Source organism: Arachis hypogaea, chromosome 5, assembly GCF_003086295.3.
Source record: "Arachis hypogaea cultivar Tifrunner chromosome 5, arahy.Tifrunner.gnm2.J5K5, whole genome shotgun sequence".
NCBI classification, from domain to species: Eukaryota; Viridiplantae; Streptophyta; class Magnoliopsida; order Fabales; family Fabaceae; genus Arachis; species Arachis hypogaea.
Window position 1 is genome coordinate 111,844,072 of NC_092040.1, and position 70,214 is coordinate 111,914,285.

Consider the following 70,214-nt stretch of genomic DNA (forward strand, 5'->3'; position numbering starts at 1 on the left):
GTGGATTACACATGTATTGGGCATCTCTACTATGAAATTCTTGGCAATTTCGTATCCATTGGACACCTAAAGCCTGTGAACAGCTCAACGGTGCAGCAGGACTTCTTCGAAGGCTACCAGAAGTTTGCCCCTCCATTCTTCGATTTGGTTGCCTTTGTCTAACATGTTCCTTCTCGAAGATTGCTGCAGCCTCAGCATCAAAGACTACATTATATCGAGGATACAAAGATACGTCCCAATCTTTCAACTTTTGTTGCATTAGGAATTCTAACAGCCCATCTCCTACTCAAGGATAAATCGCTCGAACATTAGACTCGACGTCTCCCAAAGCAACATCGAAATCATAAGAGAAACCAACCATATTTACACCAAAATATGGTTAAGCAAAACTAGCCCCAGCATTGAAGGAATCAGAATCAACCTTCATTTTTTCTTTCCATCATCAAATTTCAACTGCCCCTCCATGATTGCTTCTTGTATAAAGTCCCTTTAAAGCTTTTATTGAAAGCAAAGTTCTGCCTTCAGGCAGGATTAATTATTTATCTTTAAGCAACACATCGAATATTAGATTTGATTTTGAAATATTAAAACTATACATTTTCCCACTCTTATGTTTTAAATCACTCGATTTATCACCATTCGAGATCTTTTTGAGTAAAGAACAAACATAAGGTGATCCTTTCTTTAACTCAGCCAAATCGACTTCAAAATCAGATTCTTCACTTGAGTATTTATCGCCACATATGACACTTTCTCCTTTCGAGAGAAAGTTTTACTTTTCAGCTTTCTCTCACTTTTATACTACTCTTCTTCTTTTCTAATCATTTCAATCTAGTGTACTCTTTCAGTCAAATGGGCCAGATAAGGAATATGAACATTAAGCAATTGTCTGCGCATATAGAATCCTAACCTCATAGCTGCTATTTTTACTACTACGCTCTCAGAAAGAGATACATAACATCGATTTCGAGCATTTTTGAAATAAATCATATAATCATCAATTGATTCTCCATCATCACATTTTAAAGCCACCAAATCGATAACCACCACGTTTAACTCTCCTCTATAAAACTGAGCATGGAAAATCCTCTCTAACTGTGCCCAAGTCGTCATCGAATTAGGCCTAAGATTTAAAAACCAAGTAAATGCATTCTTCGTCTGCGAAGAAGAAAAAATTTTCATTTTTAAATTCTCATCATTAGTCAAATTTCCGATTTTGACTAAATATCTAGCGATATACTCAGTTGTTGATTCACCAACTTCTCCAGCGAATTTTGTAATTATAAACCCCGTAAAATTAATGAATATTTAATCAATAAATTAATTTATAATAAAAGAAATTAGAAATGTGAATTTTATATTAAAATAAGATAGAGCTAATTAAAACAAGAATTTTGACACTAATTTCAAAATATTTGGCCCAATATTAAGCCAAACGGACCGAACCGGTCGAACTGCGCCCTTAGGCTCAACCAACTCATTAAATATAATGAGCTTCTTCTCCCTTTCAGCATGCAAACACGCTGGGAATATTCAAAAGGGGGAAGAACATGTTGTAAGTTCACAAACCCTTGATTTCATTCAAATCCATGTAACTTTTTATCAGAAGCTCCGATTGCCGCACCGTTTGCGGCTACGCGTCCGCAGCGTCGAGCTCTACAAATCCCAATACATTGTAAGGTAAGGAATTCACATTTTCTTCCTCGATTTTCTCAGTTCCAGTTTCGAAAATTCATGAGCAAAGATGTTGACATTGTTAAATTTCGATGTTTAGGATCAATTTAACTTGGTGGACTTGCCGAGTATTGTCCCAATTTCTCGTTGGTAAGGTGAGAATCCTAGAACTCTAGTTAATTCTCTAATTTTGTGTGTTGGGTATTAAATTTGGATATGTATATGTGTGGTAATGTGAAGTTAGGTGTATATATATTAATTGGAGCTTGATTTGTGGACACTTGAAATATGGTGGAGGTTGGATGAAGTTGCCTTGGTGATTCCGGACCTCTTGAGGCTTTGTTCGGTGAATTAGTGGGTTGTCTTGGGTAATACGTGAAAATTTGCCAAGGTATGGTTTGGGTTTCACGTATTTAATATATAACATTCTTTGAAAACTTAGGCTAGAGGACCATAGGATAGGTTGGATTGCATGAGAATGTTTAATGCTTAGCACTTTTGACGATGATTATGATGTGAATTAAATATTTGTTGGATGATTACTTGTTTGTGTTGGTAATAGTATGTCGATTGATGATTTGGTGATAAATCAGGGGATAATATGATTGTATATGGGTTGAGTAAGTGGGTGATAATGTTGTTGATGTAAAATAAGGAATTTATGTTGAAATTATGTACTGAGGAATTTGATGATGTGTTGGTATGTTTTGGTATATTGTTGGATTGTTTGTAGGTGTAGAAGTTTGGTTTTGAGATTGGTTGCAATGAAATTGAGGTTTGAAGGTTTTTATGAAAAATTGAGCTTTTGGCCGAAGTGCCATAACTTGACTTTTGGACTCTCAAATTATTTCAAATGAAAATTGGGTCCGTGAAGTTTACGCTGTTTGAAGAACGGATGAAAAATGTTTTAAAACTAAAAAGTTATGTGCGTCGGAAGTTTGGAGTGCGAAGCTAAAATTCTGCAAACTTAGCCATTTCTGGCCAAACTGCATTGTATGTGTACGCATACCCTTCATTCGCGAATGGTCGATTCTGCCTCGCATACATGCGTACGCGAACAAGACTATGCGTACGCGAAATGGGCCAAATGCACTCCCACGCGTACGCGTGGGCCACGCGTATGCGTGACATTTCAGAAGTGCACTCCCACGCGTACGCGTGACCCCTGTTTCAGTAAAAAAGAAGTTTTATATTTTAAAGCTTAATTTCACATTTTTAAACATCTATTTTTATTCTTTTGGTCCTAGATTTTGTTAGTAAGCCTAGTAATGAGTTGAAGTTAGGAATAGGTGGTAACTTGGCGATGAAGAAAGTTTGAGAAAGGATTATTTAGGTATGAGAAAATAAATGGCATAAATAAATAAATAAATAAATATATACTACTTGAATTATGAAACTGTCTAAAGAAAAGAATGAATGATGCATCAGAGTACTCTTTGTCAAAAGTGCAACCCCAAGGGATGGTGGAAGGTGAGGATCCTATTCCTTGTTCCTCTTGGTATTGTAAAATCGCCCCCAGCGAGATGGTGGGAGGTTAGGATCCCTTTTTTGTTCCTACTAGGCATATGAGAACGTACCTCTTGGGTAGACGCAAGGGTTGTGGTTTCCCCTTACTTGCTCCAGGTTGGTTAGTATAGAGGCTCTCCGGGTAGACACAAGGGGTGTGGTTTTGCCCCACTTGCTCCGGGTTATGATAAACTATGTATAAAGATGCAAACATATGATGTATAAAGTGACTTCACAGCCATAATGAATGATTATGAGATGTTAATAAATGAATGTGAAATGATTATCTAAAATACGAGTTTTCCTGGGTAAAGTACCGTGACTTGCCACCACGTGTACCAGGTTGAGACTCGATACTCTGTTGACCTTATGTCGTAAGGGTGATCGAGCACGTATAAATTCTTGGGAATAGTAACCATTGAGTAAAGTTATATATATGAATGTATGAATTATGACTGAAAAGAGAAAAAGCTATGCATAGACTCATAGGGATGCGCGACGGGGGACAGTCCAAGGGTTTCGGACTTGTTGGGTTGACTTGATAACCGACAGATGAGCTTCATCAGCCATAGGACAGGCATGCATCATATGCATATTACTTAAATTACTTGTTTGTGCATTAAACTGGGTGTGCCTAAATGTACTTGATATGTTAAATGTATAATTGTTATCTGCAGTATTTGTACTCTACTTGTGCTTGTCTTTATCTGCTTGTCTATCTGTGAAATGTCTTTGGAGATGGAGGAATGGAGGAAAGGTGGAAAGATTTAGAGTTGAGATTAAGTTTAAGCTAGGTTTAGAATTCCCTAGATGACCACCCTTTTTATGATTTCTGTCTAGTACTTTAAGCTTTATAATCTGACTGTCGGCGTTCTAGGATTGCCTTTGGTATTTCCAGAACCTTATATTTTATGTGTGTGGCACCTTTACCATGTTGAGAACCTTCAGTTCTCATTCCATACTATGTTGTTGTTTTTCAGATGCAGGTCGAGAGGCACCTCGCTAGGCGTCTGGAGCTTCTGCAGTGAAGTGGTTTCTTTTGGGGTTTCTTTTGATCGTTTGATATATGTATATATAGATTCTCCTCTAATATACTCATTTATTTTGCTCCCCTAGAGGATTATAGAGAACTAGGGTTTTATATATGTATTTTGGATATCGGGTTATGTTTATATGTATGTAAATACTCTCCGGCCAGCCTTGGCTTCGCAGGCTGAGTTAGGAGCTTGTTATTTTGTACTCTTGATTCTCTACTCTTGTCATATATATATATATATATATATATATATATGTTAATGAACTTTAGTTTTCTTCTCATGCAAGTAATCACGTTTCCTGAGCATTGCGCTTTTATATTTTGCGATTTTGGCTTTACTTTTTCTTCAAAACTCCTCGTATATTATATCCTTCCAATTATTATACTATATATATTTTGTTTTTAGAGGTCGTAGCGCCTCGTCACCTCTGTTTTACATCCTAGGCGTAAAACTCTGTGTGGTAGGGTGTTACAGTAATTATCTTAGGTTTCTTCATTCCTCTAGGCACTTCTATCATTTGAACAGTAACAGGGTAAACAGATATAAAATAGAGTCGGTTCATTAAACCTACATTGAACCCAACTCTATTGAGCACATCCTCAACAATTCTTGTGACTTGATAGCGCTCACCAATTTGATTGGCACGCAATTGAGCCAACACATCATCAACATTTTGGCCACAACGAGTCACTTGAAGATTTTCCCTGCCCATGAGTACATTGTCATTCTCATTCTTAAATAAGTTTTCCATGCCCTCGTAATTTTCTTCCATGTGTTGCCTATCTCACACATCATAATCGACAATTTGAGTAATACGCTCAATTTGTCTAGCAAGACGCTCAAACTTTGTCTCATGATCTACCATCATAGGATTCAAGATTGTAGTCATTTTTTGGGTTAACAAGTTAACCAAATCATGATGACTTTTTTCTACGTGTGTGTCGAAATGCTGCCATTGAATTAAAAGCATTCGATGTAGAACCCACATTATAATCCCGAGAATATTCGAGATGTGGTTGTGGCAGTTGAACATTATTCATCCCAACTGTACCTCCAAATCGAACTGGATAAGTAAAACCACCTACTAGTGATGTATACCTTGGAGGAAGGCTAAAAGGAGGCCAACTAGTGGTTATTGGGAGTTGAGTTTGTGATGTGTTACCACGTGGGCGTGTATTATGCCCGTTATTTCCTGTTTGAAAACTAATAACCACCACACTTTCACTTACTACATCTTCTTCCGGACGTGAAGTAACGTCTAAAAATTGTGTAACTACTGATGCACTATCATTGTGGATGAACCACTATTAACATTCGAAATCTCGTCTGCCATGTGTACAATTCTTTCACTTCTCAATTGCATACATTATGGTAACATATAATCATTTGACACACTTAAATTCTCAAACAGTCTCACTGGGCGTGCTAATTTATTTTATCGATTTTTAACAAATCGATGATAGTTCGATATCTAATGGCATGGGAGCGAAACCTACTCTTCTGTGAGTATCGGTGCTTTAAAGTGCATCAAAGAACCTTTTTCGATTGAACAAAAACCAAAGAAAATCTGAAAAGATAAATGAAAGACTTGAAAATAAATTGACTGAATTTGAAATGAATTACATTGAATTTAAATAAAGCAGTAAATTGTCTTTGATAAGATCAAAGGACTTTAAATTCGAAAACAATGTGCTGAAATGTAAAATTAAACAAGGAAATTAAATGTTGCTTGAAAAGTAAATTTGCAAAAAAAGTAAAATTACGGAAAAGATAAATGAAAATGTAAAAAACAGATAGAAGGAATCCTACAAAAAAATTACTCAAAGCAGACTCAGTAAGTTGCTGGGATGTGAGTGTGCGTCAGTTTTTTCTGAAGCAAAATTTTAACTTTGATTTCTTCAACCTTCTACTTATTTATAAAAATCCCCGACCAATTAGCTTCAAGTATAACTTTCACGTATGTCAATCCTCGAATAACTGTTTTCAGTCCTTTTGCCTAATATAAATAACTGCTGCTAAGGATAACTTTTAAAACTTGAGTTCTTCGATTTAACATATCGACCAATTCCTCAACTAATATACGTCAATTGGCTTTTACTCCACATTTCTTGCCATAAATCTTCTTGATAAAGATCTTTATCTTTTAAGATACACACTCACTAAATCTTAAATACAACACCTCTTCGAAATTTAATATTTTCGACTAACACATATTCTAAAAATATTTAAAAAATTATTGAACAAATAATTTTTTATATTTTAATGCATTAAATATATTAAAAATTTAAAAATCTATTATCATACTTTTAATATATACTTTTAAAACAAAGATAATTAAATCCTATTTGTTATTGTTATCCAAAAATTAAATTTATAATGTGTCGTGTATAAGCCTTTGCCCCAATCCCCTAATATAAATTGCCGAACAGTTTTTGTCATATATATAATTGAAAAAAATTATATGTATATGTGCCTTATTTCAACCATAATTAAGTGGCAAGAGTGGGACGACACCATGTGTACTATTAGTTATTAATAAGTCAGTTTTGGAATAAATTGAAACGATTTAATAAATGTATTTTTCTAATATTAAACCGTTTTAACTTAGAATGATTTATATAATGTTTTTTGTTTTTACTAAATCAATTTAATTTAAAACAATTTTCTATGAATATATATATATATATATATATATATATATATATATATATATACAGAGTAAATTACCATTTGTATCCATGAAAGTTGAAAACGCTGACATATCTACCCATAAAAAAAGAAAATTATCATTTGTACTCATGAAAAATAATTTTTACAAGCAAAATTATCCAAACCCTAAAAAATTAAATAAAATCCCTAAACTATCCCTCTCTCCACCACTATCATCTCCTCTCCCCTCCTCTCTCTCTCTCTCTCAATCTCGATGGAAGTGGTGTGGGTGCCATGGCCATCGGAGTCCCTGGGAGAACGGTACTCAAGGGTGTCATTCATCTTGCCATTGGTGGCCTCGTAGCCGGTGGAAAAGTAACGAGCTCCAATAATCTTTCGGTTGCACAAGGCGGCGGGGAAGTCCCTTCCAGCGACGCAACTGCCAGCTTGATCGAGGTCATCTTTGGAAGGGAAAGCGCGAAAAACGAGGCCCAACTGCTTAGCCTCGGAACCGAAAAATCGGCGAGCTGTCAAGGCCAACTCCATGGCGTTACCGTAGCCAACAATTAATGGCAGTCTCTGAAGAGTGCTGAGATCAGCAGCCAAGGCCAAATCAACCTCCTTCACCGAAAAGAACGCATCCTCCGTACAATACCATAAGTCATAGGCTGTCACAATGTCAATTGCACCACCGATTCAAGTAAAGGTGGAACACCCCTGATTTGGGGCTCTTCTCTACTACTTCTAGGATTTTGTATTTCTCCTCCGCCATTGATTTCCCTAATTTTCCTTTCCAGTTGGGAGGAACAGGGTCGAGGTCGCGGTCATTAAAACTCTCTCTGCCGAGGTGCTCTTCCTCTCCAGCGAAGCGGTAGCAAGTGTTGCTGTGACTGTGAGGATGAAAGAGAAGAGAGTGTGGCAAGGAGTCATTGGAGCAGTGGTGGGAAAAAGAGGTGGTGGTTGAGTGAAGAGAGTGGTGGTTGGGTGAAGAAGGTGGTGGTGGGATTTGAGATTAAAAGAGAAAGAGAAAGAGAGGAGGGTGTGGCAAGGAGCCATTGGAGCAGTGGTGGAGAAAAGGGGTGGTAGTTGGGTGAAGAGGGTGGTGGTTGGGTGAAGAAGGTGGTGGTGGGATTTGAGATTGAAAAGGGAAAGAGAAAGAGAGGAGGGTGTGGCAAGGAGCTATTGGAGCAGTGGTGGGAAAAAGGGGTGGTGGTTGGGTGAAGAGGGTGGTGGTTGGGTGAAGAAGGTGGTGATGGAATTTGAGATTGAAAAGGGAAAGAAGGGTGGTGACTGGGTAAGGAGGGTTAGGATTAGAAAGGTGATTAGGTGAAGGAGGTGGTGTGGTGGTGAAGATAAGGGTAATTTAGAAATTTTAAATAATTTTTTAGTTTTTGGATAATTTTGTTATGCGAAATCCATATTTCATGGGTATAAATGGTAATTTCTTTTTTCTATGGGTAGATATATCAGCGTTTTCAACTTTCATGAGTACAAATGGTAATTTACTCATATATATATATATATATATATATATATATATATATATATATATATATATATATATATATATATATATACCAAATTGGTTTAAGTTAGAACGAGGATAATTTCAAAACAAAAATCCAAACAGGACAATTAAGTAATAATAATATTAGCACACAAACAATTTAAAAGGATGGTTTACCCAGTTAACCATTTATAACAAAAATATTTCCACAAAAGTGATCCATTATTAAATAAATAACTCTTTTCTTCATTGTATTCTCCCAATTCGATAAGACTAAATTTGTCATAGATATAAATTTAATAAAAATTTGTTGTTGGTCAATAAATTATTATATATAAAAATATAAAATTTAAATACCAATATTTATTTAAATAAATGGGTGAATTAATCGCCAACGAACTCAATTAATAAAAGTTGGTTTATTTAAAATTTAAATAAAATATAAAGATTCGATATTTTATTATTTGTCTATACTCCATTATTTTATTTTCAAATAATTTTGAAAAATAGCACATACTACTACAACACTTGTAACTGAGTTATTAGTTAGTTAAATTATGTGTGAAGTTTATCTCCATATGGATAGACCTTGGATGAATTTAATTATTCAATCTATCAAGTATCAACAATATGGAATTAGAATTCAGAAGTATATGCTTCTTTTTGCTATCTTTAAAAAATTCCTTTATTTTGCGGTTTTCTTTCTCTTTCTCGGGTTTTCTTGCACTTTCCAGGTATTTTATTTCTTTGCACTTTATCAGGATTCTTGCATAACTCCAATGATATATCTCAAGCTCGAATTTAAAATATCTCAAGCTCTCAATTTTATTCTAATATATATTTAATAACAATATTTTTTGAAAAAATAAAAAAATACTGATAAATATCAACTAGAATATATTTATTTATATAATATAAACAAATTACTAAAAATATAATTAAATTTAATTTATATTAATATTTCATTTTTTTTGAATTTAAATTTATTTGTTTTTTGTGATTTTATGTTTTTAACACTAACATTGAATATATATTTCAAGTTGATCAACAAAATACACTACAAAAAATGATTGGAATAGTGACTCTTTTATTGAATCGGTACTATTTCAATAATTTCTTATAGTTTACTATAATTATAAGTATATTTTGTCATGTGAGCTTAAAAATTAATCGCTAAATCTTTAACGATTAATTTTAATTGGTCGCTATTTCGGTAATTTTTTATAGTGATATATTGTTAAATATTTTATAATTATTTATTTATCTTTGTTTAACGGCTTAAATTGTTGAAAAATTAATTTTATAACACAATTTTAAAATTTTTATGAATAAAATATGGTGAAAATTCAGGTGCAGTCAATTTCATGTGAAGTTGATAGTTGAGAGTCCTTAGATAAAAATTTAGTCAAATCAATCAAATTATTTAACGACTCTCAGTTATCAACTTCACGTGAAGTCAACTACTGTACCTGAATTTCCACCATAAAATATTTAAAATTCGATCCGGTTATCTTTCATGAGGTAAAATAGACCAATCCAACATAATAGACGACAAGAATAATATGTTTAAATGCTTTTCGGCTAGCTAAAAGGTTCATTGTTGTGTTTGATGTGTTTAGATAAGGTACTACTTTTGGTTTTGTACTGATCCTTTTGGCTCTCCTTGCTAAGTGTATGGATGATGAGTCTATATTATTGTCAATGATATATAATAACTTACTATGACAACAATAATCTAGGCTCAAAGATTAACAAAATTAAGATTCAAGTATTGTAATTGTTATATATAGATATAATAAAGGAGCCCCCAATGAATAGAAAGTTAGAAACCATTCATCTATAATAATAATAATAATAATAATAATAATAATAATAATAATAATAATAATAATAATAATAATAATAATAAGCATACAACTATATTCTTTAACAATTATTTATTATTAAAAAAAATATATTTTGCTTGCATTCATGAAATAGAAATTAAACAAGATCTTCACGGAAATAGAAATTTTTTCGTAGTCACCGATCACAGTATCTACTAAATTATGGATTGTTCAAAAAGTATAAAGATTAAGAAAATGTAACCTACTCTAAAGTGGATAATACATCACATTATATATGAAAAGGATCTTTTCAGATTCTAGTCGAAATTAATAGTGGAATATGATTTAGATTAAATACTTTATCATGGGTCAATTATATTATACCTATAAAAAAAGTGCGTTTAGACCGAATAGATTCCTCAATGCATCATAATGGGATATATATGATGATCATGATTAGCAAGTCATAAATATCATCCAATAATTGAGGAGATTATGAATCAAATAATTAAACCATACATACATATATAAAAGTAAGTATATTTGGTCATGAATTCAAGCTGTTTATTTACTTTCCCATTTTATTATATGTCCTACCTTTTTTATAGCACGCACTCATATTGATAAAAAATATTTGATAACTAAAATAAATTAATCAAAAACAATCAAAATTTATTTTATTTAATATTATTAATTATTAAATAAGACAAGTTTTAAATTACTGAAAATATATATTATTGTAACATATATATATTCTGTAGAAAATTTAAAAGAAAATAATGAATCTGGAACCAAAATTAGTGAAGAATTGCACATCATGGGTGTGTGAGTGTATACTTTGAGCAGTAGAGCACACTACTTAAGTTTAAGGGGGACAATCTTTCTTAGTTTGTCACATACAATCCTTTATTATTTCAATCTGTCCAAGTAGAGTAGTCTCCATTTTCATCATGCTATTGCTAGCTCCCACTACCACTTGTTCTTCACTTATCTTTATAATGTTTTCATGATGATATATCCCAAAATTCTTATTCCAAACAATGTGGGGCTATACCTCCGTGCTTGTAATTGTTTCTGATATCCAAAAATCCAATCTTAATTCATGTTATCTGCATATGCTTCCTTATTTATACCACATACATATTAAACTATTGGTCCATGTGTCACTGCACCTAATCATCATCTTCTATCTATCTATAAAAATAAATAAAAATTTTCCCCTGAAAACATGTACAAGTAGAGATTCTTATGTTGTCCATACAAGTTCCTACTTGCCATAAATTGTTTCCCGAAATTCTTAAACTTTTCCTAAATTCCAAAGGGTCCCCAAATACCACATTCCTTCACTAGAAAACAAATGAAAATTGGGTGGAGAAGGAGAGTAGGGACATAGAGGGGGGAACACAGCATTTAGGTCCATTTGTTGAGGCAACTAACGTGATGGTAGGTGTAGTTGTCACAGTGTCATGCAGATAGGGCTAATCAACAATGAGAAAATCCCATGAAATTGACATACTCAAAATGAGGTTTAATTTGGATCTATGCAACTAGCATCTATCTAGCATAGCAAGTACCACCAAATTGTTGTATTAAATGCTTACTATTATTGTTGGATCATAATAAAGTTACAACTATTACTAAGTCAATGTTATAATCTATTTACAATCACCAAATTAGTTAAACTCTTGAAAACATAAAAGCATTATTGCTGTTCAGATAACACCAACTAACTTCAACAACATTAATTTTATTGTTCAATTGGGACAAACACAGTTCCATCCTCTTCTTATCTTCCTCCACTATATTGTAGGATTAGTCCTTTAATGTTTTTACCATTATTTTGTTGGTGGGTCTAGTAGCTAGGTGGGAGATTTGGCCCTCAGAAATTGGGGAGCAGGCATAATCCTATTTTGATCCTTGTTGGTTTTTTAATATCTCAAGATAAATGCCAAAATCATTGATCATGGCCTTAGTACATGTTTGAGTTAATAATAGTTATAATGTTCAAATAGCTTCATCATTCATTTTAAGGAAAATTTGTTAGCAAATGCATGCTAATAATGCTTACGTTTTAGGAACTCTCACATGTATCCCTATACTCATCAAAAGGGAACCAATCATAGAATAGGTTATAGGACCTTACCCTAATGCACATGCCCATGTTTTATATGTCCTTTTCTTTCCTTGTAAACTTTCCTTTTATCTTCCTCTCTTTTGTTTTGAGACATTAGCATGCAACTTTGCCTTGGCTTGATTTGGCAATTACTAGCTTTTGCATTTACTCCATCTATCATCATTCATAAATCACAATCTTCATTTCAGGTACACCAACAATATGTCATTAGTTCATAGTGCTTACTCTATATTTTTGGTATCTAAGAAAGTTACTCAATTTAATCACTTTTTAAGTAATAAAACAAAATAAAAGACATTGGAATAATAGGATCGGAAATGACCATCCAATAATTGATACTACAGATGATATAAATCCGATAAGTGCATGGATATTGGAATCTTATCTCAATTCCTTTAATTAGTTGACTCAACCTACACTTAGCTTTGTATATGTGTTAGACCAGTCACAGAAATTGAGAAGAATCACGGTGTATTTGGTGTATATTTTTTTTTAATATTTTTTGTTTTTAACCTTTTATTAAAAAAATTGTGAAATAATAAAATTTATTTTTATTTAATTTTTTGTTTTTTACAAAATCCTAAAAATAAAAAAATACAGATCAAATATTTTTTTTATAAAATAATATTAATTAAACTTATTAAAATGGGTCAAATTCGTCGGATAAATATATTTATCATTTCACAAAATATTAAAAATAAAAAAATATAGATCAAATATTTTTTATAAAATAATATTATTTAAACTTGTTAAAATGGGTCAAATTCGTTGGATAAACAAGTTTATTATTTAACTAGTGGATTTTAACTTTTAAAATTAATCTTGTTTAAATTTTGGATTAAATAGATTAAACCTGATTAATAAAGAAAAAGAAATTAAACAGGTCAATTCATGAATTAAATAAATGTCCCTTTTTTCATATTTTTTAAATAAAAAATAAATGAATCAATTCATATAATCATCGTATTTATCATAAACAGTTGTAACCTAAAAATTAAGATCCATAAATAAATAAAAAATAAACAAAAATTTGATGAATCATCTTAATTTTTATTTAAAAGGATAAAATGTGTTCTTGTATCATTAATTCTATAAATAAAATAAAAAATATTAAAAAATTAAAAATTATACTTTATTTTTTTAAATAAAAAAATAAAAAAGATCCGTTTGCAGAAAAAATAAACGAATAAATTTCGCTAAAGAGATAACGAACTATTTGTAATGGACTACACCTCACAAATTTAAACGTATTTAATCTAAACGCGCGAGACTGTCTGATTGATGGCCCTAATAATATTAATATTACGTTGATCTTACATTAACGCAAAAAACCTCGCATCCATAGTGTCGCTCAGGATTCAAAACTAGAACAATCCAAAACAAAGGTAACTTTTTTCTTCCTTGTCATGTACCCATGTTAACTACAAGATTCAAACTGGAACTGTTTTTGGCTTCTGATTTTAATAAGTATAGAAGGGGAAAAGAAGAAGAAGGAGGAGTAATATTCAATAAATTTTTTTAAAATATAAGATCATGAATCACTTTTCAATTTTGAAAAACTGCTGTCAGGAATTAGTTTTACATTGTATTTAGAATTGTCCAAAAATTTAATTTGTTTGGCATAAGTTGAATATTTCTTGTCATTCTTTGGATTTGAAGAACTGGTTCTTGTATCATAGTAGAGAGCATCCGTTTAAGTTCTTTTCGGGATTTTGGTGGATATGGCGAGAAAGGAATAATGATATCTTTAATATTTATGAAACTTGGTCTTCGGAAAAAGTGATTTGTCTGGCATTAACTTCAGAAAAGGAGTTTAGGAATATTTTTGAATTACAACGTATATTCTTCCTTCTATTCTAAATGGTTTTTGGAATCCCCCATCCATTGATACTTTTAAGATTAATTGTGATACTAGTTATTTTGGTTCGAGTGATAGTGTTGGTTTTGCTTGTGTTATTAGAGATTGTAATGAGAATTGGCAAATGGAGTGTTTGGAAATAATTGAGAATAATAGTATTATTCAAGGAGAATTGTTTGCTATTTGGAGAGGATATCTCTTAGCTTGGGATGTGGGTCAACAAGATATTATTTGTGAGACGGATTGTGTGGAAGCATTTAATTTTGTTACTCAAGATGGTTTTGGGTTTATTGATTCATTGGTGCTCAAAATAAGAGATATCATGTCTTGGAATTGACGTGTTAACTTTCGTTTGATTATGAGAGATACAAATACGGTGACAGATATTATGGCAAAGATGACGATGAAATTACAATTTTCGCATGTAGAACTTCTTTCACCTTAGGAGAAATTTAAAAATAATCTTAAATAGAACTGCCCTCTATTTAAACAATTTCTTGTTTTATTTGTTTTGTTTTCTTTTGTTTAGTTTATTTCCGTCGCTAAAAAAAAACTACTGACCAAATTTAAAGGAAGTACTGTCCAGCCTCTTTAAGAAACTATATAAACACATTATCCCTGGGGGCTACGACTTTAATAATTTGCAGCAAAGTATGTTATGTTTACGAAAGTTATTACACAATGTCAAATGAACAATCACCATGCATCTAAGAAATAGTACAAGCAGAATCACGTCAAAAATAAATAATAAATAAATAAATAAATAAAATACAAGCATGATAAGGATGAAAGTCAATTAGTTTCATGCCACGTCGAGTATATAGAATTTCTTAGCATAGTAACTTCAACATTTATTTATTTATTAAATATCAAAAGGAAAAAAAATAAATATTAAAAGAATAAGAGCTATAATAAAATTATTTTTTATTTCGAATGTACGTTATATTTAAAATGTTTTAAATATGTAACCCTACCAAAAAATTAAAAGCATTAAATTTTAAAGGAATGATTGAGGCATGAGGGCCGCATGATCAAATAAATTTGTTTTTGCTTTTGTCCTCAATTGCAGACAATCGTCCCCATGCCACATACCTTATCAACCTCAACAATTTTATTTGTTCTCCACATACTCTATCTCAGTTTGGGTCTTACCTAATAACAATAATAATTCTAACAAAAAATGTCACATGTACATTATCTTTATATATACTTTCTTTTATATATCTCCTGTTTTAGTGTTTTCAGTGTTAGAAATATTTAATGAGAAATAAGAGAAGATAAAGAAATTAAAAATTACTATATACATTTCTTTGTTTTTTTTACATATTTTATTTTTATATTAAAAATTATTTATAAATAAAACTGAAAAAATATAAAGAATTCATCTTTTATATTATAAAAAGATGATATCTACTCTAATAAAAATATCAAAAATATCTTTTTATAAAAATATTTGTTTAGCCACAGCCTTCACGATATTAACACGTTCTCCGTTTTAGAAAAAAGTTAGTAAATTTTTTTTTATTTATTAAAAATCGTTTAACAAAAACTTCCAATCAATAATAATCATATAATTAATAATAAATTATGTTTTCTTATATTATTTACTTATAATATTTACTTATGTATTATTTATTTATGGACCAATCAACTTATTTTATTAACAGGTAAAATTATTTTATTTTATAATTCATATATTAAATTATATTTTAAATAATATAATTAAAAATATTTAAAATTAATTATCCTCTCTTTCTCTAGTTTTAAAGATATTAATTACACTCTTTCTCTCTAATTTCAAACACATTAATTATATATATTCTCTTTTTAATTTTTGTAGTCTAATTCTGGCTATTTATTATGTCTATAATTAAATGCTCTTATTTTTTATATAAGAACATCTTTTTCACTAGATACTATATATATATATAGAGCGAGAGAGAAGTATACACAAAATGTCGAAAATAAAGTAGTGTAATTGTCATTTTTTTCCCCTTAGATTTTGTACCTTAGCCTTTTCTTTTTCTTTTCTTTTTTTACAGAATTATTGTAATCACAATTTTAGAATGTTTAATTCATATTCAATTATTGAAAAAATGATACATCTCTTTTACTAATTTTTTTATGTCATTTACCACTATCATACATAAAAGAAATTGGAAAAATGTGATGCACAATTTTTTTACTTTTATATTATAATCATAAAAAAATTTGTATTCCTAATATTTAAATTCATGAGCATTTAATAAAATTTATATGTTATTATTGATGCATATTTAATCAATAAAATAATAAATTAATAAACTTGTTAATGTTTAATATGATAAAGGTTATTAATGGGATAAGATTTGAATTAATAAACTCTCATATGCGCAGGCGCAGCAGCATCCCATTATCAATGTCGTTTTCTTTTTTTCTTTTTTTTCATTACACAACTCACATACACTATTTTTATATCTGTAATGGGAAGTTTTGGAAGTCTATTCTGACTTGAAAGGTATGATCATAAAAGGCCAAAAAATTAAAAACGAGTAACCACACTAACCCAAAAGGCCCAGGCTACATACAATGTATTCTAAAAAACAGGCTGTTTCTGTACTGGAAGAAACTTTGTGGGTTCTGGGTTTTCGGTCATTTAAGGTTGTTGGTTTTGTTTTGGGTCTGAGAAAGGTTACTCTTATATGTTTGAGAAGCCTAGAGTTGGACTGGATTTGAAATGATATGGGCCTAAGATTTCAACCAATGAAACCCAAAAATATTGCCAAACCTCTCGTTATGAGGAGAGTTCCTGAGAGAGTTCCTTATCACTACGGCAACGTGTGGTCTTATTCCAGTAGAAGGTAGAGTAAGAACCATTAAGAAGAAGCAACAATCGGAAAGCACAACTTGGTGGGAAGATTGTCACGAGCCAATTAAAAAAAATGGAATTAGAGGATGACCAAGCAATGAGGGGCAAACTTGACACTGAATACAAGATAAATTCTGTTATGCAAAAGAGATACTTGGCAGCAGATGCGGTTGAGCAGCTGAGGAGAGGCAGCAGAAAAAAATGCTCTAATACTCGGCTGCGTGACTATGTTTGTTAGACCACTTTTGGTAATTTAACTTCTCTCTCTCCCCTGTCACCTCTGTATCTCCTCTGGCAATATTTTTTCCTTCTTTCCTTACTTACATTCTCTAATCTTATCTTCCTCACTCAGGTACAATTTGCACACGGTTGAAGGCACTGATTCGAGTATCATCACACCCCTTTATTATTCTTATTCCTTACTTAATATACTTCCCTTTCATAGACTTTTGTACTGGTTCTGCATTATTTCTTGGTTTTTATACCTGTTGCTCTCATATATATATTGATATCCAAAGAGAAAATTTCTACCTCTTTCATTTGGTGCTTTCGTTGAGAGACATGGCAGAAGACACGAGGTTTAAAAAGGTAGAAGCTGATATTAAAACGTTGTATGAGCTTGTTGAGAAAAATGCAGAAGCTCATCGAGCTGAGGTTGCGAGGAACAATGAGGAAATGCGTTTGAGAATGGAGACGATGCATAACTCTATTATGCAGGTGCTCCAAAAGCAGCCTATTAATACAAGCCAAGAAACTGATCCTCACACGGAGTTTAGCCATGGCTCTCATTTCAGTCATGGGGGTGGTTTTCACAATCATCAACCTCACTTTAGAAAACCAAAATTCGACCTACCCAAATTTGACGGTTCAGATGCGTTGGGATGGATCTTCTCTGTGGACCAGTATTTTGACTTCTATCGGGTGCCTGAGGAAGAACAAGTTACAATTACAGGAATGCACATAGTGGGACCTACCATCCCTTGGTTTCAAATGGCTCAATGTTCATTACCATTCCACTCTTGGAATGAGTTGCGTCAAGCAATCGAACAACAGTTTGGCCCGTCTTTGTTCGATTCTCCACGAGAATCATTGTTCAAGCTGATGCAGAAAGGCTCGGTAGCAGAATACTACGCAGAAATTGTGTCCTTGGCTAATAGGACCAATCTTGAGCCTCCGAATGCTCTAAGAGACTGTTTCATCGGTGGCTTACGTATGGACATTAAATGTGAGGTAAAATCTCAGTGCCCTCCCTCATTAATTAGAGCTGTGAGCTTAGCTAGATTATATGAAGACAAATTTTCATCATCTTTTCGAAATTCACAAGGCCCAAACACTTACCGTAACCAAACAATCCATTCAAATTAAACCCTTCAAACAAGCCCTGGACAACAAAATAAGCCTGCCCTTCCCCGCCAAACATTACCACCCTTGCTACCCACTCCAGCCACTAAACCTGCCATAAATTCCAACAGAAACCAAGTTAAGCGCCTCACGACAGCTGAGCAACAAATGAGAAGAGAAAAAGGTTTATGCTACTGGTGTGATGAACGTTTTTTCCCAACACATAAGTGCCCCAACAGACACTTTATGTTGTTTCAATTAGAGGAAATAGCAGAGGAAGAGGCTGAAGAGCAGCAAATGACTAATACTGAACAACCTGCCCAAGAGGATGTGATGCAGCAGTTAGAACAGCAAGTTACGGATCATCATTTGTCTTATAATGCAATGAATGGAGCTAAAGGGTTGGCTACAATCCGACTGACCGCAAGGATTCTGGGTCATGAAATCCAAGTGTTAATTGATGGTGGAAGTTCTGACAGTTTTATCCAACCAAAGATTGCAAAATTTCTTAACCTTCCACTGGAGCCAACACCTGAATTTAATGTCATGGTTGGCAACTTTGAAATGATGAAAGTGGAAGGATGTATTAAGGCTCTTGAGGTTAATATGCAGGGCCACAAAATGATTGTTCCACAAGTATATGTCTTACATGTTGCAGGTGGAGATTTAGTACTTGGCACTACTTGGCTCAAGAGACTAAAAACTCACATTGTTGATTATGATTCCTCATTTATAAAGTTTTGGCAGAATGGTGGGTTTGTAACCATTTTTAGTGATGCTTACAATGGTCCGAGGCAGGCTCAATACAACCACATCAAGAGGTTGTTTCACACTAATTCAGTTGCTGAAGCTTTTACTCTACAATTACAAGAAGGGAGGAAAGAGACTCTACCGCAACAGCAAGGAAATACGAAGCAGCTGCAATTATCTCAGGAACTAAAACCTGAGTTGGCCCTGCTTTTATAGAATTATGCAAGGGTGTTTGATACCCCTTCAGGACTACCACCTGCTAGAAGCCATGACCATGCTATTCCATTGATTCCAAGAGCTCAACCAGTAAAGGCAAGACCTTACAGATATCCTCATTCACAAAAGGAGCATATTGAAGGAATGGTGCAACAGATGCTTGGGGAGGGAATAATTCAGCTAAGTAAGAGTCCTTTTTCATCTCCAATTTTGTTAGTTAAGAAGAAGGATGGTACTTGGAGGTTTTGCACTGATTATAGAGCACTAAACAATATTACAATTAAAGATAACTTTCCTATTCCCACTGTTGATGAGTTGTTAGATGAACTGTTTGGGGCTACAATCTTTTCAAAGCTTGATTTAAAGTCATGCTACCATCAAATTTTAGTAAAGAAGGAGGATAGAGAGAAGACTGCTTTTAAAATCCATCAAGGGCATTATGAATGGCTAGCCATGCCATTTGGTTTAACCAACGCTCCAGCCACTTTTCAAGCATTGATGAATGATATTTTTAAACCTTATTTGAGAAGGTTTGTGTTAGTATTTTTTGATGACATTTTGGTGTATAGTCCGCATTGGAATGCTCACTTGGGCAGGTTTTCAAAATAAATGCATCATATGTCAGTTTTTACAAAAGGAGGAGAGAAATATATATATCAAAATAGAAGCAAAAATTCTTTTTGCCATTTTTCAGATAAAACTCCCACTCACTGAGGAGTGTTGAGACCTGCATCTAAAAAACAGAAATAATATATGGGTGAGAACCCAAACCACCGAGTTTTCAATAAAGTAAAAGTGTCGAATTGATATAATATAAGGTAATAGGAACTCTCTAGACAATCTTAATCTCCAAAGTTTCATTCATCCGAGCCTATGGTTCTTACTAAACCAGAAAATGACAACTTACTAAGAATTCCTAATCTATCTATTTATTTTCAATTCTCCGCAAACTGCCAATCACTACATTAGAAACAACCCTTAGTGTTACCACTGCTAGTATAAGGGATTTCTCAATTGTTTAAGCACAGACAAAATAATACAAAGAATACACAAATAGAGAGTACAATTAAAACAATTAGGACAATTAGCATATAGGTACAATTATCAAAGAAGGCAAGTCAAATACAAGATGTACACCCAATCAATACACACAAATGCAAATGATGCATGCCTGCCTTACAGCCAATAAGCTCATCTATCGGTTATACAGTCAAAACCCGATATGTTTGGTAGCGAACCCTAAACAATCCCTTGGTGCGCGCATCCCCAATATGTATTCACTTTTCTTGGAGGAATTATTTGCAATGGTCTAAGTATCTGGTCTTATCTTACGATGGAGGGTCAATAAAGTCTTAAATCTCAATTCGGAGCAAGTGGGGTAAACCACTACATCTACCCAAGAAGTTCCAATCTCAACCTGAAACAAGTGGGATAAAGACAATCCTTGCATCTACCCAAACAACTCAAATATCAATCAATCTCATTCTCCTCCTCCAATCATATCAGTTCATCCCTTCAATCACTTTCAACTCATTTTGATTCCATAATTTCCTTCCCAACGCTTTCTACCATCTACTCTACTATCTCTATACTCATTATTGGGGTTACAGAAGTGAAAGAGATGGTTGGATAGGTTAAAATAGTAAAAATTAACATTTTCTTGAAAATAGGATAGTCGTGTGTACGCATGTCTCGTGCATACGCACGAGTCCCCTTTTTGCACGTATGCGCGAAACGCGCACAAAAATAATTCAATTATAGAATGCAAGCTGTGCATATGCATGACTTGACATTTGTGCATATGCATGGTATGCACACGAAACCATTTCATTTATGTAACGTCCCTCATGTGTACGTATGACTCCAATTTTCTGCAACATTTGCAGAGTTTAATTTTTAATCCCCAAATTCAAACTTCTATAACTTTTTATGGAATTATTCATTTTTCTTCATTCTTAAACCATTTTCCAGGTCTTTTCACTAGCTTTAATTTAAGATAAATTTTACTCACATTCAAACTCCGTGCGCCAAGTTATAACCCGTCGAAATTAGTCAAAAATCCTTTTTATCAAATCCTCACAATTCTCTAATCTCATCAAATCTCAATTCAATTTAGTTCAAGTCCACTTCAATACCATTCCTACACACTTCAAGCACTCACTTATCAATCTCTATCTATTTCAAGCGTAATCAACCCAAATTCCAACTTATTTAACACATTTCATATCTACCATTCACAACCAAAAATAAATTCAATCATTCATACCAAATTAAATCAATTATCCAACTCAACATCATCAATTCATCAATCACAACATGACCACACCATCACTTACCTCAACTTACCAAGTAGGGGATTTGCTCACCCTTTCACGGCTTCCAGCCTAATTTTCACATCAACCCCTCAATAGGCAATCAATTCACAACATTCATCCAATCACAATTTCTTTCAAAATCATACTCATTTATGCAAATTCACACTTTATCTCATCAATACTCAATCATCCACCAACATATATTACAATTCTACTAAACCAACAATCAACCACAATAATTCAACAATAATCCTAGATCCACTAGCCTAAAATTTCATGTCACATTACATAGTATTTATCTGAAACTTAAACCCATACCTTAAGCATGACAAATTCAGACCCTTAGATTCCTTCCTCTGTCCAAGTCCAACCTTCACCCAATGTCAACAAGCCTCAACAAATGCTTTTCAACCAAATCAATTGAATCTAACAATTCAAGCTATTCCATGTAATCTAATCACAATAATTTTACTCAATAATCATACTAGAATTTTACTTAAAATTAGGAATAATGAAAGGAATTAAACTTTCTTACCTTGTATCACTCAATCTTTGATCAAAACTTTCTTAGTACTTAAGATTAAACCTCCCCTAAACATCGAAAGTTGAATTTTCCTCAACACCAAATCCAAAAAACGTGAAACATGAATAAAACTGAAAATTGGGCAAGGATTTCAAGATTTTTTACCACAATGCTTAGATAGAATTGAAGAGAAATTCGAGACGAACGCGTAACAACAAACAAGTTGTCAATCGGAGTTTTGGATTAATTATGTAGATTTGAGTGATTGAGTGAATAGTGCTTTATTTTCTCTCTTCTCTTTTAGCGCAATGCTGAATATTTTAATGTGAGAGAGAGGGGGGACGCTGAAGTGAGGTTGATTAGGGGTGTTAGTGAATGGGCCTTGGGCCCAAGTGTGGTCCAAGTCTATTATTTGATGCGTTTGACCCAATTTTGGATTAAAACTTTTAAGATAGATATTTTAATCTGTATTTTAAGTATTTTTTTGTCATTTTATTAGTTTTTATTTTCTTACTCACAGTACTAGACAGATTTAATCCAGTACTGTTAGTTAAAATATCGGTATGTGTTTTTACGCGTTTTTCTACAACTAACAACATTTTTTCACTCGAAAAAATTCTCCAAATCCAAATTTATTGTTAAATTTTCAAATTATAGATTTTAGTAATCTTTACATATCTCGGCGTCTCAATCCCAATTATATCTCGGATGTCTCAATCCCAATTAATGTAATTTTAATTGATTTATACTAGTTAGTTTTTTTCGGCAGTAAAAAATTCTGAAAAACCAAAAAAAAATATTTAAGAAGTTATAACGATTTGAGTAAACTGTACATGAAAAAATATTGAAAAGAGCGGATAAATTTTAAACTTATATTGTATCCGAATCGAAATGAGTTTTGGATTTTTTCTTAATGACTAACAAAAAAAACCAAAAATAAAAGTACAATTTTTATGATCATTTTTGACAATTAATTATCGTTAAAATGTTCGTTCACACATTTTAGGTTGCTTAAGTGAAAACTATTTATTCATTCATTCATAGATTTCATTTTCAACTTTCAACTTATTTGATGCCTCTAGTGACTTTATTTTGGTGGACAAGAATTCATACGGTCATTTCATCTTAGCATGTCTCCTTTAAGTTGCTTTCATACATGGATCACTAGTGCATAGGATGTGTTCATAGTATCTTCTTTTTTTGTTCCCTCCAAAAGAGAAAAGATCCTATATAAATAATCAATTTGAATAATTATAAGTGAAAGTTATATATACTAATATATCAACAGACCCTAATGTACTTATTAATTCACTCTTTTATTTATTAAATATATTTAAAAATAACAAAAACTAAATTACTTAAGATGATAAGTAGTTTATAATTTAACTAAAAGATCCAAGGTTCAAATCTTGAAAACAACAATTTTTATGAATTATTTATAACGAAGATTATTTAAAAAAAATAGAAACTAAGCATTCTAATATCTCCAAAAATAGTAATAACCCAATATAAAAAGGTCCCTAAGTCGGAATGGAGTAAATCTAAAATGAGATAAAAGAAATTTAGTAACCTCAGATATTCTAAATATAATAATTAAAAAAAATCTTTAAAACCTTAAACCCCAGGTAAGAATATTGCTGTTTACAATCACTTCTTCAATTGTCACAATCATCTGTATCTCTAGCTAGGTAAGTTTTTAAGAATTCTTAACAACAATATATGTAACTTGTTCTGTTTATAATATATGTATCCTTAAAAAAATATGTGCGAATAATTCTCAAAGTGTTTCAAACACTTAATTATACAGTTTTGATTACTATTGTGAAGTAAATTATCCCCAAATATAATCATGGGAATATTTGTCTTTATGATAGGAATAAAAATATATAGAATATGTGCAATGAAATTTCTATTTGTCTATATTATAAATGCTTCTCATAAACCTTCAATTTTTATTATATATTTTTATATCTTATAAATATAAAAAATTAATTTAAAATAAATAATAAAGAGGGTTAGGTTGAATTTTAATTAGTAGAAATGAGTATAATTTATCCAAAATAGTTTAAACATTTTGATTTGGCTCTTGTGGCAGTGCTATAAACATTTCTCTGAAAAAAGTTTCCAATAACAACCCTTTTGTCAGAAAACCACTACTGTTTCATCTTAATTTAATTTGTGTTCACGAGTTTAATTTAAAACTACCAAATATTACTATAGCTACCACAAATACTCTTCCTGTTCTTGATTAATTAATTAATATTTCATACGCAATAACTGAAAGTTGAACCATTGACCAATTATGCTTCTTTAAATGTGTAAATTTCCTTTTTGATAAATACAATGAATTGAAATTTCTTTTTGATGTGCTTCTTTATAAAAAGATCTAATATGAGTTGGAAAAGCTTGAGTGTATCGATCATCATCACCATCATTATCTCAAGATATTTCTGCTTAATTGAATTAATAACAGAATATTCATATCTAATTCTCTATCCCCATAACTTGAAAAAGGTGATTGAATTTTAATTAGGCTTGGGGGGATGAAACTAATATAAATCAACTAATAATTAATGAAGCATCATTTGAGTCCCATCATGGTGAATTCCAATAACCATGTCCTTATCCCCACTTTCTAATTCTTCTTAGTTCTTCTACATCATTCAAATCCCCATCTGATTTGATTATTACCACGACCTATATGTCCCCCTATAAAGAAAAAAAAAATAAATTAATTTATTTACCTAAAAAAATTATTACGGTTCCAAATTGTTCCAAGTTGGAATAGAGCTAGGCCCCTCCTTTTTCTATGAATTGGGGACAAGTTCATCGCATTTGTTCATTTCCACTTCAATCTTATAATCACATGTCTACTTATGCGGTCAGAATTAACACAGAATAAGTAGCATGATGACTAATTAACACTTGTTGTCCAATTTTCAGATTCTCATTCAAATGTATGAGCATTTGTGCAAACAAAGTAGCTTGATCACCACTATCTCTACATGTTTGTTGGCAAGTTGTTCAATAGTACACGAGGGATCTTGATAGACTATATGGGTGTAGTATAATTTGAAGAGAGTTTTAGGAGAGTGAATTTATAATTTTTTTGTTATGTGATGGAATCGATTCTCTTCTATATATATTTTTAACAAATTTTTTTAAATAAGAGTCTCTTTTTAAATTTATTTAATTTTTTACATTGATATTTTTTTCTTTTATTATATTGCTATTTTTTATATTGGTATTCTTTTCTTTTTTTAACATTGGTATTTTTTTCTCAACAAAATTTTTATGTTTCTTCAATTCTATATTTCTTCCATTTGTTAATTTGTCTTACACTAGATTAATTATTTTAGATTTAACAATTTTGTTAGTTTCTATAATTTCACTAAATTTATAAATAAGTTTTTATAATTTTTTTCTTTTTCAGTTGTCTTTTAATTTTGTAATTAAATTTTTATTAGTGTAATTAACAAAAATATTTTTCTATAAATTAAAAATAATCATAATTAAAAACTTAATTAAATATTTTACTACATATTTTTTTAGAAGAATATTTTATTAATTTTAAATTTTTTGGTACAAAAAAAGTTTAATTATAAAATTAAAAATTATAGAAACTAACAGATTAATTAAATTATTATTTTATCATCTAATTGAACGATGATTATTTCATTTTTCAAAACTATATTTTCGTTAACAAAAATCTTTTATGTGCTATTTCATATTTTATATCCTTTATTTTCTTGTTTTTTTTTTATTTTTAACTTTTTATTCTCTCACTAATTACCCTTGTATCATCATGTGTGTGGATAAACACACCCATAACGGGAAATGGAGGTCCACAATTCACATATATTAGAACTCTTTGGTTCAATTTATTATATTTTAATACTCTTTGGTTCAATATATTATTTTAATCTAACACATATTCCTAACGCCGGATGGAATGAAACAAACACAAAATTATCTCTTAAAATTTGTGCACTACTTAATAATTAATTAGAAAGTACAACTTAATTAAATATATTCAAAAAATATAAACTATAAATAACAATAATTAATCACATAAATTTATTTTTATATAAAAAATAATAAAAATATCAAATATAAAATATAAAAATATCTTTATTTAAGTAGTTCGTAACATTTTAATACAAGTCTTAAAATAATTTTTGAAATTTGTCGCTAATATAAAAAAAAATTTTGAAATTTTAATTACACCAAAAACATTTTTAAAATTTAAAAAAATATATCACGTTAGTCTTTTATTTTTTTATCGAATTATTTTTCATCCCGTGAGTGACTTGATACATTATTTTTACATTAGACTAAATAAAATGACATTGTTTAATTATTTTGACACTAAATACTTAATAAATAATATCAATTAATCTTAGTGTTCATATATTTTTGGTGGAGATAGATATAAAAGATATTTTATGATTTATTAAAATTAAATGACGACGCTGTTTAGTCAAATTTTTAGTATTAAAACTAAAATAAATAACATGTTTTATCTAATTCATTATAAAAGGCTATATAATTAATTAATTATATATGAAGTCAGTCATGAAGTGACGAGTAATTCAACAAAAAGAGAATAAAAACCAAGACGGTATAATTTTTTCAATCTTAAAAATTTTTTCGGTAGAATTAAATCCTTAGAATTTTTTTTATACAAACACCCAATCTCAAATATCACTTTGCTATTTTCCTCTGCTGTCTTCTATACAAAAGACTCATGGTCTCTGATCAAAACTACTTTCTGATTGGGATGATGAAACGTGTCAAGTTTGGATTGGCTAAGTGTCACTTTGATGCGAAATGACGTCAGGCTAACAGAAGAATGCTTATGTAGGACAAGAAAAGAGGCAATAAGGTTCTGAAACGTGGCTAGGTCAAATGAATGTGGCCCCTTTAGGTCTCTCTCATGTAGTCTCTCTTAGGTCCAACAACTAGGGTTAATTAAAGTTGAGCAAAAGTTAAAAAGCTGAACAAAATAAAATAAATTGGAGATTACACGATGAGATTGAAGTGACACACTTGTGTGACTGGGAATCATGAACCATTGTTAACTAAATGGTTGGCAAACCCTTACATTATCATCAATATAAAACATATTAAAATTAAACAACATAAATTAATTATTATATGTCTAACAGATTTAATAATGAATTGCAATTAATTAATTACAACCATTTCAATGGTTATTTATTATTGAAAATGAAGTCTTAGGCTTACAGATTCCATGGTCCTTTAATTTGTTCGACACGTCCCTTTTCATTATCTTAAGAGGTATAAATACTTGACATGGCTTCCCAACTACCATGTCTCTGCCTGTCAAAGTGGTTCTCATTTCTCAATTTCCAAAATAGACATCATCATACAAATGGAGAAAATCCAAGGTTATCATTTTCTCAATTACACTTTTTTATTCTTTATTTGTCCTAAACTCTTTTAATTTTAAATACGCGCTACACAACTTTTCTCTTTTTTCAAAACCTAAATTTTCCAAAAAAGAGAATTTAAAATATAATTTAAATCAAAAAATGAATTTCAAGTAAAATAAAAAGAGATGCTTAATTATATTATTCTGTCTATCTATTTTGTTTTGGAGTCCCCACCATGGATGTTTAGTTGGTAACAAAAGTAATGAATATGATGAGAAAGAAAACACAGACAGTACAGTATAAAGAAAGAAGGTTTGCTTAAGGGTGGTCAAATTTCAAAATAGATAAGGTGTTATGATGTTGAAGAGATATGTGCTTTGCTGTGTTGTCTCTCATGCATGTGGTTTTGTGTTATTATTCCATAATTCTCTGCTATGAGTTTGAATATATAAAGAGAGAGAAGGTAGCTAAGGAGGGAGTGTGTGAGATAGAAGAATTAAGATGGGAAGAGGGAGAGTGGTTCTGGAGAGAATAGAGAACAAGATAAACAGGCAAGTTACATTTTCAAAGAGAAGGAGTGGTTTGTTGAAGAAAGCTTTTGAATTATCAGTGCTTTGTGATGCTGAAGTAGCACTCATCATCTTCTCTAGTCGCGGCAAGCTTTTTCAGTACAGCAGTTCTGAGTAATTCTTATTCTTTTTCATCTCATCATCATGCAATTAACTAATACTTAATTATTATTATTCCTATCTGATCCACATAACATAATCATACAAGTGGTTTAATTTCTTAATGCTACTTAGTCTGTATATACTTCTTGCTAAGTAATTATGATTATTAAGAAAAAGATAAAAATTCAGATACAGTTTCATGTAAATGATTTGATAAATTTGACTAAATTATCATCTTCACATTAATTTTTTGCTTAAAAAATATGCTAGACAAACTAAATTAAACCAAGTTTTTTTTTAACTAAAATTTTTGTTATTTAGCATAATCACTATGCTATTGGACATGTATATTTCGTTTAAATTCTGCATAGTGAGATTATTCTTCTTTGTTAAGGAATATATAATCCATGGCCACTATCCACTTTCATTCTTTCTTTACTTCTTCCAATTTGTTCTGTTGTTTCAGAATCAGATGCATCTCAAGGTATAATTTAGTGGTCCAATTTTATTTATTTCATGTTTTGCTTCAATTATTGCTACCATGGTCCAATGTACACTTCAAACTAATTATTGTATTTCATATTAAAATAATAATTTTACCAGTTACTTACTGTTTTTTATTTTATTTTTAAATTTTGATGATGATCAGCATCAGTGGAATTATTGAGAGGTATCGCCAATGTCGTTACAACAAGTTGTCACAGACTGGCAATTTATTTGATCAGCAATCACAGGTTTTTCCTTCTTTAATTTTCCCTTTAATTTTTAACTATTATATTATGATTATGATTATGACCAGAATGATTTTTAGAAATCTAGTGCTTTAGCATTTATTATTATTATTATTATTATTATTATTATTATTATTATTATTATTATTATTATTATTGGTGATGTGCCTTGCAGAGCTTGTACCAGGAATTCTTGAAATTAAAGGTAAAATATGAATCTCTGGAGCGAACACAAAGGTAAACTATAATGTGATATACTTTAGATATATTTTAGGGTTTTGAATTTTATAATAGTGCTGGGAGGACTATGAATTTCCAAAATCATTTTTTTTATTTGTCTTATACCGGAAACTTTTAGATGATCAATAAAAATCGAATTCTGAATCTTTAGGTCATAAATAGAAACTCTGATAATATGTTATGAAATTATGTATCCAAATTATTTAAGTGAATAGAGAAAATACTTAAATAGTTATATATGTAACTAAACATGCATGTGGTACTCAAACTAAACAAGCTAAGGATAGTAAATAAACATGTTTGTGAATGTTATTAATTAGATGCTTACAATATATAGTTTGGTTTGGTGTTTGAATTGAAGGCATTTTCAAGGAGAAGAACTTGAGCCCCTTGGCATGAAGGAACTGATGAACCTTGAGAAACAAGTAGAAAGAACTCTTGCACAGGCTCGACAGCTCCATGTATATATAACAATTACTATCATACTATATAATATAGTGTGGTGGCCTAGGTTGCATGCATTTTAATTTATATATATTATATGTGGTTGATTTATATATTGTGTGCTTTTGAATTGCAGATGAGGAAGCTCATAACACGACAGGCAGAATTAAGTGAAAAGGTAACTTGAGCACCCTTCCTTTGTGAATCACAAAATTAAATTAAATTAAATTAAGAAAAAGTACAGAGAGTCAATGGAATATTTGTACAATGTGTATAATGGAAGTTTAGAGAGTATTAGAGATATAATCATTAATGTTACCTTTTCTTATTAGCGTAACTTTTTGGGATGAGTGGTATCATAATATGATATTAGAGCTCTAAATCCAAAAGTTCAACAGTTCGATTTTGTTGAGATGAGTGATTTTATGACATGAGATATTTATTATCCCTAGTATCCGAATACTTATTTAAATATTCCATTGCCCCTTGGGTCACTATAATTTATTTTTTTGTCATTATTTTTAGTCTAATAATCTAATAATATATTTAGTTCACATTTTTAAATATTAATAAGTAACTGTTCACAAAAAAAAAATATTGGTCATTTAATATTGTTCTAATTATATATGCATATATTATTTATTCTTATTAATATTGGCAGGTGCACGAGGACCAGGAGCTCAACAAAAAGTTGAAATCCAAGGTTTTTCCCTTTAAGCATTGGACATATAAATTAATTAATTAATGTGTTAATATTAAAGTTGCATTATTTCACTGCTGTGTTTAAAATAAATTGTACTATTTTTAGAAAATATTGAATATTTTTGTAATTTAATTTAAAATCATTAAAAATATAATTATTCACGTATCTCTTTCTATCATCGTTAAAAAAATATTTTTATAACTAAATATATATTTTATAAATAAAAAAATGTTCAACATAATTTTAAGGTTAGAAGTTACTCTTGCACGAGGAACAACTGGTTTCATGACATAGACTTTGAAACCAACAAAAAATGTCAATTTTTTTATATTTATTATTTTTATATACCTGTCTAAAAAAAATAAAAGAGAATGTCTAAATGCAATTTAAAATTATAAAATAAATAAATAATATGAAAGTGTTGGGTATTTCAATTCCTGCTATATATATAAGGCCTCTTAATAAATTTATTTGCATTCTGAAAACTTATGATGCAGTTAAGAGATGAATTCCCAGACCTCATTGCTGAGCACAACAACCCTATTATTCATGAGTTGAATGAAGTACAAGCCATTAATCAGTTCCAGTCTGAGACGGTCTTAAACAACACACGGTATATCCACTTTTCTCATTAACATCTCATCACATGCAAAAGAGCCTCACGCTCACAACTAAAAATACCTCTTGCTTATAAATTTGCACTTTGTACTTTGAAAAAGATAAAGTTAAATTGTTGCAATTAATAGTAACTAGAATTTTGATTTAACTCTTAAAATTTTTTGATATTACAATTTTAAATGAGTCTATTAATTTTACAAAATTTATAGACGATTTTATGATTTAAATCTTGTTAAAATTTTATGTTTTACGTTCTTAATTTACTTTTTCGATTTCACATAAAATCTCGATTTTATCTCCCTTAGTTGCCAAAATAAATTATATATAGTTGCATTAACAAGTAACAAACACTTTTTGAGATTACAACCTTATAAATTAAGAAAAAATTAAGTTTGCATCATCTTTTATTATATCTTTTTTCTAATTCTTTTATGTAAAAATATCGTTGAAAATTATTAGATATCTTAATACGTGTTTTTGTTTGAATTATTATTTAACAGCTTTTAATTTTATCTAAGTAATCACTAAGAAATATTTTATCTTCTCTTACTTCTTATGAATCACTTTTAACAAAGTAAAAGATATATATACAAAAGTAGTGCATATAATAACATTTTTCTTAGTTTAAAATCTGTCATGAGTCATGACAATACACTCTATAATATTAATTATTTTGCTAACCAAATTAATGTTTGTTACATACAAATTGGTGCAGCATGTTTGAGCATCATAATCAGGAGGGAAAAGCAAGCGGTACAAGGCAACAAGATGGTCAGAGCAGCCATGACAAAAACAATAATGGTTGGCTTGTGTGAACCTTCGTTTTCTTCTTATTATGCCTTGCTTGTATTCTGTATGTATTATCCAAGCAAAACGTACAATAAATAATTAGAATTTTGTCAGAATTTTTGTTGTTAACTGAGGTGGTATTATGTTTAGTTTTTGGTTGAAATTGCTAGTAAGTTTCATCATTTTTTTAAACATTAAACCACCATTATAATTTCTGACAAAAAATCTAATTAAATTTCACAAACTATCAATAATGTAGTTATAATGTCACATGGTTCAGGAAAAGCTTCTTGTTACATTGAGCGCTTCTTCTGTCCACATACTTTAATTTGAAATAAATTTATGGAGAATTGTATAAATACATAAATATATGATGACTAATTTTAATATATAATTAATATTTTTAATTATTATTAAAAAATGTGTTAATATGTCATCTCAACAACTTAAACGTGCTACTTGTGTATTATATTTGATACAATAGGTGATGATGATGCAAAGTTGCAAGCCAAAAGCCATAAACTCTCTTCTATAGAAGACGTCACAATTTTAGGTTTTGGTTCCGTTGACAATAAGTCAAAAACATCTCAAGACCACATCATGCTACTATTTTTATGATTTTTTTTTATCTCTTTCTGGAACTTCAATTTTTGAAATAAAATTTTAATATTTATCACTAAAAAAATATAAGCATAAAACAAACTACGATTTAAAGCGTCAAGCATTGTCCAAAGTTGGTGCATCAAGCATCAACTTTTTTTGCAAGGTGCCGTTTAACTCAAGAATATAGCATTTTCCAAAGTTAATATAAGAAGTTTTTCTTATTATGTTTTACATCTATAATATTTTAAATAATAAATATAATATAAATAAATAATAATTTTTAAAATAAAATGAATAGTTACTATGTCACAAACTCACAATATATGAAATATGATCATTCTTACCTTTAGAAATTTACAAGGAAATAGTGAAAATAGAAAAATAAAAAAGAAACTGAATGGGCCTTTTTATATAATTTACAAATTAGATGGGCTTTTGTTTAAAGCATGTGAGTGGGCTCCAGCCCAATTATTTAATTCTTAAAATGTGTCAGTACTATACACGAATCTAGGTCGAAAGGAGAAAATCCTAGGTTCATATATTTAACTTTTTGTATAATTAATTTAGATTTGATTCAGTAGTTAATTAATTTATTAGTTTATTTAAATAAGTATTGAGGTTTAAATTTTAATGTACATATGTAACAATTTATCGATTAATAATAAATTTTTAAATAAAATTTTAATTTGTAACGAAATTGATCACATTGAGAGATACTATAAATAATAATTTTTTTTTTTATATATAACTCATCATCATCTCACCGCCATGATAATATATGCTTTGCTAGCTAGATGTACTATGGAAATTATAAAAAATTAAATTGGTGTTGGCAAAAGACGTTATTCACTTAGTGCTTTGAAAAAAAATGATAATATATAATCGTAAATTTTGAAAGGTGTCACCTTTTTTTCCCTTGCAAAATAATCACGGATTTCTTGTCCGTCTATGGTTTTACTGAAAAAGAGAAATAAATGAAAAATGCTGGATATTGGTCAGTATTTAATTAAAAAATATTTAAAATATAAATTAAAAATATGTTATTAGATTATTAAAATAAAAAAATAAAATTAATAATTAAAAATAATAAATTTGATTGATTATTAAATTTTTTTAATAAATAAATAAATACGCTAAGTTTAACCAGACGTTCAGATATCCGTAAATACATAAAATTAAAAAAATTTAATTATTTTATTAATTTTTATAATTTTATAAAATTTTTAATTAAATTCTTATATTTTTTTAATTAAATTTTTTTATTAAGTTTTTTTATTAAGTTCTTATATTTTTTTATTTAAATTTTTTTATTTATTTTTTTAATTAAATTTTTATATAATCAAATTAATTACTATTAAAAAAAACTTAATTATAAAAATTGATATAAAAATTTAATTAAAAAAATATATAAAAATTTAATAAAAAAATTTATAAAACTATAAAAACATACAGAATAATTAAACAATTAAGAACTACATCACCGGTTTACGAGAATAATACAAATAAATTCTCTTCCTTTTGGAGATATTTGAGGAGATTTTTTTCTTCTTAGTTAATAGTTACACCTTTCAAGGAATGTTGAATACTGAGATTAAATAATAAATAGAAGGGAAGCTGTGTGTCTATCCAAACCGAAAACCATTTTGCTTTCTTTCTAGTTGGTGAATATGAATATACTAATTGATCAAACTTTGAAAATTCTTATCCTCATACAAGCTTCTTTAAGTAAATTACACGTATTTTTTTTTATAGTTAACGGGACAAGCGTCCAAAATTACACATATTCTAGATTATAATTAAACGATATATTATGCATAATATTATTTTATTAATAAATTTTTTCAATATCACTTAAGTTTTAAAAAAATTTAGTGCAACTCATCCACAAATTTATTCTATATCGACTATAGCATCTATATATAGCATAAAAGGGTAAGAAATCAAGGAAAAATAAATGTAGTTGTGTGAAAATCATATATAATATAACGTATCTTTTAAACAGAAATATTAAACTGACTACTACAAATTAAGAAAATCATATTTATTGCTAAGATATATATATATATATATATTATAAAATAATTTTATAAATATATTTAATTATATATCTAATAAAAATATTTTTTTATTTTAATTCTATAAATAATTATATAAATAAATAAATATAATTAAATAATTATATAGAATATTTTACAATATAAATATAAAAAAAAGCTTGACACAAAAATTTAGAAAGAAAAGAATGAAAAAGAAATGAAGATGTAGAATTTTTTTAAGTTTTCTATGATTTTTTTAGTGTGTACTATAAATGAGAATTAATATTTTATAAATTAAAATTTTATTTAAAAATTTATTATTAGTTAAAAATTATTACATATATAAAAAAATTCGTACTTCCGATACTGATTTAAACACACTAATAAACTAAAAAGCTAATCTAATTTGGTTCAAGATGTAGAACATTTTAAAAATAAGATTTTGACAAGAGGTTGAAGAAGAAGAAGAAAAGTGAAAAGGGGAAAAGGAAAATAAAAACGTAGTAAGAAACTGTGTGCTTTGGCTGGCTGGCTCATTGTTGTTGAATTCCATTTCCATTCTGTCACCTCTCTCTCTCTCTCTCTCTCTCTCTCTCTCTCTCTCTGCGAGAGTGCGTTTTATTAGTTTTCTATATTAAAAGCGAGTCACTCACCAATTTCTCTCCTTCTTTTCATCTACCTTGTACCTTCCTCCATTTACACACACACTCTCTCGCTCTCTCTGCACAACTGCTTAACATTGCTTCTTTTTCTTGTTCTTGTTCTTCTTCTTCCTTGTTTTTATGCAACACTCTGCAAATCAAATGGCCAATTCTTACTCAGGTTTTCTTATCTTTCTTCTCTCTTTTACACTCCTCACGCTTTATTATTGTTGTTGCTTGGTTTTCCATCACTTGAAGCATTGGAGGGATTCATTTGTATAGGTTGGGAGTGTGTTTTTCGAGCTAAAGATTATATCTTTGAGGTTTTTGTGATGTTGGGTTATGCTCTTTTTTTCTTTTTTTTTTTCCGATTTGTTGAGCTAAATCTGATTGGAAACCTTTGTAGAGTATGTTGTGTTTTGTTCTGTTCTTCTGTGTCTGGGCGGGTGATGTTATCTTTATGCAGCTGCGAATTTCCATGCAAAGTCAAAATTATCATGTATGGAGTTGTCTTTGTTTGATCCACTTTCTGGTTGCATTTCTCTGATGCTCTTGTGGGATAGTTCATTTGGAAATTATGATTGGATTGGATCATATATTTGTGTGTGGGGATCCATGTGATTTAGACCAGGGCATGCAACTTGACCCTTTGCTGTGATCACAAAATGATGCTTTTGGAATGTTAGTATTTGATATCTGTGTACTTGAACGTCATATTTGCTAGTGGCATATTTAATTATATATGCAAATCCAAAATTTGGGAGGAAAGAACACACAGCAGAATACAGATGAGTTGGTTCTTCTGGTTCTAACTAATTAGCATATAAGATGTTTCATAGTATACTAGAGAAAAGAGAATGGAAATGGTCTTCTCACAATGAAGATAACTTTTATTTTGCTTTCTACAGTTTTAACCAGCTTACCTAATTCATGGCAGTATCCTGAAGTTTCCAATTGTTCATTTTCATCATGTAATTACATTTTTGCTTGCAAAAAGAATGAGTTGTTGGTTTAAATCTGAAAGTAGGGCCTTTTCGCAGGTAATTCCAATCATATCTCAAAAGAAGACGCAAAGGAAACAAGTTCGCTGGTTGTTTCCTTTGGGGAACTGCTGATAGACTTTGTGCCAACAGTGGGAGGAGTGTCGCTGGCCGAAGCACCGGCTTTTCAGAAAGCTCCTGGTGGAGCTCCTGCCAATGTAGCTGTTGGTATATCTAGACTTGGAGGTTCATCAGCTTTCGTCGGAAAGGTTCGGTTTACTATCCTTGCTCTTGGTCCAGTTGATCATTTAGTTTCTTTCTACCATCTGTAAGTGCATTGTAATAGAGAATTTTGTTCAAACCTTCATGTTGTGCCGAGTATGCTTTCTCAAGAAGGCTGTGGCTGATTTTGGACATTTACCCTGAATAGAAAATCATATATTTATTTCTTGCAATCTGTGTATTAGGTTGGAGCAGACGAGTTCGGTTACATGTTGGCCAACATATTGAAGGAAAACAATGTTGACATGTCTGGCATGCGGTTTGACCCGAATGCTAGAACTGCATTAGCTTTTGTTACACTTAGAGCTGACGGTGAACGAGAATTCTTGTTTTTCCGGAATCCAAGTGCTGATATGCTTCTTCATGAATCAGAACTTGATATAAATCTCTTAAAGAAGGTTTTTTAAATTTCTGTTTGTATTTTATGAATTGTGGCCTTAAACCCATGCTTAAAAGCCTCATATATGTAACATTGATTTCAGGCTAGAGTCTTCCATTATGGCTCCATCAGCTTGATTGACGAGCCGTGCAAGTCAGCTCATCTTGCTGCTATGAGAATTGCCAGCAATTCTGGTAGTATTCTCTCTTATGATCCAAATTTGAGATTAGCACTATGGCCATCAGCCGAGGCTGCTCGCAAGGGCATAATGAGTATTTGGGATCAAGCCGATGTCATAAAGGTAAAATACATTGGGCTATGATTCTAACACAATCTACAGTAATTGTCTAATTATAATTACAAATGTTTAATTTTGAAAGTTTGTCATTTTTCTTAGTAGACCTGATGTGCTGTTTTCTTATATATATGCAGATAAGTGAGGAAGAGATTACATTTTTGACGGGTGGTGATGATCCTTATGATGATAATGTTGTATTGAAGAAACTTTTTCATCCAAATCTCAAACTTCTAATTGTTACTGAAGGCTCATCTGGTTGTAGATATTACACCAAGGTATGCATGCTGAAATAATTTAAAGCACAATTTATCATTTCTGCATGTTTCTGTAAGGGAATAGTATGAGTGGACTGTGTTAATGGTGGTCACTTGTGAATGAGATTCTTAATGTAATGTGATATTGTTGTACAAAATGAACTGATGCAGGATTCAATGAATTCTGATTGCTGAACTTCATGCAGGAATTCAGGGGCAAAGTTGGAGGTGTTAAAGTCAAACCTGTTGACACAACTGGTGCCGGTGATGCATTTGTCGGTGGATTTCTCTACAACTTGGCTTCTGACCCAAGTATTCTTCAGGTATTTAGGAGTTTCGGTTCAATCTAGTTCTAGATTAAATTCAGTAGCAATTTTTCTGTTTAATTTTGATCATTGATGATGCTGGAAACTTAAATTATTTATACATATTGATAGTGCAGTAGGGACTAGGAACAGGGAAAGACATTTCAATTCTGGTGTTCTTTCTGTACCATTTTCCTCTCTAGTCTTTGATATATATATATATTATGGATTCTAATGTTGGTGAAGCAAACAAGGTGTGAACACCGTAAGTAGAAAAAGATATTATGCATCAATTAGGATTAGATTGCATTAAGAATAGCAAATGACATTAAAAATTGAATTGAATCATTTTCATTAAGTACATTTTAGGTTAAGAGTAATACAAATGGGTATAGTTATGCATTTACAAAGGAGGGAGATCATTTTTCTTAGCCAAAGTTGCATGCTGCTTCTCTACACATACTTAGAATCCCAAATCCAAATTCTGAAAAATCAGTTTTTTATAAATTTAAAGGTTTTCCCTATTTTTTTCATAATAAAAATTGGTGACAACTCCTATATTTTTCAATATTTTTCTCTAGCTCTCGTCGCTTCGCCCATAATACTTGGGCATGTTGTGACAAGGCATAAAAAAACTGAAGTTTGAGAAACTTTAATCCTTGCTAATGAAAATCAGCAGTTTCAAATGGATTTGAACTATTATCTCCTGTTAATCCCTCTTCAACATCTCCATTAAAATCTTGCATGGTTGAGATTTTTATACCATGACATGCATACAGACAGAATTGTCCTTGCACCATACATTTATACATAAACTTTCCTTCAGTGAACCGCACTAGATAGCATAGCGAAAAGTTTAAACTAACCCTGAAATTAGGTGTCTGAGTTAAAGATGTCATGAAGTCATAGTAGTTGAATATAAGTTTATTTTTTTTTTCTATGTTTACAGGATGAGAAACGGCTGCGAAAAGCTCTATATTTCGCAAATGTATGCGGCGCCATCACTGTAACTGAGAGAGGTGCCATTCCTGCAATGCCTACAAAGGAAGCTATCTTGCAATTCTTACTAGAATCTGCTTCAATATAGAACTCAGATTTTTTGGTTATAACATATTCCATTTGTAGTTAAACTATAGCTTAGGTGATGCTGAGCTTCTTGTTAATTTTTTTTAACATTTTTTTATCAAAAACTTTCAACTGTAATTTCCATATGTAAGTTCAATTTGCCTTGCTGTCTCAGGTTTTGGCTTGTTCTCTAGATTTAAGAAATAATATGAAAGGGGTTCAGTTTTTGAGTCATGGAATGAAGAAATGTTTATATCTTTCAATGATATGAAAGTTCTGCATTGTTTTCAATAACACATTCATGGATTGGTCTGTCTGTCTTGGTTTGAAAATTCCTCCTGTGGAAGAATACTTCTGATTTAGATAAAATAATTGTAGAATTAAAATAATGATTATGTTTTTCACAAACCATAGTTGTCAACTTCATTATAGCATCTTACTGAAATTAAATACCTGATCATGAATTACAGGGGCCAAAAAAGCTATATATTAGTATGAATTTTGATGCACTGGGAGGACTTATCTTTCCAAACAGGTCTTCATGAAAATGGCTACAAGCCCAACAATATCTTCATGGATAATGTAAACAGTGTAAAAAAATCTTGTTAGACTTAAAATTTTCAAGTCCATAAAAAAGAAAAAAGAAAGGACAACAATTTTTTAATGGATAATTTTCTAACCTCCAATATTTGTGTTGTAAAAACTGATCCACTTCTAGTAAACAAAAATCTTTTATGTTGTGTGTGTGAGTATATAGTATACATGAGTATTGTGATGTTATAATATTTAGAGTTGAGGGCTATTCCGTCCAAAAAAAAAAAAAAAAAAGAGTTGAGGGCTATTCAACCCAACTTGACTAAAAAAGAAAAAACCATGGCATAGTATTATAACTTGTCTTCTGAAAAGCTTTGTCTAAATCAATCGTTTTGTCTTGGACAATGGTGCATGGTCCATGGAACATTCTCTTGAATTATTTATTTATTTCATTCAGGATCATTTATAAAGTCACCAACCACTGATTAGACACAGATTCAATTTAGTTCTTCAAATTGTAAGCATGCTTTATTTTAAAATGTGTGGCATGCATGCTTTCAAGGTTAGCATCAATCTATGATTGAAGGAAGAAGAATAAGAAGACAAGAGTGTACTCTAAAATGGTGGCAGGTGCCAACTGTTGGTGGGGCTAGTGAGAAGTGAATTCAATTACTCTGTTTTTCTTGCAATTAAGAATCTCAGTGTGACTATTTGCCATAATGCCTATACTTGGAAACATACCTGACTCCTCAATAACTACACTTCAGTCACAATCTGTTATTAATACTGACTAAATATGAATAGTACAGCAATAAATTATGGGAATAGTGACTGTCTGACTCAGATTGTTGGTTGTTAAAATCTTGGTTGTTAAATTATAATTAGTGTTTAATTTTGGTCTCTAAATCTTTACACTTGATCTAATGGAGTCAAATAAGAGAACATAAGCATAAGCTCTTAATCATCGGAGATTGAGAGAAATCAAGTGAAGCACTACATTAAACTTAAAATCTTAAAGTAACAAATTAATGGTTTTCTTATTTAAACTCCTCACTTTTTTTTGTTTTTTGTTTTTAATGTGGGACTAATTTTATATATTACTCATACTTACAATATTAACACTAAAACTAATTGAATGTGAGAATTATGTACCATATATATGACTAGCTAACAACTATTGGAGAATTGTGAGTTGTGCTAGCTAGTTTTTTTTTTATTTTCCACCGTATCCTTTAGTTCAACAACCAATGATTAATTCGTCGCGGATTTGAGCTCTATTTAAAGGTTTGCCAATTTGTTGTTGCAAGTATAAGGCAAGATTCAAACATCTGATACTTATTTAAGCGGACTAATGAACTAAGCACTAGACCAATTCAACTTAGTTTAGTTTAATTTATTTCATTCTACCATGATTTTGTCAAAATTTATAGATACATTAATTTCTCCTTAGAGATATATGTTTAGTCATATTAAAAAGGTAAAATGTTCATCAGCTTATAGATGAAAATCAACTTCTTTTTTTTTTTCCTCCTAACATGGAAACTCATCATACGAGAGGCGGACCTTTAATTTGAACTCAATCCATGACATTCTACCAAGACTATATCCATTTCACTTGCATTCCACTGTAATGTTACATGCATATGACGATAGCCTAGCTATTATATTATATATTATAGGTTATGTTAGGTAACCAATAATTTTTTTGAACAATATGAACAAAGGATCTTAACATTGATCTAATTTAAGTAAAACATACTACATTTCAAATTATTCGCCTAAATCTTAATATTAAAATAACTATCTGCACACCTAGTAAATTGAATATCTGATATATCTATTGTTCACATTGTTTAATATTTTCATTGTCTATCTATATTTTTCCTTATATTATTTATCGATAATAAACCTTACACAATAATTAAAATATATCTTGCAAAAATAATCATCTCATTTTTTATATATCCTTTTATATTCTCAAGCATTCCTGTAAATTAATTAATTTCAAAGCAATATATATATATATATATATATAAACATTTTTATATAACCACTAATTATTTAAACAACTAAAAAGATACATACATACATACATACATACATTTTAAAATCTTAAATAATATGATTACTTTATAGAACAACTCATATTTTTAAACTAAAAATAAATTCCATTTCATTTATTATTTCAATTTTTCTAATGGAGAGTTGAACTTTGTTCCAAAAGAAGTTCCATTTATTTCATCTCCAATTTTTAACTGAAAGAAATAATAATAATAATAATAATAATAATAATAATAATAATAATAAAAGAAGAAAAAAAGATGGAACTTTGTAGTAGATGGTGAGATCGTGTAAATTAAACAAATTAAACCCACCCCAAATCCCCATCCTCATTCCCAATAAATAAATAAATAACTTTCTTTTTCTTTTTCTTTTTATCTCCCTTTATTCCCTTATCTTTCCCATGTATATCTATTGTAGAAAGCAGTGTTGAAAAAGTTTGGAGTAAAGATAATCAAAACAGATTTGCACCAAAATAGCCAAAAAAGTTTGTCATTTCTACTTCTTTTGCTTTCCTTTTTGGTGCTAAAGGGAGTTGTCAGCTTTTCCAGTGATCCCTTTTTTTCTTCTAATGAATGACCTCATTATTGTTGAATGATTCAATTAATCATCATCTCTTCAAACTTCAGTTCCACCCTCCTAAAAATAGACTAGTGTTCATCATAGTACCAGAAAAATCACAAACAACAAAACCAGCTGGCTATTTGCATCATCATTCAACAAATTGATAAATAAATTTTTGAATATTTACATTTTAAACTATTAATTTAAAAAAAATATTAATAAAGTCTTCTATAATAATAGATATGAATCGATTACGTTTAAATTAAATTTTTTTATTTTAATTATAGAGACTAATATAAAAATAATATATCTACATCTATTATTATTGAAGACTTCATTAATATAATCTTTTTTAAGAATTAAGTTGTTCGAAATGTAAATTCTCAAAAGCTTATTTTTTATTTTAATCCAAAAAAAAAAAACACAAACAAACATAGGGCAAGCAACAAGTGATATGTAACATAGAGCAATGCTAGGGGGTAGCAATTTTTATGATTGTTAGCCATCAACTAGCCATCAATAATGATTTGATGGTGTGAGATTAGTGTGAGATTTCATCCAATAGCTCACCTTTCTCTGCTGGTTACATGCTGGCCTCCTAGACTTTTCCATGTAACATATATGTTGTTCAAGAAACATAAAACATATGTATAAATCATGAAAATGGTGATAGCCAATGATCTCATAGTCTCGATATCTCTTGCCATGTTCCACCATTTATGCTGAAATACAGTTAAATCCACATGTATGCATGTCACCCCTATTAATTACTATCATTATTCATTATTGTGTCTTGCTGTTTGAAATTTCCCGCTCATTTTTTTTTTTTGTGGTATAGTAACATGCACATTACACTATTATAGGATTCATAGCTGCCATATCAGGTAGTTATTAAATTTGTGTGACATCAGCTATATATATTAATAAAGATGGAATATATCAATGGATTTTCTTCCTTTTCGTTAATCTACTTTTATATTTTCAGCTGCAAAGAATATAGTCAGTGACGAGTATGGTGGGGTCAAGCCCCCATTGAATATGAGTTTAATTTCAAAATAAACATAAAGAATTAATTTTTAATTAGTTAATATAAAATTAATTTTTAACTTTTTTAAAATTTAAGATTTAGAGTTTAAAATTTAAGATTTGGAATAAAAAAATAAAAATTAATTAACGTCGAATGAAAAAACTTTGCTCTCTAAGTAAACCCTTATTTGTTTTATTTAATAAATAAAAGGAAATTTTATTAAATATAATAAATATCATATATACTGTATCCTTCATTTTTTTTAACCATATTAATTTAATTTTACACTAACATAAAATTTACCCAAAATTTCTTACTATAAACAAATTATATATATATATATATATATTTGAATTTACGCTGAAAAATAGCAACATTTTATATAATAATTGATTTTTCGCTGATAATACTTTTTAATTTTCTAATACCTGAAATTTTTGTTATTTGAGTTAGACAAAGGAAAAGAAAAGTAAAAGGTCTGTCTTGGGCTTCACTTCAACGCTCTCTTTTTTTTAAGGATTAAAAAAAAAAAAAAAAGAGGGTGGGGGGCTAGCATTAAAGTTCATGTGTTCATGCCGTGCAAAATCTGCTTTTAAAATTTAGAAAGAAAACTTTATCCCAAAAAATATATTTCAGAAAAAAGAGAAGGTTACTTTTTTGGATATAAATGTCTGCGCTACGTTACAATCTCAAACTTCCATGCGGTAAGAACCAAAGAGAATATGATTCTCTGAGCATATTCCCCTTTTTATCCTATCCTACCTAAGCTAGTTCAAAAAGCGATGCAACCATATCTCTCCCTCTTTATAGTTTATAAATGTGTTTTCTCCTTTGCATACAAGGTCATTTTTGTCTAATCAAATGTACCTTGGCAAATGAGAGTTTACTTTGGTCAAACCGGTAGGATCAACAACATCCATACAAGCATTAATTGATCATGAATAATTATTTGGATAAAAGATTAATTTAAGAGGGTAATAATAAAAATTTTAATAAAATATGAATTAAAATATAAATTTTAGTTTTTAATAAATATATTTAAAAATTTTATTATGCGTTGATTAGTACTTCGTCAGTAATAATTTACATCATTATTTATAATAATTTTATGTTACAGTCCAACCCAGTTAATCTGTTAACCGATTCGGTCCAAAAACGATTCGACCTGAGCGGTCGTATTGGCGAGCGTTACTCTTCCGGCTTGCGACCTAGACGTGTACCCCTGCTGTCAGCTGCATGACAGCTGTGGAGAATGAAACTTTTTGGAAAGAGACCTTTTCTGTAGGACCCACTCTACAAATATATATGGAGAAGATTCTACCCTTCTCCCAAGGTACGTCACTGTCACTTTATTCTCAAATCACCTGTATACCTTCTGACTTGGACGTCGGAGTGTCATTGCAGGTGATACCCTTTCCACACGAAGAGCTCGGGAGATCGTCAACTCCGCGCCTCGCACACACAAGTTCAGGTCCAAGTCGATTCCCTCATCACCCGGAGTACTTCACCAATCCATCCGAAATCCCAAGAGACCAAACATTTTATATACAAAAACATATAATTTACACTTATATTTATTAAAATTTATGTACATAAATTAATAAAATTTGTACATGTGAATTAATAAATTTATATTGATTAAATAATAATAAAAAATATTAAAAATTATTGATTGGAAAAATTTTTCCTGAATGAATTATATAAAGATAATACTAATTTATAAGTACAATGTTGTAAGTATTATTAGTTCATTTTATTTACAATAACTGTATGTTGTTTTGTAAACATAATTCATTCTACCCAATATAAATTGTCAAATTTTCAAAGCTATAATTATTATACTCTTTTTTTTATTTTTTGTCACAAAATATTTGCAGAAGGCAACGACATATATATGGTTGTTTAACGACGTTGGGTTTTATAAACCCACTCCGTCTCCTGATTAAATAAAAGTGTAAATTTTATACTAATATATAGTACGTAAAATCAAACTCATAAAGATATGATAGCTAAAGTTTTACAAAATCTTAAAAGAAGTAAAAAGCAAGATCTGGTATAATGTTAACATTGAATGGAACATGAATGGGAAAATATCAGGGAAAAAGTTGGCTTTACCTTTTTTGTGGCAAACCATATCTAACCGCCAACAACCGCTTGCTCATTTAATCAATATTGAAAAATATATCGAATAAATGTGGACACAAAAGAGATTTGTGTACACACATTGCCTTAGCTTATTTGATTTCTATCCCTCTTATATCTTCTAGATTTATTAATATATAACTTAGTGTATTATTTAGACATAATCATACCTATCTTTCACTAAATTAGTATGAAATTAGAATAACTAGATGATTATTTATGCACTCTTCTAATCTTGCCTAACATATTCATCAATAATAATTGATGCTTGTGATCTTCAAGGAAGAAGTGCTATATAGTATACTATACATCATTATTGGTGACGGTGTAGGGCTGCAATAAGATAAAATATACTATTCATTAATTTGTGAAATTTCTTAAAATTACAAGTTAAATAATAATAACCATGAATAATAAATTAAACAACAACAAAAGACATTGTTGTAAAAACAAGGATAATTTACATCAATAAATTGATTGGAGATCAATTTTATGCAAATATCCTAAATAAAAATTGGTTATACATCTTTTCTAAATAGATTTATATAAATTAAATTGATTTTATATGCATTCAAGTAAATTAAATTAGACCAATTTGATTTATTAGGACAGGAGACATATTGTATCATTTTTGGAATATGAATTAAATTCTTTAATAAATTTAAGAGATAATACTTAATTTGGTCTCTGAACTTACACGCGAGTCTCAATTTAGTTCCTGAGATTTCAATTGCCTCTATTTAGTCCCCAAAGTTTATAAACGTGCCTCGTATTAGTCCTTGACACCACTTTTAGTATAAAAACGTTAATAGAGTGCTGTTGTAGACTATCACATGTCACGTTAAAACTTATAAAATGATGCAGTTTTGGTGTTGACATTTAAATAGCTTAAAAATGACATCCTATTACTTGTTTTGTTAGGTAAAATTTTAATAAACACCATTTAGGATATTGTTTTTGGGTTATTTAAGTGGCAAAACCAAAACGACATTATTTTACAAAGTTTAGTGTGGCATCCGACTGTTACGACAGTGTTTCATTGTTGAAAATTGTTTCAAGGACTAACATGAGTTATGTTCACAAAATTTGGGGACTAAATATAGGCAATTAAAACTTCAGAGACTAAATTGAGACTCGCGTGTAAATTCAGGGACCAAATTGAATATTATCTCTAAATTTAATCAGCCTAATTCGATTTAGATTTACATAATAATAAAGTTTTTATTGTTCACAAGTAAATTAATTTTAATTTTTTTTATTATTTATAAGTTTTTATTAAAATGGATTATTTTCAAAGCCTGATTTTAATTTTACTTGTGAATCAAATTAAATTGATTTAATTTTTACAGATAAATTTAATTAGGCTTATTAGACTTATCAAAAAAAATTTAAATATAAAAAATATATATAATGTATTTTCTGCTCTAGTAAATCAAATTCGATTTACTTAGATACTTGCTACATCAAATTGGACTAATTTAATTTACATATAAATGTTTAAAATATAAATTTATTTAGGATAAATATATAATGTTTTTATTTAAAATATCTACGTAAAATTGATCTCCAATAAATTATCTAAAAACAATACAATATACGAGTATGTGTACTAATCTTGAAACAAATGAATAGAAGTAGCTACTAGCTAGGGAGGGTTAAGGTTAAGTGTCAAAGGATAGTAGCTAGCTAGAGAGTAGGGTGTGGATTCCCCTGTCAAATCTTGTCCTTTTATAACCAATCAATTCGGCAGTCCTGTCGAGGGGTCAAATTCCACGTGTGACCCTACAATCCAAGGGCTACCCTCAATTCAAACCCCAACTCCAACGCCTTCTTCCTTCCTCACGTGAACAACCCACGTGACACCGCTGTGGCCCATGTCACCCTTCCCTTCCAAAACGACGCCGCTCCCTAATGCAGGTTCCATTTCCACAATGTTTCACAACACATGTTCTGTTTGATCATTCAAATGCTAGTAAACAAGATGTTAAAAAGGTGTAGTAATTATTTTCATATTTTTTTCTCGCTAAACAAGAAAAAAAAACAGCTCAAAGAGCTAACAGATTCTATTGAAAGCATCCTCAACCTTAGAGTTTATAGTTATAGTTATTTTTCATACGAGATTAATAATTAAAAAATATTAAATAATTTTTAATTATTAATTTCTCATAAAAATAACTCTATAAATTATGATATATACAATTGCAATTGTGAATTACAATAATATTTTATTTGTTTTTTGGCATTTTTACATTACAATTGTAAAATGTAAATAGCATCCTAATAGCAGGCAGTGATCATAACCATAAGGGATTCATGCACTAATGTGTTCCATATGTTCCCTTCAATCTCTGCCACCAACCTTTCTCCTTCTTCCTCCAAACCTTCTTCAACATCCACCTTCACCTTCTCCATGTCCTCTGATTCTATCAACCAATCAATGTCCTCCAAAAACTCACACCTCTTGCATGGGAACTTCCCTATCCTCTTCCACACTCTCTCCATTAATCCTTCAACCTTCCCTTGGTAATAACAACAACGCCCATGCAAAAACCAAAGCCTACTCTTTTCTTCGCTTTTTATAGGCCTAAGAACCTCCATTAACACCTCATCCACCAAGTCAAACATCAACCTCCGATTCCAGCGCAGACCCAGTTTTTGTTTCATCGAAAAGATGCAATCTTTAACGTTTTCGGGAGTGGAAACATGGGAATTCAAAATTGGGTGTTCTTCGAGGTCATGAAAGAAGCGTTGACCTGTTGTTGTGGCATGTTGTTCTTCCTTGTTGAAAGTACGGCTTAGGATTCCTGTGATATACTGAAATTCTGGTCCGTGATGTTCAGATTCAGCTGCTGCTGCTGCAAGTTCTTCTCCGGTGGTGGATGATGATGAATATGCATTATTCTGGTTAGTGCTTTTGGCTTGAACGATGTCGTTTGTGCTGAAATCTCGGGTGGCGAGTGTGCTTATTATCCCTTCTTGTTTGTACCTGTGACTGTGATGATGGCTCCAAGAACTAGATAACTGTTGGGGGCTACTTTTGTCACATACCTCTGACTGTGCATGCCATGATAACAAAAAATTAGAAGAAACTCCAAAATCGTTAAAATAAGTGAACAAACAAAAAGTTTGACTGAAAATAAACAAAAGTTGAATCATTTAACAAACTTTACCGTTGGTCTACGTCTACACATACATGTTGATATAATATATTTTTAACATTTTCAAATATTCTGTTATTTAATTTGATTGATAATAACAAAAGTGTTTGACTCAAATATTTATATAAATATATAGTTTTTAAATATGACCTCATATATAACTTAAAATTTTAGTTTTTAAAATATAAGTATGTCTATGAAAAATAAGAACTTCACAAATATATATTTTCAAATGTTAGAAACCAAAATAGGTGGGACATATAATTAAACTTTGAAGTAAATGGCTAGTCCTGAATAATTTTGAAACATTTTTATGGACAAAAAGAATAGAAAACACCTGAAAGAATGAAAGTACATATGGTTAATTATTACCTGCTTCTTATTGTGATTAATTTTGGTTGGTGGAGGAGAAGCTTCAGTCTTGATAGGGAAAAGGTTGGGGACGACAGTGTTGATGTTATTGAGAAGATTGTTGGACAATGGATGAGTCTTCTTATGATGGGTTTTTGTGGCATTCTTGATGATGATGTCACCGGTTCTAGTTGTTGGTGGTGAAGTTGGTCGAACTATGAATGGCTCCTCTTGCTTTTTGAGCCTTGATGCTGAGCTGAACTTTTCATTGTTCACCTTCTTATTACATTTTGCCACTGACGATGATGATGATTTCTGATTCTGCTGCAACGACCCTTCTTCCTTTGGCCTTATCAAAACTCTTGGAAGCTCTTCCACTTGTTGTGGAGGTGGTGGTGGTGGTGGTGGTGATGGTGGAGCAGCTGGTGGCTTATGGCTGTTGTTTTTGGTTTCTATGAACCTTAACCTTGGAGAAAAAGATAATGAGTTTGAATCATGATGATTATCAAGTGATGGTGATGATGGCTTGGAAGAAAGTTTCTTTTTAAGTTTGATTTGGGTAACAGGTTGTTGTTCTCTTTGTTTGATTGTGTTGGTGATGTCTTGTCCAACTTTTCTACCACTGTTCATCATCACATTCTTCTTAACTTGCTTCACAATTTGCCTTGCCAAATGGCTTGGTGATGATGATGAAGAAGAAGAACTTGTTCTGCCATTAGAGACACTATTATTATGGTTGTCATCAAAGTGGTTGTTCCTTTTTGAGAGTAATGATGATGATGATGATGAGAAGCGCATCATCTCCAAATCCTCGTCCTTGTTGGTGTTGGTGTTGATTTGGAGGGAGAGCCTGTGGTGATAGTAGTCAAGATCTGATCTTGTTCTTGGTGAGGAGTGATCAACAATAACACAATCAGTGCTGTTCCTGTGTTTGGATAAGAGGTGCAGATTTGGTGTGGAAATGCATGATGAAGATGAACAAGAGGGTGATGACAAGTTTGAAGAAGGTGGAGGTAGAAGATCAAGACCCATCAACCTTGCTACTAATGTTGGTGTCTTTGCTGATGTCCCCGGAGATTCCACTGATGAACAACACATGTCAACTTCACTACTTGTTTTCATTACTTGTATCTTCTTCTGTAGTAGTTTTTTCCATTCAAAACCATCACATTCATAAACTAACAATTGATGCAAATTAAAGAATGCATTTCTTTTTTATTTTAAAAATTTTGCAAAAGAAAAAACAAAAGACTGTACTTTACTATTTTGTTTTTTCTTTTCTGTTTCAGAAAATACTAAAAATGAAAACGCAAACAAAATACAAGTGTGGATAATTAATTAGAACAAAAAACTACTTACTGGAATTTTGAAGTGTTGTTGTTCGATGAGATGTGAAGGAGGTTGTGTAGTAGAAAGATGGTGTGATTCTTCCAAGCTATTCCTAGGTGCTGATGAAAATAAAGCATAATCAAGTCATAAGAAAAAGTGTAATGTATATAGTTTAAAGAAGGGAATGTAGCTATATAGATACATACCTTGGGGAAGGGGAAGATCCTGTGGTGATGACTTTTGTTGGTGATGTACGGCGGCGGTGGTAGGGAAGGGATGAAATGGATGGAAATGAAACAAGTGAAAGACGGCACACATGCAACCGGAAGGAGGTGGTGGTGGTGGTGGTGGTTCAACTTGTGATATTGTTGTTGTAGCACTACTACTTCTCTTGGAAGATCTACTAGACCAATACCAATCCTTTCCCATAATTGAAATGATGATGATGATGTAGTTGAGCACAATGAACAGGGAAAGAGAAGAGAAGAGAAGAGATGAATGAAAGTTTGTGGGGGTGATGAATGATTTGAAGAAGCGAGAAAGCCGGATCCTTTCGCTACCTAATAATAAAATAGTCACACAATAAGTACACTCACAACCCCCATTCTTTTAAATACATCTTACAATTGTGTGGCCCAATCTACATAACTACATATATTTGGAGGACCATCTCTCAACATAATATTTATCTTATTTTACAATAAAATTATTATATACTTGTCTATATTTATCTTATTTTGAGTCTCTTTATCTTTTATTAGAATAATTAAATTTATCATAATAAAATAATACACAAATTTTTTAAATTGTTAGAAATGTATTTCTCTATAATAACTGAATTTTTATCTATAAATAGCATAACTAATTTTAGAATTATTGAATAAAATTAACTTAATTTAAAAATTAACTCAAGACATAAAAAATATTTTGCTATTAATATTAAAATTTATTTTTGATATAATATCAGTATAAAATAATTTTATAAATATATTTAATCACGTAAAATTATATAAATAAAAATAATTATTTTATATTAATAAGTATATAATTATCTTAAAAAATGTGATCATATGAGTTTTATATTATCAATACATTAAAATTAATCTCTTAATATTTTTTTTATTAATTATTTTGTTTATTATTGCACGCACTTCCAAGCAGGGTTTGGCAGAGGAAGAGCTAGAGCAAGTTTCTGGTGGAGACTGGAGAGTATGTGTTATTGGGAAGTGAGTTGGAGAAGATGACGAAATGACCACGCTCTCTTCAATTTAATTTGTCTCTGAAAATGCATTTCGATAACATTATTATGGTTAGAAGCATATGATATGATCTGATATGATATGATATCATCATGTCATGTCATGTGATGAATAACATGGAGGCACAGTTCTGCTCGCTGCCTACCCCGTACAACAATGTGATTCCCACATTCGTACTTGTTTCTAATTAACGTTAACTAATTCAAAACCTAGTAATTTATTGGGGATCTGCAATGTAACAACAACCACCACCCTTTAACTATTTTCTATCCTAATCTAATAATAATTTTATTTAACTATCCCATTCCCTCTCACTTTCCTCTTCAAATCTTTTGTGGGGCATAGCCAGATAGATATCCTAGCTACCTCAATTCTTTATGTTAAGATTCTTATCTTATATATTAATTTGATTCCAAGTACTTCAATTAAAAATGATATCAATGTTATATATGTAGTTAGTTGGACCAGAAATGGAGCAACCTAGCTGGTTTTGTAAGACAAACAAAAATGTAATTTTATAAAGAAGAAGAAAATTTAAAAAATTAAAAATTTTGGGCCATCGTTCTCCTTTGATTGTATTAAAATGTTGTATTAGCTTTTATGTGATTGATTAATTTTTTATTTGCCAAATTAAAAATAAATATCATTAAAGATGAAAATTAGTGATAAAGGGAGACAATAATTTGCTCCCTCAATCTCATACAACTTTTATTATACTCACTCCTCATAAATGATTAAATCAGTCCAAAGTGGAAATTATGATAGACATATATTTAAACATCATTATTCGGCTAATTTTTTTAGATATTATCAAAGCATAAGTGTAATACAGAGATATCATAGAGATATTATATTAATGATGGGGAAAGTACTAAATTGGTCTCTTACGTTTAGGCGTAATCCTGTTTTGATCCTTAAAGTTTAAAGTGTCCTATTTGAATTTAAAAAAGTTTTATTTAGCTTCAATTTAGTCCCACCAGATGTCAAAGATAAATAATTAACGAAATGTCCTACATGACAGCAGTATAAGAACAAGGTCGATAATCTAGAGAATAAGTATAAGCTCCAGAGGCACAAAATCAACTGTGGATGCATCAATACATTTCTTTATCATTTTTCTTATAATGAAAATGAAATATTTTCTATAAAACTATAAAAAAATGTTAAATACATGTATTGATGCATCCACGGTTGATTTTGTGTCTCTGGAGCTTATACTTATTCTCCAAATTATCGACTTTATTCTTATACTGCTGTCATGTATGATATTTTGTTAATTTTTTATCTTTGACCTCACGGTGGGACTAAATAGAAGCTAAATGAAACTTTTTTGCATTCAAATAGAACACTTTAAACTTTAAAAACTAAAACAGGATTATGCCCAAACGTAAGGGACTAATTTAGTACTTTACCATATACTAATTTAGTGTAATACACTGATATGAGAATTGAAAAAATACAACAATAAATTGTTATTAATGATTTTAGAATAGATAAAATGCTATGAAAATGAGATTAACGATTTTTGAATAGAACAAAAAATATAAAAAATGGGACTTACGATTTTAAGTAGGACAAAAATACGTTCTGAATCGATAAGAACATGAAATCGTTAGTGTCGATTTCCTTTTTTATTAATTTTGAAATTATTTAATTCATAAACGTGAGTAACGATTTGTTTATTAACTTCTCTATATATAGAGTGTGTGCGTGAATGTAATGTTTTGCAATTTTCGATCCCTTTACTTTTTCTAATGCTCTTTTTCTACTTCTTATTGTTTCTCTTCTTTCTTGTGTGTAAGGAATTTTTTTGTTGTTTGTTTTTGCGTAAATTTTTTTTGTTTATTTTAGTTATATAGTTATTTCATTTTGATTCTATGATATTTCGTTAATTCGTGTTAAAAATTATAATAGAAATATAATTTTTGTAATCACAAAAATGAATAATAATATTAGTTTTAAAATTTATTATAATGGTCAAATTTTATCTGTAACAGCTGAAGGTGTGATATTTATGTGTAATAATCCTTGTATATCCGTTCTTTCTTTTATGGTGTCGTTCGAAGAATTTAAGAGTTATATTTGTCAAAATATAGATCCTTATATGCCAAAGAGGGTGACAAATATTTTATACAGACGACCTATATTAGTATTCGGTGAGTTCGTTCAATTTCATGCGATGTGCATCAATGATGACACAAGTCTGCAAGAGATGTTATCAATCTACCATCAAGCCCAATCACAAGTGTCTGTTATTGAGCTGTATGTGGAGTTCGACCAATTACCGAATACGGTGGAACAACATGATCATGATTTCGATTGGAAAAGTTATAACGGTGACAGCGAAGAGGAATATGAAGGCAATTACGATTTCGTTGATCCTAATGCAGACGAAGAACAAGAGGACTGCACCATTGAGTCAGACGTAGAATACGTCACAAATGCACTAACGAGTGAGCATCCATTCGAAGAACCGTCTTTTATGCACGCTTTGGATCTCGATGCCATGAATGCTCCAGAATTTCCAGAGTATGCCAATGCAGGTTTGTAGTTGCATCACACCGTATTTGGATTAGTACTTTAAATATTATGTTTATGTATTAATATTATGCACTGTGTAAATATGGGTTGGCGGTGTTACTGCAGATCCACCTGTGGTCGAAGATGGTAAATTTGTCATAGGGATGGAATTTAAGTCTAGGGAGGCTGTGATAAAGGCAGCTAAAGATTATACCATTCACAGAGGTGTTGATTATCGAGTTTTGAGTCTGAGTCGACGACATTTTACGCGAAATGTGTGTAATATGGGCAAAATTGTGATTGAGTTATCAGGGTTAGCATGATGCGAAGAAAGTATTGTTGGGAGATTAGACGATACAATGGCAACCATACTTGTATTAGAGCCACTATTTCTTAGGATCATTCGAAGTTGGACTCAGACACTATTGCAGAAGCAATTAAGCCATTAGTAGAGGCCGATCCATCCATAAAGGTGAGATTAGTGATTGCAGATGTCCAATCGAAGTTTAACTATACGATTAGCTATCGCAAAGCATGGTTGGCTAAGCAGAAGGCAGTTGAAAAAATTTTTGAAGGGTGGAAAGCCTCTTATGAAGCATTGCCCACCTGGTTTGAGGCAATGGTGAAGATAGAGTCATCAACAGCCATCGAATATGAAACGTTATCTTGCTACCGCGGGGATGAATTGGCTCAGGATGTCAGGGTTCTAAACCAAATTTTCTGGAGTTTCTACCCATGTATAAGAGCATTTAGGCACTGCAAGCCAGTTATACAGGTAGATGGTACACACTTGTTTGAAAAATATAAAGGAGCGTTGCTGGTTGCAGTTTCTCAAGATGGCAACAACAATATTGTGCCAATTGCCTTTGCGCTTGTAGAGGGTGAGACATCAGATGCATGGTTCTTTTTTCTTCGTCATTTGCGAACCCGTGTGGTGACGAAGGATGGGGTGGGACTTATCTTTGATCGACACGAGTCTATTAGGTCAGCAGTTTCTCGTTGTGATGGAGCATGGGAGCCGCCAAGGGCCAAACACATGTTTTGCATTAGGTACATAGCATCCAACTTCTCGAGGAAGTTCAAGGCATCGTTCATGCAAAAGCTTGTGGTGAACATAGGTAATTAACAATGTGTTCTATGTGATATTTTATGCATCTTGTGGTTAGGTTTCCAATGGTGGTTATCGTTGTGTGTTTTCATTGTATCTTGTTTTTCAGGCTATTCTAGGACGGTGGATGAATACGAAATCCGTTACCAAAGGTTGCGCAGTCAGGGTGAGGCATACACTCGCTGGCTAGATCAAATTTCTGTGAGCAACACTCTTTGGCATATGATGGTGGCCATCGATGGGGTCATATGACGACAAACCTAGTGGAGTGCATCAATTGGGTGTTGAAGGGTGCACGCAATCTTTCCGTCACAGCACTTATAAAGGCAAATTTTTACAAACTGAATGAGTTGTTTACAAGAAAAAGGGATGACGCTGATACTCGTGTTCGAGCCGAACACTTATTCTCCTAAACAGTTACCGAAAAGATTCAGCAAGATTTGATTGCGGCTGGAAACATCATGGTTAGTTCCTTCGATAGGCAGAATGGGGTTTTCGAGGTGCAGGAGATGTCCAGCGGTGTTGAGTATGTACTAGTTCCAGAGTTATACTCGTGACCAATACCTCGACCCATATCGCTTATGTTGGAGTCAAGTGACACTCTAGCAGCTGAATAAGAGGAACTGTTAGGTTGATGTACTCGTGAATCAAATGACAATCTACTAGGCACCACCTGAGGTGGCTGTGGCACCTCTTCCGAATGTAACTCCTGCTGGTATATGGGATGTAGGGTCGGATCCAGCATATTAGACATTTGGGGCGTACTTGGATCTTGCATGAACCCGATGATTTGATCCCAAGTGGTTTATGCCATTGCCTCTGTCAATTGCGGAGTGTAATGAGTATGTGGTGCATCAAATGATGAGACATACGGATGTTCTATTGCCATGTTCTGTATAGCCATTTCACCCTGAGTTCGTATCCATCCAGCTTCACTAGGATGCGATGGTGGCTGCGGCTGTGGTGGTCCTGGTGACACAGAATGTGACTGTGGTGGGTGTGTCGGCGGCGGTGGACATGGTTGTCGCTGTGGCGATGGCGACCATAGACATGGCTGGGATGATAGGTGCAGCTGTGGTTGGTCTACACGAGCGAACAACTGTAACTGTTCAGCAAATTTTCTATGGTTCCAATCTATGTAAATATCTGACGGGTCAAAATTATCAACTATCTATGCACCAAGCACATCCCATTGTCTGCCTTACCACAAAATTATCCATTCACTCCACTGCTGGGCCTAATTATAATTTTTCAGACCCGTCAACAACATGTTGTGTGCATCTCCAAGAACCTTCACACTCTCTGGTGGGTCTTGTCGTCTCCCGAATTGTCTCTTAACCCTATTGGTTGGGCACCACTCAATGCACTCGAAGAAAATGAGTGGAGACGGTACAAGCCACATGCGTGCATCCTCATACATGTCATGCAGCACGAAATCGGGTCTGAGATGTCGCGCACTATATAGGTCCCACAAAAACTGTGTCAATAGAAAAATACTAGATTAGGCAAACCTCTTAACAATAAAAATAACGCATGGTATACAATTAGAGGATGAATGAAACATAAGCAATAATAGGGACATATATTAGCATTTGTAATGTTATCAAGCATCTGCCTAAAATGTGCAGGTATCCACCGTGTAAACTCTATCGAAAGGGCATCCCACTCATTCCACCTGTGATTGAATAATGTTACGTAGTCAATTAATAAAACATCAGTAATGAATATCCTTAGAGGTCATACTGACAAGCTAACGAGAAAGTTGGAGGACGGCGAATTGGTGCAAGGAAAGGCATCCGTTCCCAAGCCTATACGTGCAACAGTGCTAAAGGCCCATCCAAATATTTTCAATCATATTGCGTGACCCTACACAGAGACCTATACAAGTGGGCAAGACAAGCTGATCCCCAACTATATGTCCTGATTCTAGGAATATCACGGAGCAAGGGTAGAAATTTCCAATGCACACCCGCACCGAATTTGTTAGCAAATAACGTGGTACCAAATAGTGATATAATGTGGCATCTGGTATAACACTTCATAGCCTCATGAGTAGTCAAAATTATTCCATGCTTAACATTACGCAACCATGTTAGCTTGATAAAGCTACCTCTACATTCACTCGCTGTTGGGGCAACTCCAAAGTTCATCGTACATTCTTGCACCATGGATCCGTGATTACTGTTGGTTGGCCCTGTAATTGGTAGCCCAGTTTCTTGAAGCCCAAGTATCAAAGCTACATCTTCTAAAGTGATAGTACATTCACCTATAGGAAGATGGAACGTATGAGTCACTGGATTCCACCGTTCTACCAAGGCATTTATGAGGGTCATTTGTCCTGAAATTTTTTGAATCTGAGACACATTGTAAAAGCCATCAGCTCTTAGATAGGGTTCTATTTTCGATTATATGGTTCTGGAGTATATAAGTGTCTCAATCCAATTACTCTAAAACCCTGACAGAAATAATCAACACATAGTTACAACTGTTAAAATAATAATAATAATAATAATAACAACAATAACAATATCAATGTTAATAAGTATGAAAATATACTTGGAAGTGAAACTACTAAAAAATGAATTATAACAACCATAATCAAAACAACTATTAAAACTTAATAACACTATCAGTAAACCTGTAATTATCTCAATAATAATAATAATAATAATAATAATAATAATAATAATATAATAACAAATAGCCAGTAAACTCTTAAAGACAGGTACAATAATAATAATATAATAACAAATAGCCACTATAATAACAGTATCAGTAATCATAAAACTATTTCAACAATAATAATAATAATAATAATAATAATAATAATAATTAAAAAAATAAAATAGCCACTAAACTCTTAAAAACAGGGTATTCACATGTTTATTTGGACTAACTATTATACTCATATTAATTTATTACACTCAAATCTATTATTATAACTGACTTTTACTCCATAATAACACTATCATATAAATATATGACTATCTCAATAATGATAATAATAATTAAAAAAAAGTCACTAAACTCGTAAAAACAGAGTACTCATGTGTTTATTTAAATTAACTATTATGTTCACATTAATTTATTACACTCAAATCTATTATTATAACTAATTTTTATTCTATAATAGCACTAAGTTCATTTAAATAACTTATAGTTGATGTTAACATTATAAATAATTTTATAGGCAAAAAAAAAATTACTTACATATAAAGGATGATCAAAAGATTTCACAATATATTTATCCATTAAATTTTTTTTCTCTATCTTGAAAAAGATAAATCTGAAGTTCCACAAAACATATAACCTTCGTATGGAAATAATGGCACTTGAAAAAAAAATCGAAACAGAGAGCAGAGACTTAACACACACTTGTGTTTTAGAGTTTTGGTATTTTGGTCTCCTCAATGATGAGTGAGAGCGTCTGGGGAGAGAGGAGTCACAGACCACCACACAGGGCTCACCGCATACGAGCCACGTGGACACAACATCAAATTGGAAGTACCAATTTTCTTCATGCTTCTCAACTGTAGATCGCCCATCTTGCGGTTGCTATCCACTATCTGATCACTCCCATGAAATCGGTACCCTCATTTTGTTTATTGATCCTAGCCATTCTCACCTGATCCAAGGTCTCCAGCTTCTCTTTCCATATTCTCTCTCCTAATAGAAAATGCTATTCACAATTTGTTTAAAATCGATATTAATGATTTCTGAATACACCAATTATCAAACCTATATCTATGCATAACACACTCGGAATCTATTTTTGGGTATTATCCACAATCTATCCGAATTTTAAAAATAAAAAACTCTCATTATTCCCTGTATATATTGACTTGGATGAATTTTGTGAATTTTCTCTATCCAACTTTTGAGTGTGTGGTACAGAACATTTCAATAGAAAAGACTTTACAATACAAATAAATAAGAAGTTTCTTCTATCAAACTCTAATTAATACTCCCTCCTCTTTGAAATATTTTTTTATTTTTTTAAGTTCATTGAAAAATTAAGTTAATAAATTTAAAAAATAAAAATACAGTTATTTTTAAAAAATGAAATATTTTTTGTATTTTTTTCTGCTTCTATTTATTAACGATTCTTTGATTGTTTCAATATTTGAGTTCGGATACTAAATTTATTGGGAATAATGATTAAAAGTATTTAATTCATTATTTTAATTTATTTTTAAATGAATAAATATTTAAATATATACATATATTTTATTTTTTTAAACATAAAAAAGAATGTTATATTAGGAGGCAAACAATTTTAGTTAAAAAAAATTGTATGGATTCAAATGCAAGATAAAAAAAAACATTAATTATGATCTATATAATAATTTACAATTTTAAAAATATAAATATAAATAAATTATAATTCATTTCATAAATTAAAATTTTTTATTTTAAAAATTATTTTATTATAAATAATTAAATTAATTTTATAATTATTTAAGTTCAATTAAATTCAGATTCTTTTATATATATATATATTATGACAAAATATTTTACATAATTAAAACTATAATATTATCAATTTATAAATAATAAAAATTATATATATATTAATTTAAATAATTGATATTTTTATTAAAAATAAAATTTAGTTAATAATATTATTATCGAATTCGATATCCGCTGATATGAGTAAATATCGGTATTTTTTAGAGAATGTAACTTTGCTAATGCTTTACCATATATCTTTTCTTGTTATGTTGCTAATGTCATTTATATTAGTAATAACTCATATATATTATTACTTGTGTTTTAATATATCCAATTTTTATAATTATCCGTTTAAAATATTTATAACTTGAATCGCTGACTCAACAGCTTAAGAACGCAACACGTGGCCCTTTACTCAACCCTCACTAATATACATTATCATAATTAACCATTAGTCTTTTTCACTGATTTTTCAATGAAGCCATGCGAGGAAAAAAGAAAGAGAAAGACCGAGAGAGATTTCCATGGAACACAAACCTTCCGCATTCAATTTTTTAAGATCCGTAACTCTAATAAAAAATTTAATCTGGTAAAAGCGTTTGTATCTTTCTCTTCTACGTGTTAGTATTTCGGTAGAAGTTGATGGTGACATAGTTTCCTTTCCCCTTGAGTTCGGCCAATTGGAGTTCTAGGAGACACGGACGATTTCTGACGTTTTCTTCTTCAGCAGCTCGGTCGAAAAGTTTCTCTAGAGTTTTGAGTATTTTGATTTCGTACAGAAGTAGGATTTTGGTAAATTTTCAATGGTAAAATTGGTATTGGATAAGTGAATTGATGTTGTGATTGATTGCTAATTGAATTTGACTGAATTTATGTTGATTTTTTGTGATATATTGATATTTGTGATTAGTTTGGAGTTTGGTTTGTTTAAGTGCAGCCAAGAACCAAATTATTTTGAGAAATTCGGGGCTGGAATGTTGTTGGTAATTAAGTGAAATTGGTAAAATTTGATGATGACATTGAGATTTAATAAGAAATGAATTGATGAATTGTGATATGATTTGAGATATGAAAATGGTTTGATTTTGGAAGCGGTTTGATTTTTAATTGGTTCGATTTTATAAATGTTTTGATATTAGAAATGGTTTTTTGAGTTATTGGAAATGATATGAAATAGTTTGAGAAATGGTTTGGGTGGGACCCGAGAAAGGTGACAAAGTCTGAGTTTTAGGGGAGATGCTGCCGAAATTTCTATAAAATCCGAGGCTTTGTTTGAAATGTTATTTAGAAAAAGATTGGATTTGAGAAATTTTATTATTTGATTTTTGATTTATTAAGAAAATAGTTATGTTTTGAGTTTAATTCATTTAAGAAAAGTATATGTTTTGAGTTCGATTTATTTAGAAAAGAATTATTTTATGGTTTTAAGTTATTTAAGAAAAGTATTATGTTTTAAGGTTGATTTAAATATGAAAAGGGTTTATGTTTTGTATTTGACTTAAGAATTTCATTCGGAGGAGTTTTTGTGAACTTTTAAAGTAATTGAATTTTGATCGAATGATTTCGTTTTGCGATGTCTTGAAAAAAATTAAAGAATTAGTTTTAAAGATGAAATTGGGATTGGTTTTGGTTTTGAAATTGGTTCGGAACTTCTGATTTGAATGATTTGATTTTGATTTTATTTAGAATCTTTATTTGATTGAATTCAATTTAAGAAAACAATGATTGTAAAGGATTTCTAATGAACTTAAGGAAATGAGATTGGTTGTTGCTCCCATAAAGTCTAGATGCCTTGCTGAGACATTTAACTAATAAATGATTTTTCTTCGTCTTTTAAAAGAAGAATTGTTTTAAGTGAAATTGTTTCAAAGATTTTGGAGAATGCACAAAAAGGTGGTTTTGATTTAAAAAAAAAGAGAAGATAAATCGGCACGTGTGATTATGAGAATAATTGAAAGGTCATAAGAGGGTGACGGAAAGTAAATAGTTATGGTGCCGATGTAAAAATTTTAAGCCGTGGGCTTTGTATGTGAATGATTGTGTAGAGACGCCTGTAAATATGGAATGGCTTCCAGGAGAAAGGGGCACATGCTTCAGCTGGAAAATCAGCGCCTACAAGTACTTGCAGAGGTCATGTTCAGCATAATTCAACTGAAGAATTAGCGCCTGCAAGAGTTTGGAACCTTGCAGAGGTTATGCCGCTAGAATGTCTTATCTGACTTGCAAGTTGGATTGCGTCGGGTGCGGGTCGAAACCGACAAATGAGCTCATTACCTGCACTAGGGATGGACATGCATCATGCTTGTCTGCGCATATCTTTGTGCTATGTAACTGTGTGTGTGTGCTGCGTGACTGATTGACCTCTGTGTTCTTTTATTATTTATGCTTATATATGTTCTACTGTTAGTTGCGGTTGATTAATAATAGCAAAATAAATTTAACTTTTAACCCCGACCCTATTAAGAACTCTCCAGTTCTTACTCCCTATCTCCATCCTTTTCAGCTACAAGTACAAAGGTTTTTTGAGGAGTTACAGGAACATAAAAGATGATTTTCATAAGTTGAGTTTTTAGAATTTATTTGTTCCTCGTCATTTATTATTTTGGTTTTTAGAGGGAATATGACTTGTATTTGAGAATCTTAAAATAAGTTTATGTATATAATGTTATGTGAATATATATATATATATATATATATATATATATATATATATATATATATATATATATCTTTGTGATTAAGTGATTAAAAGTAAAACCTTTCCGTTTTCTTAATTAAACTTTCAGTTCGTACTCGCGAAGGCTCAATATTAAATAAACATAGTATATAATTAAAGGAATAGAGGTAAGTAGCACTCGAACTTTTAGTGCGATCATGAGGTGCTAAAAGTTAGGGTTTTACATTATGGTATCAGAGTAGTTCGTTCTCGTTGGAGCCTTGGGAATGGACTGACTATGCTTCACTGCATATTCTGAGTGTCTATCATGCAGTAGAACTTGCCCTAGTGACAAGAATTTGAGTTTCAGATGCATGATTGTCTATTGATTAATGCTGTTAGTCGACCGTTGCATTTCTCATGGTATTAGGTCTGGCCAACTTAATACTGATGATTTGTGTATACGAAAACACTAATGGATTATCATAGATGAAATAGAAGTAATAGGTTATGCAAATCACGGGGTTTGGAAACGTTAGAAGTTAAATTTTAAGGATTCGTTTCGATGTATACTCTTTATTCGTGCTACACGAACTCATGCCATCTCTTCTTTCATTATCTTCATTGGAATTTCTTGCTTTGGATTTTTCCAGAATATTATATGATTATTTTCTGACCAAACCTTATTGTCCCTATGTACCTCTGTTAGCCTGTAAATCTAATTACATGTACTTTTATTCATGGATCCTATTTTCTTTTGTTTGAGTTCGAACTTATTTTAATATAACAATTTTCGAAGACAAAAATTTTTATAAGGTGGGTAGAATATAACGACCCACAATTTTAAAAATATAAATATAAATAAGTTATAATTTATTTCATAAATTAGAGTTCCTTATTTTAAAAATTATTTTATTATAAGTAATTAAATTAATTTTATTACTATTTAAGTTCAATTAAATTCAGATTATATATATATATAGGTAACTTTCTTTGAATTTTTAGCCTCACCAACCCAGAAATTTCTAAACCTAATTGAATCCAAAACCAAACAGATTTGTTTGATATGTACAAGAAATAAGAACATGAACAGTAAAATTAACATGAACATAATTTTCAGATCCATGAATTTCAGAAATAGTCTAATGATAATAATAATATTCCTACTTTTTCATCTGACTCTGATACCAAAGTAACTTTTTTTAAATTTCTACTCACCAACCCAAAAATTTCTAAACCTAATTGAATTCAAAACTAAACAGATTTATTTAATATGTACAGGAAATAAGAACATGATCAGTAAAATTAACATAAACATTATATATATATATATATATATATATATATATATATATATATATATATATATATTATGACAAAATATTTTACATAATTAAAACTATAATTTTATCAATTTATAAATAATAAAAATTATATATATTTTAATTTAAGTAATTGATATTTTTATTTAAAAACAAAGTTTAGTTAATAATATTATTATCGAGTTCAATATCCGCCGATATGAGTAAATATCGGTATTTTTTGGAGAACATAGCTTTGTTAATGCTTCGCCGTATATCTTTTATTGTTATGTTGCTAATGTCATTTATATTAATAACTCATGTATATTATTACTTGTGTTTTAATATATCCAACTTTTATAATTATCCGTTTAAGATATTTATTCAGACTCACCAATTTAAGAAGATAACATGTGGCCCTTTAGTGACACCCAACCCTCCCTAATATACATTATCATAATTAACCCTTAGTCTTCTTCGTTGATTTTTCAACGAAGCCATGAGAGGAAAAAAGAAAGAGAAAGACAGAGAGAAATTTCCATGGAACACAAACCTTCAGCGTTCGATTTCTTGAGATTCGTAAGCTCATTACCTGCACTAGGGATAGACATGCATCATGCTTGTTTGCGCATATTTTTGTGTTATATAATTCTGTAATTGTGTGTGTGCTGCGTGACTGATTGACTTTTGTGTTCTTTTATTATTTATGCTTATATGTATTCTGCTGTTAATTGCGGTTGGTTAATAATAACAAAATGAACTTAACTTCTAACCCCGACCCTACTAAAAACTCTCCGGTTCTTACTCCTTATCTCCACCCCTTTCAACTACAGGTGCAAAGGTTTATTGAGGAGCTACAGGAACATAAAATATGATTTTCACAAGTTGAGTTTTTAGAATTTAATTTTCCCTCGTCGTTTATTATTTTGGTGTTTTTAGAGGGAATAAGACTTGTATTTGAGAATCTTGAAATAAGTCTATGTATATAATGTTATGTGAATATATATATATATATATATATATATATATCTTTGTGATTAAGTGATTAAAAGTAAAATTTTTCCGTTTTCTTCATTAAACTTTTGGTTCGTACTCGCGAAGACTCAATATTAAATAAGCATAGTATATAATTATTAAAGGAATAAAGGTAAGTACGTAGTACTCTGACTTTTAGTGCGATCATGAGGTGCTAAAAGTTAGGGTGTTACAATCTAGTATTTTTTTATTATAAAACATAAAATTGAAATAAATACCATTCATTTTTTGTCCAAAATAAATATTTATTTGAACAATTGTTAACTAATAATTTTTTTATAAGTTTAAATTTTTAAAATGAGTAGTTCCATGACATGATATCAGAGTTCTATGTCTTTGTTTATATGCAATACATTTAGTACAAAGTTTTTTAACATATCTATATATATGGAGTCAGTAAAAATATTCAGATAATATATTCAAAGTCTTATACACATTAAAATGACTCATCAAATTTTTACTATATTACTCAAGAACAAGAAAATCCCTAATAAAATACGTCGGTACACAAATTCTATTAACATGAAATAGAAAATCATCATGCTTATAAAATTTGTTAAATGCACTATGTTCACAAGAGATATAAATAGAAAAAAATTAAATGAATACTTTTGTAATATAGTATTAGAGTTCTGTTCAAAAAGTCAAGAGTATGTTTGATATTTGATAAAGAGAAAGTTTAGGGATCAGCACTTTTGTTGAAATCTGGCCAATACTTAACCATAAAAAAAAATGATTAATCTTATACTATTAGATGTCATCTCACACCATTAAAAAAATTGATGATGGTTAATTGATGATTAAATATCACAAATTCTACTGGCCTCTAATAGTCCTCTTTAATAAATTCTAAAAGTGAAAAAATATAGCATAAGGTAAATAAAAAAAAAGCATATGCACAAATAAATAAATTTAAAAGAGATTGAGTTATAATTATTAATATTATCTTCAGTATCAATTTTAAAATTTTGAAATAACTAATTTTATGAAAAATATTGATTGGCAATAGTTAATTAGTATGGAGTTGTGATGATCATTGGCTCCTTGCTTTCATCAACAAAATATGTATTATGTAACGAGGAACATGAGGCATCTAATCAATAGAGGACACAATAATTTTTTGCTGGACCATATCATCAACACAGACAAGGATTTGACCGAGACTGATTCTTAACCTGGGCCACAACACTGTCAGAAATAATGTGAGAACCTCATTTATTTTTAAATCTCTCTTCCTTTGTGATCTATGGAGTATTCTATTCATCCATCGTCCTCTTCCATACAACAACTCATCATCAATAATGCCAGAATTGAATATTCACTTAAATAATTTCATTGCAAATATTAGGGGATGCTTAAACTTTTTGAAGAGAATCAAGTGATAAACTATAAAATGCTTTAGTATCGTATTTGCCCATAAATTTTAAGACAAAACATTATTGGTATGGTTTGTTTTTCCTTTTAAAAAAACATCTGGTAGATAATATAAAATTAACTATGTAAAATCTTACAAACCATGTTAAAAATTTTAATAAAATCGAGCTTTGAGATAAACAAACTCTAACTAAGATCAAATGACTTCGAGTTGAGTCGATTCACTGCAACAAAATTTATTTTGAATGGCAATAATATAATAGTCACTAAAATATTTTTGCGTCTATAATATATTTATTATTGTTACTATATGTTATAATAAGAATGATGTACTTTTTGCGATTATTAAAAAGATTTTTATCGATAATTGTTAATTATTGCTAAAAATTTTTAGTAAAACAACTCATGTCTAATGTATTAATAGCTATTTTTATTGTCAAAAACAAAATAAATTATCGATAAACCTGATTTTTTTAATTTGGACAAAATTAATTAAAAAATTTTAGTTCAACCCAGTTTGGGTAAATTTTATTGTTTTTACTTTCTTTCTTTTCACAGGGATGATGATCATGTTCAAAACCAACGTAACATAATTAAAAAGAGGATATTGGTCCATTTAAATAATTTGATTTACCTCTATGCTACATTAATCAATCATTCACCAACAAACAAAAACAAATTTTTTGCTCAATTCCTTTATTTAAATTAAAACAAGTCATGAACTTTATTAATTAATTATCTCATGCATATATCTGATCTGATCTCAATTTAGACCCAAAATTGGAAATAATGGAGTTCCTTGAATTATTTGTGACCCACAAAGTAGTACTTGCAGGTTCTCCGACAGGTGAACCTATTTGGAAAATTGCCATCTCCTTGTCGTGTGGTCTAAAAAACAAGACATATATACAATTGTAAGTAAAAAACCTACTACATTATTTTTCTTTGTTACATACTATCTTAGTTATATATTGTTACTAGCTAGTGGTAATGGTAATCATGTAAAAATTGAAAGGGACCACTAACACAAGCCCCATGCTATTATTCAAATTTTGTTTATTCTCTTTTGATGAGACACTACTACACTATAGTTTTCAATTCATCTCACATAGTCAGAAAGAGAGAAAATAAATTAAAATGTGGTGTCCTTTTCGATATAGTGAAATGGGGTTGTAGAAATAGTGGTCCCAATATGTGGCCTTATAATTAATTATATATGGACCAGCAAATTACTAATTCAATTTCCAAATTAAGTTGTCAATTGCTTAGATATATACTATTAATTAAACTTGTGTTCATTTATTTATATTAAAGCTTATGAACTTTCATAGAGATATATAGATAGCACGTGAATCCTTGCAATTAAAAATCTTTTAAATATTTTTTTTTCACATAATTGTGAAGAATATATAATGTTGAATTATATTTCATCAACAGTACACAATCAATAAATATTATTATTTTAGATTATTATTTGGTTAATAATAATTTGTACTTATATTTATAGAATTTTGTATACAGAAAATACATAATTTATATCTATATTTATCAAAATTTATATACATAAATCAATATAATTTTTATCTATATTTATTAAAATTTACATACGTAAATCAATATTAAAAGTAATTTGGCATTTATATTGGCTAATAAATACTAGCTAAAATTAATAAAAAAAATTGCTGCCTGGTGAAATTTTCTCATATTTCATTAGAGGGCAAGTAGTATTTTAATTTTACAGCATGGGAATTGAATAATAACAAAATAAGCAATGCAAAAAAGTTTGTGAAAATGTATGTACTGTACTATTCTGTGTTTTAACATCCACCTTATTACTTGTACAATTTCCAAATCTCTGAAGAGAGCATAATACAACAAAAGAATATGTATATATAATTTTAATATAACTTATGTCTCAATATAAAAATGGGGTGTTGTATTTTGAAAAGGAACATCTATCTTTATCTTATCCGTTATATTATGTTAGAGATATATATAGTTTAATAAGCTATAAGATATAGTTTTTTATTTATATTAATAATATTTTGTGTTTGAATGAGAGCACATGAGGTCATCTTGAGAGCAAGATTCAATTTTTGCGCAAAACTTTGCAGATTCCTCCTTACATTATTCCTGACCCATCTTACACACTGCTCCCATACTCAAATCAATATCCTATGTTATTATCTAAATTGAAGAGAGAGAAAGAGACAACACAAACACTAACTCTGCTTCAAAATTTGAAGTGATCCTGTTTCGCGGGGGGTTGAACAAAAATATATAAAAATAAAAATGGAAAATCTAACAAAATTATTCTCCTAATATAATAATATACTGTATTAAGAATCGGTATTTGTGAGTGGCTACCATATGATTTCAGATGATGTAGCCATAACCATACATTTTTCTTTGTTTACACATTTTGTTTTCTTTTGCCTCATACCACTTTGAGTTTGCATTTTGAAATTATGATGCGAAATAATTTACTGTTATACACGTATGAAATCAAAGTATTTTTTTTTTTTTTACAAAAACATACCTAGTTTTAGTCCATTTTTTAAATTAAAATTTGAGTTCAATTAAAGAGCTAATATTTTGTAGCTAACTTCAATTAATTTTTATAATTTTTAATTTTAAATCCTAAATTTTAAATTTTACGTCCTAAATTCTCCAAAAATAAAATAAAAAATTACAATAAAAAACAAATCGGCTAATAATGTTGTATATATTATTTAGGTTATTTGAATGTTTATAAAAGTACTTCGAAATTAATTATTTTACGTTGAATATATAAAATATTAGAATCCTAGAAATATATCTATTTATATAATTATATCTAACATAAAAATAATATATTAGCTGTGGATTTTGCTGTGATTCATAGGTAAATTTATATAATGCACCTGAATAAAAATTTTTAGATTTAGATTTGAGTTTTTGCATTGTTATCGTAACAAATTTCATCCTAAGACAAAAATTGATGTATACACAATTCACAGTTGAAGCCGACCATATATATAGTATTAAAATTCAAAGTGGTTCTTTAATTATTTGAAGCATCTTTTAATTTTTGTAGAGAAAGATATTACTATGTGGCATTTTAGGCAACATTATTGAGATGGAAATTGAAAGTGGTAACTATGTAGGTAGGTTTGGAGAAGTGTAGAGTTAAAGAAGATGACAAGGCATTGAAAGATATGAGAAAAGAGGAGCGTCTGTTATATAATAAGTTATGGGTATATGGCTATGGTACCTTTTCAATTATATGATGGGTGTAGGGTCTTAATGTGGTATACATTGGTCGACAACATTACAATCACAGAGATTTTCATAATTGCATCTTTCTGTCTTTTAGTATTGTCCTCTCTATGTATACCTACATTCTTCTCTTTCAATTTTCCAGCCTTAAAAGGCAATTTCATATGCTCTCAATTTTGGAGCCTTAAAAGACATATCATTATTTATTCAATCTGGGGGGTTCTCTTGTATGTTCCATGTTAATGCAAATTAAATCAAATCCGACCCAAACTATATGCTACGTTAGGTTATGAAATCTAACAAAGCAATAAGTTTATGAACTCCTGTAGTGTGAAAGGCGAGGATGCATTATTATTGGAAGGGTTTGAAAAGTTTCAAGTTTTAACACGTTTTTTTTTATTATGATTTTCAATGATTACTAATGTGCAGTTCTGTCCTACCTATACCTTTTTAAATTAAATACTATGCAAATTTTGCGGAAATTTAATTTGAATATGGAAGCAAAGGAAGTGTTGGACTCGCGTATGGGGAGGAGGGGTACTTCATCTCGTTGTGGGATCAGAAGAAGCAGAACTCGGACCCTGCGAGTTGTTTCCCTCAAAATGTAAAAACAAAATTACCCAGAACAAGAAGAACAGAGGGTCCGAATTCCACGCTTCAAATCTCAAATTCCATCAGCTGCAAATCAGACCATGCGATTTGTAAAGCAAAATTTCATCACCAAAGAACTCGCATGATCTGAGGTGTGTACTCTGACTTTTTTCAATTTTTAACACAAATCAGACCCTCCGATTTGTGTACTCCCATAATTTTAAAAAATACTAAAAATTATCATGTTAAAATATATCACTCGTTTTGTTCAATATCAAAATTTTTTATTTGGTGTTGTTTTGGTCAGCAATTTAATAAACATTGGTATCTCTTATTAAACTTAGTCCAATTAGATGGGTCACCGTAGCCCAAGTCCCTCTCTGTTACTAGCCCAAACACTCAAACAGTAGCATTTTTCACAACCCCCAACCTCAAAATTAAAAAAAAAAGGATTATTATAAGTGGCAACATAAATTTATTTATTAAATAAATTTAAGTTTAATGCACCCGTGAGAGTAAAGTAGTTCCATTCCATTGCATAACGTCGTATAAGCAAAAATTAACTATATTTTATATTGATCACATGTTATTCAAAAGAATGGATAGAACTAGACAATTATATAAAAAAATTTATAATGTCAGTGCACCAAAACAAAAATGTTATTTGTATACTAAAATCAACTATCATGTTATATGTGTTAACTCATCTTCAATATATATTTTATATTCCAACATATATTATATACTAGTGATTGATTTTAGTGTAAATGTAACATAATTGATACAAAAAACATAATAAATGATGATCATGACCGAAAAAAAAAAAGTGAACGATGATTTGATTAGTAGTAGAACATTATTTTCAACTGAAAACA

At 30.4% G+C, this 70,214-nt stretch overlaps 3 protein-coding genes across 4 annotated transcripts; 2 read left to right on the forward strand and 1 right to left on the reverse strand.

Annotated features, from left to right (window-relative positions):
- Positions 1-27,517: 27,517 nt before the first annotated feature.
- On the forward strand, positions 27,518-31,905 carry LOC112802767 (agamous-like MADS-box protein MADS3). 2 transcript variants are annotated; one of them, XM_072237857.1, is made up of 9 exons: positions 27,518-27,595; positions 28,035-28,263; positions 28,901-28,985; positions 29,158-29,219; positions 29,584-29,683; positions 29,803-29,844; positions 30,328-30,369; positions 30,867-30,982; positions 31,703-31,905. In XM_072237857.1, exons 2-9 carry the CDS (start codon positions 28,082-28,084, stop codon positions 31,800-31,802), a joined length of 729 nt encoding a protein of 242 aa, XP_072093958.1. In that variant the 5' UTR covers positions 27,518-27,595; positions 28,035-28,081; the 3' UTR covers positions 31,803-31,905. The 2 variants fall into 2 exon arrangements, with proteins under 2 accessions (XP_072093958.1, XP_072093959.1); XM_072237858.1 differs by having other exon boundaries at positions 27,518-28,735.
- A 3,026-nt stretch (positions 31,906-34,931) lies between these two features.
- On the forward strand, positions 34,932-38,882 carry LOC112802768 (probable fructokinase-7). The gene is made up of 7 exons (XM_025846108.3): positions 34,932-35,237; positions 36,097-36,305; positions 36,504-36,716; positions 36,801-36,998; positions 37,130-37,270; positions 37,456-37,572; positions 38,504-38,882. The coding sequence occupies exons 1-7, from the start codon at positions 35,198-35,200 to the stop codon at positions 38,639-38,641; spliced, it is 1,056 nt and encodes a 351-aa protein (XP_025701893.1). The 5' UTR covers positions 34,932-35,197; the 3' UTR covers positions 38,642-38,882.
- Positions 38,883-46,495: 7,613 nt separating this feature from the next.
- Positions 46,496-50,407, reverse strand: LOC112802769 (uncharacterized). The gene is made up of 4 exons (XM_025846109.3): positions 49,992-50,407; positions 49,816-49,904; positions 48,478-49,593; positions 46,496-48,001 (listed from the first exon to the last, which is right to left on the reverse strand). The coding sequence occupies exons 1-4, from the start codon at positions 50,212-50,214 to the stop codon at positions 47,225-47,227; spliced, it is 2,205 nt and encodes a 734-aa protein (XP_025701894.1). The 5' UTR covers positions 50,215-50,407; the 3' UTR covers positions 46,496-47,224.
- Positions 50,408-70,214: the final 19,807 nt, after the last annotated feature.

What these genes read in the sequence shown, in the direction of transcription:
- LOC112802767 (XM_072237857.1), top strand. Translation starts at nt 28,082, where the DNA reads ATGGGAAGAGGGAGAGTGGTTCTGGAGAGAATAGAGAACAAGATAAAC. An exon ending in ACAAAAAGTTGAAATCCAAG is followed by an intron (nt 30,370 to 30,866) that starts GTTTTTCCCTTT and finishes CTTATGATGCAG; the next exon opens with TTAAGAGATGAATTCCCAGA. An exon ending in ACGGTCTTAAACAACACACG is followed by an intron (nt 30,983 to 31,702) that starts GTATATCCACTT and finishes AAATTGGTGCAG; the next exon opens with CATGTTTGAGCATCATAATC.
- LOC112802768 (XM_025846108.3), top strand. Translation starts at nt 35,198, where the DNA reads ATGCAACACTCTGCAAATCAAATGGCCAATTCTTACTCAG. An exon ending in AATGGCCAATTCTTACTCAG is followed by an intron (nt 35,238 to 36,096) that starts GTTTTCTTATCT and finishes GCCTTTTCGCAG; the next exon opens with GTAATTCCAATCATATCTCA. An exon ending in ATCAAGCCGATGTCATAAAG is followed by an intron (nt 36,999 to 37,129) that starts GTAAAATACATT and finishes ATATATATGCAG; the next exon opens with ATAAGTGAGGAAGAGATTAC.
- LOC112802769 (XM_025846109.3), bottom strand. Translation starts at nt 50,214, where the DNA reads ATGGGAAAGGATTGGTATTGGTCTAGTAGATCTTCCAAGAGAAGTAGT. An exon ending in GGATCTTCCCCTTCCCCAAG is followed by an intron (nt 49,905 to 49,991) that starts GTATGTATCTAT and finishes TATTTTCATCAG; the next exon opens with CACCTAGGAATAGCTTGGAA. An exon ending in AACAACACTTCAAAATTCCA is followed by an intron (nt 49,594 to 49,815) that starts GTAAGTAGTTTT and finishes AAACTACTACAG; the next exon opens with AAGAAGATACAAGTAATGAA.